Here is a 72,089-nt window from a genome sequence, read left to right as displayed (position 1 = left end):
GAAGGCTCTTTTATGAGACAAAACATAGAGGTCTTTTCAAAGTACTGGTTTATTTTTTCACATTACTCCTTTTCATTTGCAGAGTTCAGAAATTAATTTGACAATTTGATCCAACATTTTTGCTGAAGAAAGACACAACTAGTCAGCATAAAGAAGTCTATTAAAAGCTGCTAGACAGAGAAGCTCACTTAATCACTAGCAGCACTGATTAAATCCAGAGCCACAATAAAAGTGGATAGACAATATATGCCCTTACCTTAAACCATCTCAAATACCACATAAAGGAAAAAGGGCAAAGTAGCATGAAAGAGTAGTATAAGAAGAGAAAATGAAAGCCATTCACACAACATCTCAATTTTTAACAGTTGTGTAAAACACATGGAAACAGCAAATCCTGAAGAGCCCAGTAGTCCCCTAGTCTCCTGTTTCACCTAAAGAGACCATATTTGTTCTCTATGAATTACAGATCAGGAACAAAAGGAAGAATCACACATCAGATGAGGAGCATGAACAAGTGAGAGATTTGTTGGTTTCCCTACAGATCAATCAATTTTATGTGTGATGGATGAGAAATGTCCTACAAGGCTCTGGTTGCCACAGTAGTATATTGCAAATTCCTTTTTTTATATGGATAGCAACTGGGAGGGAAGCCTACACCATCAGCACCATCAGGCTTACACCAGTAAGTGGGATCTTTCAGCCATACCCGTATGGTTATTTAAATGCATAATGTCTCTTGTCAACCTTTCCTTTTCCAGTGATGATTGTATGTAACAATACATCTTCAAGAAGGGAAATTTGAGTAAGATCAACAGAAGTGCCTTTGAAGTGAGGAATATACTGAATCCTAGTCATCAAAATTTGTGAGTTTTCTTTACCTGTAGGGAAAACTGTGGTATTTGATGGACCTGAAGTGAGGCACCCTTACAAAAAATGGAGAAAACATACTGTATTAGGAAAGGAATGTAGTATTCTGTACACAGTATGAGGTAATTTTTATGAATGCTAGTGTTATTGGAGAAATTGCTTCATGGAAATATCAGAAAAGACATCCTTAGAAAGAAGGATAGGGCAAGGAGTAGGGAAGTTGAAAATGAAGCAGAAGATAAATAACTGTCAACTGGATCAGCAAATAACTGTATATGGAACTAAAAGTGAAGTCAGGTAAGGTCTGGACAGGACTACAGAGTGCAAAACTCCTGATTTTGCTCTTGATTTTTGAAGGAGAGATCATGTGTTTGAGGACAAATAAATACTTATTCCTATAATTTAGACATAAAAGATGAAATCACTTAGAAATCCCACAGACATTTTTCTAGAGAAAGAGAAGCTTAGGAATATAAGAAATATTTTAGGATCTTCCAATTAGGCTTAGGACTGTAAGGACTGAAACACAAAGACATTAGGGATGGTGATATCTTGTATGTATGGTGAATACATGTAGAACTGATAATACACAACAAAGTTCAGAATTCAGTTCTTTAAAGTGAAGAACACCAGAACCTTTAAAACCCACAAGATCTTCCTTCAATTCACTTGTGTGTGTGCCTTGGAGTATGGTGAGGGTTTACAGATCAAGATGCTAGTTTTAAGTTTGTTCCATTCTCATTGTTCTGCATGTGCCTTTTGCATAGTTCAGACACAACTCTCAATAAAGGATTGCTAAGTATCTTGCAGGTCTCTCTGTTTTACTTCTTACACTTTAGAACGCACAGATGGCATTTACGTTAAGCTCTGAAATGAGGGACTACTCTGAGGGAACTGAAGAGCACCAACTGATGAATGTACAAAAGGCCTGTCTATTTTGGGTGACTACAGCAAGGCTCCTAAAATTTGGTGCATTTTTTCTAGACTTTTTAACCTTAGCAGACATTTTACTTGTCAACATAAACTACATTTTAGACAATTTGGGGTCATGTCATATTTAACCTTGCACCATCATATCAGAATATGCCATAAAATAGCCATCCTATGTTCATTCTAATTCTTGCTACCTCCTGCTTCCACTGGCAAATAACTGATATTTGCAAGTAGATTGGTAGATTGAAATGACTGCTATTAAAAATTGGTGCCATAAGGAAACTCATTTCTCTTCCTTCTTAAAAGGCATTTACATGTATACCTAGAAGACTCAGAAGTTTTTTGCAGTGGGAGAATTCCATTTTCAACCCAGCAGCTCTTAGTAGGTGCCCAGTTCCCCCAGCATCCAACACTGCTGAATTCTGCTGATGTTAGATCAAACTCTGATCTACTCTGCCCTGGTGAGACCTCATCTGGAGTACTGCGTCCAGTTCTGGGCTCCCCAGTACAAAAAAGACAGGGATCTCTTGGAAAGAGTCCAGCGGAGGGCCACAAAGATGGTGAAGGGCCTGGAGCATCTCCCCTATGAAGAAAGGCTGAGTGAATTGGGTCTGTTCAGCCTTGAGAAAAGGAGACTGAGAGGGGACCTGATCCAGGTCTATAAATATCTAAGGTGTGGGGGGCAGAATGGCGAGGCCGGACTCTTTTCAGTGGTGAGTGGAGACAGGACAAGGGGAAACGGCTGGAAACTGCAGCATAGGAAGCTCCGCACAAACATGTGCAAGAACTTCTTTACAGTGAGGGTGACAGAGCACTGGAACAGGCTGCCCAGGGGGGTTGTGGAGTCTCCTTCTCTGGAGATGTTCAAGACCTGCCTGGATGCCTACCTGTGTGACCTGGTGTAGGGAACCTGCTTTGGCAGGGGGGTTGGATTCGATGATCTCGGGAGGTCCCTTCCAACCCCTACAATTCTGTGATTCTGTGATTCTGTGATTCTGTGAAAATACAAGCCCTCAGGCCTGAAGAAACTCATGCCAGTGCATGCCTGCAGCAGCCTCCCAACTCGGGAGAATAATGGGTGAATGAGGGCAGAGCCTCGGGGGAGGGGCAGTGAGGGGACACAGCATCGTTCGGAAGCTCCATAGCAGGAAGTCCACATATTCTGTGCTGCAGCAGAACATTGCCTCTCTCTGCCACTGAATGCTGTGCTCCCATGTTTCACAGCACAGCTTTAAGCCTAGCTTTTTTTACAACTACATGTGACCTTGTAAGTAGTAACACCCAAGAGAAAACGAAGGATTTCCCCTTCTTAAGGTGCTCACAGCACCAAAACTTCTTGCATATTCACTCCTCGGGCATCTTTGGTAGCCTGGCTGCAAAGTTAAGGCAACAGCGGAGTAGTACCGAGCTCTATATTAACTCTCATATTGTGGTGATTACTGTTGTGTCATTGTAGCAGATGTAGAATTGCTATGGCGTTCTTCTTCCATTTTGTGTTGTCACCTGCAAGCTGATGAATACGAAATACCCCTGTATTATCTACCTGAAAGACCAGTAGTGAGCTGCATAGCTTTTGAATTTGACCCAGTTCCTAGCAGTTTCTTCAAGGTTGCTTTGAGCCAATGAGGATTTGCATTGTGAGACTGTTTCCCACAACTAAAGGACATGGTCCTTGTACGTGGTCTTTGTGCTTCCTCTCTGACCCCAGTTATTTGTTGCACAGAAGACATGTTGCTGTTGCAATTCCCTGGTATCTTTAGTTACCATCTCCTCTAAGCCAGTAATTTCTAGTGCACATTTTGGGTCCAAAGCAGCCAATAGCTACTTTTCGATTGCTTCCTTTTGCAGACTATACACTAACAAAGCATGCAACATAGCACTGAAACTCTGCAGATCAACGCAGTTCCTTTAATTTTCTTAACTGAACCGGTCAGAATGTCCTTTGTTTATTCCTGTCCATTTAGAGATTTATTTTTTTTTAAACCTAACAATATTGCACAGATTCTCCATGATCAGTAACAACTGTGTTCAGTAAATACACTCTGTCCAGAAGATGTGCAGTTTTGTATCTCTTCTGTCTTTTGAAGTGGGTCAGAGCAAGAATGAGGAACCACACAGATAACTTTAAGTATTCTCAACAAATGTTTGTATGTTGCTACGTTATACTGCAGTCTTTTAACCTGACAATTTCCTGAATGTACTGAAGTATATACTTAACTTTCGACATACAACAGATGATCACGCTAATTCTGGTGTTTTTATGACATACTGTGCAGAATAACAGTGCAGAGGAGAAATTAGAGGAAATCTTTATGAGGGAGGTAGCCATGCTGGAATGATGCATTTTTCCACACAAAACGGGGAACTGATCATACTGAAGTCAAGATGAGATTTGCTCTAGCTGGGCATCTGGGTTACTGCACTATTTGACTTCTTTCGGTGTTACTGATAGAAAAAGGCTCAACGGAAGTTGAACCCTGATCCACACATTGCTTCAGAGATCTCACTCAGCATTTTGTTGCTCCTGGCAACATTTGCCATACATGCTTAAATGTTGCAAAGAACTGTGCAGGAGAATTTGGCCAATGAGTATGTCAACTTAAATGTTAAAATAGCATTTGACATTAGGATTGTCTCTAGATGAGACTCCTCCCTACACTGAACCTTTTGACATCCACCTTAAAGGGAAAAGGAGAAACTACTATAGGCACGTTCTGTGATCACCGTTCTAGTAGGCATAGATGAAATAAAAATTCATTTGCATGGATGTCCAGCAAACCAACGTCATTCTGGGTGGAAAACTGTCAGCAGGACAGTAATATATTATCAGCAGACAAGAAACATTTCAGCTTGGCTATAGCCAACAATGTGAAGGGCAGGCAGGGGCTAAGACAAAATTGAGGAACTGGAAGACGTGTGCTGCTAGTACTGGATAAATGCTACAGTGGAACATTAACTCAGGTGTCTGGAAGTACCGAGATGCTTGCCATGCTCTAAAGTTACTGAAAAGTACAGCAAAACAAAGTGCATGCTTATTAATGAAGAATATCACAATGTTCCCTGAGTGCAGTTACTGCTCAGAAACCATTAGCAGTTCTCACAGCCAACCTTTCTGTTCAGTGTATTTCTCAGGTTTAATGCATGTGTACTGAAAAAAAAAATAAATGTAGAACATGGTGATGAAGTAGAAAATAGTAGAAAACCTAGTAGGATGTAGAGAAATCAGAAAAAAAGCCGAAGAGAGTATGGTTCTTTCTGAGGATTTCAGAGCTATGATTCATCTGTTTGTTTGGTTTTTTTTTTCACACCCTACAGTCACACTTCACACTGACTGTAACAGGACTCATGAACAGGACTCCGCATTTAAGAGATTCTGACGTACAAGTAAATGTTACACATAAAATGTTATATTCTGTTTTCTACATTTCTCTCTCTCATGCACCTCTCTGGCACATTTTCCATAGGGCTTCTCACTTCAGTGGTTGAGAGGTGTTTATTGCTAGTATATTCAACTCTCATTTTTTCAAGCAGAAGAAATTGCCCGGACAGAAGGAAAAATCATGGAAGTGAAAAAGAAAAGAAAGGTTTTTCCAAAGAACTAGAAAGTCTCACTGCTTAAAAACCTTGCAAAATAGAAAGGAATTGCCTGGCAAGAAAGATTGAAGAGCAAGCTGTTATGCTATAAATTCCCAGGTTATTACTTCAGCCTTTGTATAAGTTATCCCTCTAGAGGCCAGCAAAGTATCAAAAACTACTTGCCGTGAATTAGACTGTAATACTACGGTAGAACCAACTCTTACCCAATTATTAATATTTAAAACTATTTCCAGCTGTCTAAAGGCTGCCTTTTGTATTCAGACTGAACTGCTCCACAATTACAGTAAGAACATAAGGAACATGCTATAGTGTTACATTTATTGTGATCTAAATTCTGTGTGTAGGATCATAGATGTCAGTACAGAGTTCTCACTAAAACATATACTGCCCTCATTTGTGAAGGTAATATACATCTTGCCTCACAAAAGTGGTGCAAAGATTAATTACTGTAATCAATATGCAGAACAGCCTCAATAAAAAGTGCAACGGGAATGCAAATCAGTATAAGATTTGGCAAAAGAAAAAGGAATACTGTGCCTTAATTTTAGGGAAGAACATGCATGCTGATCTAATGCTTTTGTTTGGAGCAGGTCTTACTTCAAGGAATGATCCTGCAGCCCTCACACAGCCACAGTCCCACAAAAGTTTGCTTGAGGAAGGCCTTGAGATTCAGCTTTGTGTGTTTTGTCTCAGTGCCAGGAAATATTATCCCTTTAATTAGTGGTCCATTTCTTTGATAAGTGTTCAAGTGGCTTCACTACAATTTCATCTCTTCAGTTGTCATCCAGCACCGGGGAGGTAAGGAGAAGTGAAGCAAGCAATGAATTTTTCCATGATTTCTAAAAAGTTATATTTCTAAGACACCACTTGTGTGGCTGGGCAAATGGACGGATGGATAGACAGACGGAAAAGGGAGTTTCCTTTATGGGATTCCAATAATTGGTATGTGGTTTACATTCCATTCAACTGAAGGCCTCTGATTTTAATCAAAAACAGGCTTGAGCTACTAAACTACCTCTAGTGTTCAAAACATGCCCTGTTTTCAGCCAGTGACTTTTCTCACATGCACCTTTTCTCTGACACCCACAAGCCCCAAAGAGTAATGTGGTCATTTACCACCAAGAATTGTTTCAGGTCTGATAATAGGAGCTAGTTCAGAGCATTCCTCCTGGCAGAGATTTTCTGATTGCTAGCTTCACAAGTAGGAATATTTCATAGTGCAGTATTTGAAACTGGCATTGATTTCATGAAGATGTTTTTTCTCCTTTTCTTATCCTAGGCTCATCCAACTCTGGGAAAACCTTGTCTGGACAATGTCATGGAGGTCAGCAGCACAGCTTAGTCTTATAGCCAGACACTAATGCAGACAACTATCAAGAAAAGTCCCATATTCAGCAGCTGAAACTGCTGTGCAGTAAGCACAAATGATTGAGGGGCTAACACCTTGTTCAGAACTTGTCAGACTAAATAAACAACAACACAAGATGTTTCAGCTTTAGAGTTGGTGGAAATGTGGAGAACTTCCACATCAACTGATGCTGTCTGAGGCCATGGTAAACATCCGATGCCTTTTATACCACACTGCAGTACTATACTATTCAGAACGCTATTTGTACCATTTGTGATTGGTCTGCAGTAAACCTTAAACATTTCCTTGGACCCTGCCTTACACATTCAGCTAGCTTGTTAATTTTTACAGATCTGTTTAGCCTTAAGTTTTAGATATTTTCTGAGCTCACACTGACTAGCCTGTCTAGGTCATAACTGCATAGACTTTGGAGATATCTGTACCAAGTGCTTCAAGTCTCATCTTCAGTACTCGCTGCTTGGGCAGCCAACAAACACAGTGGAAGATGTGCTGCAGTATGACAAACTGTCTAACAAAGGAAGAGGAGCTTTGCAGTTCAGGGCTCTGGCAACCCTGCCCCAGTAAACATGCTGTTTATTCACCTCATGCCTCAGTTTCCCCTTGGGGCGAAGACAACTGGAGACAGATGCAGATCAGACATCAAAGGGAAGGCTAAGCTCACCCTCTGCCTCCCACTGGGCAGTGCTGTGCTGTGGCCACAGACAAGTACTGCACAGTGTTACTTGTTCTTGCTTGCTTGTCACATCCTGTGAAGCCACAGGACATGGCTTTGGCAGTTCATCAGTTTTCAGCTTGCACTGGGAAAGTAAGAATTGTTCATATTCTGAAGGGAATGAAAACATTAAACACCTTTTCCTTCTCCCTTGTTCTTCAACAGTCTCTTGACGTTCATTTCTCTACTGTTCAGAAAATGAGACCTTTGGGACAGTCTTGTTCAATGAGTAACATACCGGATCTTTGATATAGGTTACTAGCAGTCACTAAGCAAACTCTAACAAGCCAAGACATTAGCACTGGCCGGTGAGAAGTATTCAAAGTTGCTCTTTGGATTGCACGAGTCTCAGCTAAATCCTCCACCTTCAAGTCAAGTATTTCCCCTCTCATATCACAATGCAACGAGATTTCTCTCAGGCAAAAGCTGCTAGCACTGCACTCTAATTTAAGAGGTGAGTCCTGTTCAGGTCAAGAAGATAGCAGAGAATATTAAAGAATGGCTTGATTTGGAGAAAACTTCAAAGGTTCCACCTTCCTGCTATGGTCAGGGGCATATTCCACTAGATCAGTTCACCCAAAGCCCCATCCAGTCTTCTCTTGTATCAACTGCATATACTCAGCTCCACACTTGTTACTGGATACCATGATCAAAATACATTACAATGTTTTGTTCTACACTTTTCACAGATCATAAACACGAGTTGGGTAGTGATGGTGTTAGCAGCACTGTTGATTTAGAGTAAATCTATCAAAATCAGTGATAGTCTACAGGACTGAAAACAGAATTTGCAGCTTTGAACTGGCTAAATCACTTCCAATTAGATTAATAGTAACATTTTGTGAGGCTTCCTGTTGTTGTCTGATCATTTAGGTTTCACCCACCCATAGCTGCTGATTTGGTTCATTAACATTGTAACCGCTTTTTTCTTCTTTTTTTTCTTTTTCTTTTTTTTCTTTTTCTTTTTTTTCTTTTTCTTTTTTCTTTTTTTTTTTTTTTTTCCTGCTATGAGAGAAACCATAATTTAATTTTGGATGCTGAGGTTTAGCACAGAAGTAGTCTTTGGTACAATTGCTCTTTTCTGCTGAACACCTGGTTTTCCAGGGGTAGCACCATTTACTTACTTTGAACACCAAAACAGCCTGATACAGTCTTTGGATTCGTCTTTTTAGGCATAACTGTAGTAGATTTGCCCTACATTTGATTAGGGGAAGGTGAAATCCTGAAAAAAGACATAACCAGCGCACCACAGGGGACTCTGAGCAGTACAGTCAGTTCATTTATCCATGCCCCAGTGCTCTTCCTGGGCTGATCAGACAGCATCTTTACACATCGTGAACTATAATCCAGCCTTCAATGTTAATTAAGGTGTGACCACATAAACTTCTGCATTTTTTCCCCTTCTCTTCCCTTGGTTGGCCACAACTGTTCAAGTGTTGCTGAAAGTTATTATATTTAAGTATTAAAAAATGCTTAGCTAAATAAGTTCTCTTATTTGCTTTTGCAGATAGTAGCAGTCCACCCACAGAGCCCTTTCAAATCTCTTCAGTGTTTTGGAAAGTGGATAAAGGACATATTCAATGACGTGCAAGTTATGCCTGAGCCAGGAATGAAGCGTGCATTTCATGAAATGAGAAATAACCTCAGACCACACACACAGTATAATTTCTGAACTCCAACTTGTGCTCTCTTCCCCTTGTCTCTGAAAACACATACACACTCCTGCTAAAAAGCAAGATGATGACCGACATCCCTAAATCCTTTAAGTATTCTTCTACAGCTAAAAACAGAGGGAGGTTTTCAGAGCTTAGGTGGTTCATTATTAGCAAAGAGCTGATGAAAGAATGGATTAGTACAGTATGTTCATACCATGCCAAAAAGAAATAGTGAAAAGCCTATGCCATCTAAACACAGTTTCAGGAGGAGAAATGGCTGATGCAAACATCTTAAAGCTATTTTTACTGCACAGAGAGATGACAGGAAGCCCTCCCCACAATTTTGTTGAAGAGTAGTGTTGGTTATGACATGACTTGTTTAGTTCAGCTAAAACCAGTGAGTGTTTCAAACATTACTTTCCATTATAATCTGGTGAAGTAAAACAGAGAGAAAGTTTACTGCATATAAAAACGGCTCACATCCTTTCCTCTCCCAAGCACAAGGAAGGTGCTCACATGGCTGGTGAGAACAAACTACATACAGTGTAGGCAAATGGCAAACTTCTTTTGCAGTTGCAGTTTTGCATGCCACAGCTGTTTCTCTATTGCCATAATATCATCTCCTGAGTTTAATTTTGGGTTCCGAAGTGAGTGCTCTTAACCAGGAACACAGTGGCCAAACCCATCTCAGTTCTCCTGAAATATGCTGGTCTGAAGGAAGCAGCTTCACTGTGGCCAGGTAGGGAGTTCTGGAGCTTTACAGCTGCAACATGTCTACCAAACTGCAGAGCTTAAAGAGAGTCAGGAGAAGTGCTTACAGATCAACTTCTGTCTCCCAGTATCTCCTCTGGTATCTGCTCAATTGTCATGATACCCCGCTGCCTTGTATGCTGCTTCAGTGTGCATATTATATATATATATAATATATATATAATATATATAATATAAAATGCATATAATGTATTTCTTATAAGTTATTGTTACTTCCACCAACAGTTCAATTTGCTTAACTCTTTCCATTATAGGACCCTATTTTAGTTTATAACTCTAAATGTTCAAGCTCAAATTTCTCATGGTTGGTATCTGTCTCAGGCTGATCTTTTTTTCTGGTGAGTTTCAACTAAAATAGTGCAGCTGTTCTGAATATTGGGTTAAAGTAGAGCAATCTCCTTCTTCCCCATGTGGTGTTTGTTTTGTTTTGTTTTGTTTGTTTTTAATCACAAAGCTATTGAGAAGCTATTTTCTCTACATACTTCGGGAGAAACACAGAGAGGGGGAAGAAGGGTTTCCTTACTGTAAGGGGTTGGACTGTCAGGGCCATGCCTGATATCAGCCTCTGGAAAATCTGTCAAATTTTGGCCAAGATAAAACCCGCTAAAACCTGTGCCTTGCCCATGCTCCAAATAAGCTTCCTAGAGAGTAGTACCATTATTTTTCAAATACTTTACTTAAATTTGATCTCACACACTTCCTCCATGTCTGCCACCAGACATCCCTCCCACAGATTTGGGGTGCTTTCAATTAGGGAAAGATATATAGAGAGCAGTTTGGGACGTTTTATGCAATTTGTAGTTCTGACTCCCAGGAGCTGCTGCGGCACCAGCCCTGAGCAGATAAATTCTGCCAATTGTACCATCAATACCCATTGGTAGTACCCATGCTGTGTATTTCAGAAAGCTGGTTAATTTGGAAACTGATGAGCTTGGGGTAACAAGAGAAATGGAAAAGCAAGGGAGATGCAATAGGATTGATGCAACAGAAGAGCAGAACAGTCAGGGCATGATACATTGCATTTTAAATACAGAATGCAATCTCTCCAGATTGTAGAATAGAAACAATAATTCACAAATTTCAGCACTCCTTTGTTTTCAGCTGTAATTAAGTCCTTTTTTCCCGTGAGTGGTTGGTCCATAGAAGAGACTGCAACCCATTATAGAGTTACTGCTACTAGCCATTCCATTTGGACAAATGACAGAAACTGTGATTTTAGATGTCAGTGATAATTCATGAGGGAATCACTCACATCTGATTAATCAAATTGCTTTTCTGTTTTGTTTTTTTTTTTTTCCTTAAAATTTAAAAAAAAAAAAAAAAAAGTTCCTGTTAAAAAAAATGCTTTTTCTTTCTTTCCCTTTCAGATTTGTAGCTCTTCCGTATGAACAATGCCAGAACAAAGACAAGGACAGAGAAATTCTAGCTTGCACGTCCAGATCATCTGCAGCCTCCATGGCTGTGAAGAGGCCACATCTGCAGAGTGGCTTCCATCTCAGCTCATCTAAGCCAAGCCACTAGGTGACTGTAATCTCTTCTAGTCCACAGTTCATTCCTGGTTCCCTACACAACCTACAATAAAGGTAAAACCAGACGTGCATATCACGGATTTCATGTCTGTTATTCTATAGTCTAAGGCTAAAAATATTCAAGGCTAAAAATTTTGCTGCACTGGGAGGAACAGATTTACTGCAGCTTCCCAAAAATTCTGAACACCCACTTCTTCCCTCTAAAGGGCCAATATAGCAAAACACAAATCAGTGACATGCTTAACCTATAGTAACTCAATTAAGATGATCTTATGTGTTTAAAACTGTGATTATTTAAGCTGGGACAATATTCTTAGAACATATCCTAAGAAGATAATGGTATTTCTCTCTAGGAAACTTACACAGAGCACAGTTAAACCGTTTTTAGAGTTCAGCCAGAATTTCACAGGTTTTTAGAAGGTTTGTACCAGACATGGCCCAGACAGTTTGATCCCTTAGAGTAGAGAAATCCCTCTTCCCACCCTTTGTATCTTTCCCAAAGCATATAGTCAAAATATTCCTGAATATTTCCTCCAATTACTGTTAAATCTTAAGTAGTGTATTGTAATTCAGTAATATGTATGTGCAGCTACAAAACCACGGAGGGCGGGCAGAGAGGCAAGAGGAGCCTAACCTGTTCTGTGCCAATACAATTTCTGCATGTAGAAAAGGAAGAAAAACCCAGTTTCGCATCTGAACCTACTGTGGGCATGGTAAGGCCACAGAAGCAAAAAAGAGAAGTTCTACATAAACAGTTTTCTCAGAGTACATTAATTATATTCCAAATTAGACCACAGTATGAATTTGTTTTCTTTGTCATTGAATTATAAATCAAGACAATTAGGAACTGTGTGGGAACTTCCATCAGAGCCTTAATCATAGAGGCCAGCAATGCCTACAGTTGTGAGCATTTATCTCAAACAACATAAACATACATTTGGTATTTGTTTTTAAAGTAATTGGCATAGAACGATTTTCAGAGTGATACCGAAGATCATGTTTACATGAACAGCCATTTGATGGAAACAACTTAGTATCAAATCATAGGGGAAGAAAATCCCTTTAGTATAAACAGTTCTGGTGAAGTAAAACACAGATTCATTCTGAGTTGAGCTGGCATTTAGCATCTGAACTATCCACACTACTTCACCATTGTCTTTAAGAAAAGCAGTGGTAGGGATTGCTAGTGTTAATATCAAACATATTATCACTATTTAGCCATTGGTTCATGTTACTGTGGACTGGGGCAAAATCTAATGTAATTATGCTGTGTGTGTGCATTTTCAAAAACAATGCCTTAGAGCAGCAGGCCTGCACATGTTCCAATTTGTGTAAATTATAGGGTGTGCAAATTATTGGGTGTGCAATCTTGAGTCACGCTGTGCGTAGACCCACAGACACGTGGTCAGACTGATCACTTGATTCCATCCTCTCAGCTCTTGAAAATAAAAAGAACTCTCAAGTATCATGTGTATAGGGAATGCTTACACACACTACTTCTTTCATTTTGGAGTAGGGTCTTCATTTGATCTTTGCAAAAAAGGCGAGTTAGCCTTTTGAATGCCAAGTAAACAACTCTGGAATGCCAACTGAACAACTCTGAAGCCTACCAATCATTTTGTTTATATGTGCTTTCTTCTACTGTTATAATCGACTTCTGTGAAAAATCACACATTAGATACAGATAGCATTACAGGGTCACTCCACACATGATCTATAGGAATAAGGGTGTATGTCCAGAATTATCTGAAACTCTGTCCACCTCTCTCATTTGTCCAAACTATGTAGATGTCCCATCGAGATCTCAGAAATTGAATTGCATGAATGATCTTACGTTACCTCAGTGAGTGAGTTAATCAGTTAGATAGATTCTGGTGTAAAGACTACTTGCACCATCATAACTCTTTTTTCACAGGGTACATTGAGTCAAGTTGTACTGAATCATAGAATGGCAAATACAAGAAGAACAAGTTTTCATAAGAGTTACCTAATTTGTTGCATCAGCTGGAAGGTATGCAGTGAGTAAAATAAGCACAGCACTGCTGGAGCAGAGAAAGGACTTAATAGCAAGGGTAGTAAAATGCTTCTTTGAAAGCACAGAATACTTTCCTCCTGCAGATTCTGAAGCATGTAACTTTTTTTTTCATATGTTGTAACTGTCTTCTCATCTTTGCAGTATCTAGTGATGTTTTTAAACTATGATTGTGTTGTTAACCATTTCCCTTCCCTCCTATAAATGTTGCTCTCTGCTGCTGAAGCCATGGTGTTGGCAGCGCTATTTTTCAGTGCTTGAAGTCAAGATCCAATAAAGCTGAAAAAATACATCATTTCAAATTACCTTATTGTGTTCATGAAATATCTGTATGCACACCCTGACACTCTTAAACATACTCATTATCTGAAATTACACATTCATCCTCCCAAGATCTGTATAACACATGGCTGTTCCCAAATCTAGTTACAAGCATAGCTACAATTTGCAAAACATGCTTAAGATCCCAGTGACACTTAAAATCAGATCCAAGATACATACAGTACTTTTAAGTAGGTCTAGTGACAGTTTTGTAAACAGTTTGCTGAATGAACAGCATTTGCTGCTGCAGGCAGAGCTAGATTTCTATTTCACCTGCATCATACTTATTCCCCAAAGAATTTCCACTGAAGCCAATGGGAACCATTGATATCTTCTGTGTCAGGTCTGAGACCCAAAGCTAGAACTATAGGAGACCAACCGGCTACAAGAGCAAGGAAACTGCCATAAAAACCATTAAAAAACTAGCCACCTACTTCCAACTGAAAGCAAGGATGAAAAAGAACTCTTCTTCTTGTGGCATACTTATGCAGAGATCAGGTGATCACAAAGTCATTTCCTTATGTGGGGGCTGTTAAAATTTCTCATGTCCCACTTCAGACATGTAGAAACCTATGAGTGAAAGACGTACAAACCTCACTCTATCATAATCTAAAGCTATCTTTATTGCTATTTTTTATGATAGCTTCAAATTCATTCTTTTAGAATTAATTCATCTTTTGAAAAATGTACAACTTATTCATAACAAAAATATTTTGTACACATATTCTGAGTGCACTAAATTGCAATATTTATGCATTATGTGATACTCCCTAGTAAAATAAGTTAAATTTGCACATTTGATTGAAGATGCAGAGTGACACAGATCTTACTTCACAACATCATTATGCAGCTCAGTTTAATTACAAATTTAAAAAAGAAGCATTTCCTCAAATAAACAAATAAACTAACTGCACTTGGTGTATATATGTGAATAAAACATACACTTCAATGGAAGGTTTGGCATACGCATTTCATCATCTTATAGATGAGAAACAATTTCCTCATTACTTTAAAAAAAAAAAAATTCTTATAGAAAATACAGGAATCAGTCCTATATTTCATTCTTGTATCTGCATATTTCTACTGCATGAAATGTTCTCCTAGAAGTTAAAGAAATGGAAGGGAAAAGGGGAAGAAATCTTGACTTAATCTGATATTGTCCTCTCCAGTATCTGTTGGTTTAAAAATGACTGAAAACCTAGTGGTGTTCTGGTACTCTGATATTAACCAAAATAAACAAGATTATTTAGCCTCACATGGCCCTCAGATTATTTTAGAAGATACCAGCTCTTCCCTCTATCCTGAAATAAGGCCAGTTGTATCTACGGAATTTCTAATGGATACACATCTCTCTCATATTTAGTGACCTCCCATACTGATAGTCCTCATTAAGCAACCTATTACATTTACTCTTAGAGAGCTGCCCCATTACCTAATTTATCTTCAGTGTAATCTAAGCCACTCAACTCTTGTCCTTTTATGACAGATATGAAGGAATGATGCCTCTTTGCAGCAGCCTTTCTATGTGTTTAAAGGGTATATTTTTTATCCACCTCCTCTTTAGGATAAGAAGCAGCAATTTGCCTCATTCGCATAAGAATGCTCTAAAGAAAATCAGTATTACTGCCAACAAAAAAAAAAAAAAAAAAAAAAAAAAAAAAAAAAAAAAAAAAAAAACAACCATAATTTATGCCCAATTGAGTAACTTCAAGAAGGTCCAGATATTTTCTGTCTTTTGCTGACTTTCTTCAAGTGTATATAATTCAAATGCATCAATGACTAACAGTTTTATGGTTTATTTATTTTCTTAGATGAGACTTTTTTTTGAAACAGCTGCTCCAATTGACTATCTTGAATTTCATTTTGTATCTTAAATGCCACTGAGTATAATAAAATGGTAACAACACAGATTTAAGATGGGACAAATGATTAGGGAATACATTTATCTTATTCACATTAGTTGCTTCTAAGGACCAAGCTTCTTACTACTTTACCATGTATATTAAATATTGAGTTGCTTGCTCCAGATAGCTAAATCAGATTTCCCAGTAAGTTTTTAGATGACTTCCACTTACAATAAGCATGTAACAGTTAACTCAGGCAAAAGCAAAGCCTGCAACATCTTCCCATGACCTAAAGTAAAACCTGATCCAGATGAAATTTAAGCTTATTTTCAATGGGCAGTCATCCAGACCACAAAAACTACTACCATTCACAGACTGCTGCTGTGCAGCTTGAGTGTTCAAGGTTTTAAAATTTCATAACATTTACCATTTACATAAAACAACTTACAGAGTATAGTCAATGTAGAACTCCACACTAATAAAGCATTAAATTTAAGATGTCGAAGCTTACAGGGATCAAAGATTAGGGTTAAGGTTTCCAGAGCAACATGAAGTTCTGGCCTCTTTTGGCTGTATGTTATGATAAGGTATTCCTTCATATGATACCAGAGTATCAAAAAATGTGGCAGACTATTTAGCAAATGACACACAATGTTACTTATCACCACTTCTACGATCTGTGAAAATGTTTTCATTTGGAGATTCTATTATCGACAGTCTCTTAGGAGTAAGATGACAACTTGTGGGCATGTAAAATTCTTCTTTCTCCATATATACACTTGCGTATTTTCAAAAATTGACACCATGGCCTCCTACTTTCTGAAATACGGATAGATTTCATATTGGAACAAAAAAGATCCAATGGCTTGTTTTCCTTAAATTACACCTATGGAAATATTAATAACATTTACAAAATTTACATTCTGCATATGTCATTGCATTTAAAGCCTACATAGCAGAGAAATCTGCTTACATAGCAGAAGTTGAAATCCCAGCATGGTACAAAGCACCATGGATTTTCCTCAAGTATACACAACCAAATAAGCCTCTTAAGCAGACCTCGCAGTAGAACCAACAGGCATGTTGTAAACAACGAGGTTCAGACATAAGCCACTAGGTACAGCTTATCTCATGGAAAGAGAATGCCATTCAGCATATATTTACAGCTGCCCCATTTTGCCTACTTGAAAACAGGCACAGAGGGTAACCAAGCTAAATGATGGGAAATGATCCAATTATGCACAGATTGTCTCACATTTTCAGCAGTGAAGATATTAATGGCATGCACGCATTCATTCATATAATTTATTCCCTGAATCATCTGCATAGATGAAATAATGGTCTGTCATGAGATGAAGATCTGACTTGAAAACTTCACAATCAAGCATGATGGATTTCTGGGAGCTCTCCTGGTGGCTGTTTTGGAGAGTTCTTGAAATTGCCTTAGGAAGCTCCTACTGTCCAGTTCAATCTGTGCACTTCAAATGTTTTAAGTAGCATTCTTGGAGGAGTCTCTCCAACTTCCTGCTACAGAAACAATTGTGTATCATATTGGTGTTGCACAGTGCTGTGCTCTAATTATCAGGGTGAGAGAAGAGATTCTTAGAAATATCCAGGGTAAGACTGAAACATAAGTGAGGTAAAATGTTGTCTGATCAGTTAAAGTTATACAGAAAGGAAAGGTCAGCGATTACTACGAATTAGAATCACAAAATCACAGAATACCTGGGTTGAAAAGGACCACAGTGACCATGTAATTTCAACCTCCCTTCTATGTGCAGGGTTGCCAACCACCAGACCAAGTTGCCCAGAGCCACATCCAGCCTGGCCGTGAATGCCTTCAGGGATGGGGCATCCACAACCTCCTTGAGCAACCTGTTCAGTGTGTCACCACCCTCTGTGTGATATTCCTCCTAATATCTAACCTAAACCTCTCCTGTCTTAGTTTAAAATCATTTCCCTCTGTCCCATCACTATCCACTCTCATAAACAGTTGTACCGCCTTCTGTTTACACTTGAAGTACTGGAAGGCCACAACGACATATTCTGGGAACCTTCTCCAAGCTAAACAAGCCTAGTTCTCTCAACCTTTCCTCACAGGAGAAGTGCTCCAGCCTTTTGATCATCTTAGTGGCCCTTCACTGGACCCAAGTGCTCTGTGTCTTTCTTGTTCTGAAGGCCCCAGGCCTGGACACAGTACTCTAGACGGGGCCTCACAAGAGCAGAGTAGAAAGGCACAATCACCACCTTCTCCCTCCAGGCCACTCCTCCTTTAATCAGCCCAGAACACAGTTGGCCATCTGGGCTGCAAGCGTACACTTTTAGCTCACGTTCAGCTTCTCATCCACCAGGAACCCCAAGTCCTTCTCTGCCAGGCTGCTCCCTTCCCTCAATTTGTATAAATACCTAAGATTGCACCCTGCACTTTGCCTCACTGAAACTCATTAGGTTCTCATGGGCCCACTTCTCCAGCCTGTCCAGGTCCCTCTAGATGGTTTCCCTTCCCTCCAATGTATCAATTGCACTGCTCAGCTTGGTGTCATCTGCATGCTTGACTTGATGCCATCGCCTATGTCACTGATAAACATGTTGAAGACCAGTGGTCCCAGGTCTGACCCCTCAGGGCCTCCACCCTGACTACAGAACCATTAATCACAACCCTTTGGCTGCATCCAACCAACCAATTCTTAATCGACCGAATAGTCAATCCTTCAAATCCATAGCTCTCCAATTTAGAGAAAGAGGGCAAACACAAAACATAGGAAAGGAGCAAGAATTACATAAAGCATGGATAGTCATGGGGGAATCAAATGTTGTTTCTGCATTAGAATCGGATAATATAGTCAGTTCTTTTTTGGGAGTCTTTCTACTTTACTCGGAGGGGGTCTCTGATAGTTTACATCACTTATCCTCTAGACGAACCTTCCCCAGGAACGCACACTCTGTATGTAGGTGTATATATGTGTATTTTGCCATACACACTGCAGGAATATCCTGCACGAGATCAAACCAGAGAACCAGTCATGGCCTGCCCGAGGAAGTGCTTGAAGAGACATTGGAAGGCCTGGCATCACCCCTGCCCTGCCCCTCCCCAGTGCTCTTTAACAAAGACTTTGAAGAAAGTCACCGTATCAATATGACAAGAGCACTGAGATATCTTAGAAACAACAGGATGGCTGCTGACTGACACCAGATAACACACCAATTAACAAACGTGAACTTTGACAAGATTATGAACCTGGAGTATCCAGCCAATGGGAAACAGGGGAGGGGGATGGGCAAAGGGGGAAACAAGACACAAAAAGCTGTCATTGTGTCCTTAGGGTGCTCCTGCTTGCAAGACACCCACTATTGCTTTTATCAGAGATACTGTCCTGACAAAAATTATTTGGATATTTCCAACAGTTACCACCAAGAATCCAGCAGTGTCCCACTGTGCGCCATTCTGACAGTCCAAGGCCAGTGCAGGAATAAGGGCACAGAGGGAGGCGGCAGCAGAATGGCTGGTCTTAGGCAGCAAGCAGATAAACAGTAGGCAACCAACAGTGGGTCCAGGAGAAACAGGCAGGCGGCAGGTAGCAGGCCCTGGAGAATCATGCAGCAGGCAAGTATCACACCACAAAAGATCTGATATTAGGCACGTGCCTTTTTTAATTCTCTTCCTCCACCAGCAAGGCATTCCTGGCACTTAGGTTAGAGTCACAGGGAGCACCTGTGGGCATGCAAGTCCTCTGGACAGTTATCTCTCACTAGATGTGGCCACAAAAGGCTGCTCACCTGCCATGTAGCAGCTGCCAAAGGTTGCTTTTCTCTCCAGGAATCCCTGGCCTGCAAGCGTTCAGACAGAAGATTTCTTGGACTTGTCAAGACTTGTCTGAACTTGTCCATCATGTCATCCAACAGCAAGCTTTGACTTGCTCTCTGCAAAGACGCAGAGATAGTCTCTTACACACAGCAAGAATTATAATTACATAATTGTACTACACATAACATTACTGACAGAACTTTTGACTAGTGGCAGAAGCTGAATGGAAGCTGAAGTACATTTTCAGAGTAGTATTTAGTGTCAACAGCAAAATGAGTTCAACAGATTAACTTCCTCAAAAAAGTTAATTCATTATGCTTTTAAAAGCACAAGCCTGAGTTTAAATAAAATAAAGAATCAGTCTGCGATGCAGTCTGATTTTAACTGCACGTCTGTTACCAGATATGCAATCAGATATCATATTTAAATAAATTATTTTATTTACAATTAAAATTTTTTTCAGTATGCAATGCTCACAAAAGGAAACATGATTCATTTGTGCTGAGCAAGAAATCACAGTTTTCAAGAATAACTCATATTTACTTTTTATTTTTGTCCCATCCATATATTCTCATACCGAATAGTCACATGTATAAAAAATAGAGGCAACAGTGAGCATGAACGGCACTAAGTTGTTCTTGTAACTCGCTAGAAAACACACATTTAAAAATATAAACATTTTTACTTGCACATAAAAATTATTAACACTAAAGTATGTCCAGACCACACCTTCCGGTAAAGACATAACAATAGTCTATATAAATCAATAAAAGAGAGGAAGCGTAATGACAGATGAAATTTGACATGCGCCATCATTTAATATGCTGGAGATTTCACACCAAGAGACACAGGTAACAACCAAAAATTGGTCATCCACATAAATAAGGTGAAGAACTCACTGGCATACAATACCAAAAAAAAATTGGAAGCTTCACAGCTCTATAGTCAAACTGATCAAAATCATGTTAACATAGATTCTGACAGGATGTGTAAAGGCGGAAATGTGAGTGAAGGAGGAAAACCGCTCAGTACTATTGCCAACTGAGGAATATCAGCAGGAATAATAGGATCTAGAATTATCATCATTCAATAAAGCAAGTTTACTCAAAACATTTTAAAATAATTTTATCTCAATTTAGTTTGTCATAGCTTCGTAATGATATATAGTACAGGCAATGTGAAATGTAAATTGAGGTTATTATAAATAGGAATTCATCACTTTGCTTTCAAATTTATAGAGGTATCATGTTTCACAGCATATTGCTGAAGTTGTATATATTTTCATCTTCATTTAACTAATAAAATAATTCTAGCACAACTCATGTAGAAAACTATCATTTTACTACGTTAAAAGATGTAGCAGAAGATGGTTCATCTGAATCATCTGAACTGTATTTTCTCCATAGAAAGTTTTCATTTTTTTTCCAAAGAGAATTTTCACACACTTCTCTCTTTTCTGTCACTGGTGGATGAGGTGCTCTTTCACATAGCTCCTCTATAACTGTCATATCTGTGAGCTTTCTGAGGCTCTCCTCATTCTGCTCATTCAGCATGTCCCAGAAATCTTTTGGTCTCTCCTTTGATTTTTCTATTTGCCCTGAAGGGATTCTCCGTGGTGATTCTGTAGTTTTTTCCCCACTATTTCTGAAGAGAACATTGAGAATAGAGGTATCTCCAAGTAAGTCAAGAGAAGACTTTTTGTCAGCCTTAGCTCCTCTCTCCCTGTTTTCTGACAGAGACAGGGATCTTTTTCTTGGCAGCCCTGCTACTTCTGGGTCCTGCTGTCCTTCAGAGCTTTTTACAGACAGCACCTCAATTATTTTCGATTTCCTGTTTAATGAACCAGATGCTATAAAATCCTTGAATGTCTGATTGTTACTCCTCTTAGTATGCTGAGTTGCAACAATGGGTGATTGTTTATATTTCACATCAACACACATAGTATCTTGCAAGCATGAGTCATTGCAAAGTTGCTCTACTTCACAGCTTCGCTGGTTCTGCAGTTCTGTAGTTCCACTCGGAAGAAATTCTTTAGCTGATGAAGGTCCAGACTTGCATCTTCCAGAATTAACAACACATTTTCTTTTCCTTGATTTTCTTGCAGCCGCATCTCCTTCTTCAGAGTCATGTGCAACTTCTGCTGGTACTTCCATTGGAAACAAAGACTCAACTTCTGGATGCTTTGAAATGTAAAATTCCCTCAGCAACTTCTGCCGGGATTCTGATGTAGTCTTTGCAATATGTTCTGCAAGTTCTTCCATTGATCCCATTTTAAAGTGGGATACAATTTCCTCAAATTGTCTCCTGTAAGTAATCAGAAAGGAAAATGTTTTATTCTGACATCATAAATTAGGAAAAAAGAAGCTTTTAAGCAATTCATTACACTGTTCTATTTCACATATCCCAAAAAGTAATCATTAAAAGTAACTTCCTTATTAGGAGCCATATTTGTTTTTATTAGTGAAGAAAGAATAATGACTGTAGAACAACTAATTCTGAAACCCAAAATCTCAAGTGATTTTCTGAGCTTATGTTCTGAAGACACATTAACTTTCAGTGTAGGTAAGATTACGTGCCAAAGGGCCAGAAATCAGAAGGTACTTATCTGCTGAAAGAATTTAGATAGAGAAACAGTAGAATTCTGGAGGGGAGGGGAAGACAGCAGAACAGTTGTTAAAACTCCTTAAATAAAAAACTTGCTAAATAACAGTTTGGTGAATACCAAGATGAGGCAGAAACTGTCCCTGCCATTCCTTCTAGTTAGCTGTAAGTACTTGCCTTGTGCTCAGAAGCCAGTGTCTAACTATAGATTACTCTAATCAAATTTAGCCATAGTCTGGGGTCAAGCTACTTAGCTGGAAGGCTGGAGGTGTGAGTTTATGCCTCCTTGTCAGACACAGTATATGAAACGCTACCTTTCCTGCAAGAGGGCTCCAGCAGGTTGAGGACAATAAGATGTAATCCTCCTTAATCCCAAATACTGCTTTAGTGATTGGCTCCCACTACCTTCTTTATGCACAACCTCTGTACACAGTTTCCCAATCAATCTTGCAACTACAGCAGACCAAGCTGAGCAATCCTGTCATCTTAATTCATTATACGGAGGATTTAAAAGTATTAAGAAGTCTAGCAGCAAGCTAGGTACTAACATCTGACTCACTTAACATTTAAGATAGAATGTATTAAAGCTAGACTTGACTTAGCATTTTCTAAGAAATTCCTTAGTCTTTTCACTGCCTTTGAAAATTGTATCTCAATAAGTTACTGATAACAATGATTGCAGTTTTGAATATTTTTAGCAGAAAGAGTTCTTCTCTTTCTACCTCTTACATGTTTAAAATTTTCAGTACCTAAATCAGTCTGACACTTTATCAGTAATGGTTTGGGTAACTATGATCAGTTGGCTAATAGGAAGTTGAACAATATTATCTGAATACCAACTATCATAAGGTAATTTTCTTGGCAAAAAGACAATTTAAAAATATATACATCTCAGTTCTATAGGTTAGCCTAATTAACAACAGTTTTTTCCTTTCTTTTTCTGCATATCACCTGGTTATTGTTATTGAATTTCTATGTATGTACCAATGGAAATTAAGCATTAGTATTATTAATAGCAACCGCCTGGGGAAAAAGGAAAAGTGAGGAGACAGAAAAACTCTTAATTTTCCAAGGGATATTATTAAATCTTATAAACTTATTTAAAAAGTATCAAAAACCATTAAGCTCCACGTTAAAAAAAATAATAAAATGTTTAATCTTTTTACAGTCTTTTAATGAAAGTGATGAAATCTAGACAAAACCAGTAAGCTGTCAGAGGCTGCCACTATAAAACTTTGTTGTTTCTATACTGTTTAAGCATTAGCTCGTTATATTGCATGGTGCATATCCCATGAATACTGTGGTGACAACATCTGCACAGCAATGTGTGACAGATCAAATCAACAAATTAAACTGACTTGTGGGTTAAATTCATTTTGTTAATCAATTATGTTTCTTTCTGTAAAGTTAGAGTGGAAGTTTCATATTAGTTCTGCTTTCGCCCCCCAAAAAACCAAAAACATCAGAATTCCCTGGGGAAGGTAGAAACACAGAGAACATTAATTTTTCAAGCTTAGAATTTTACTTTATCTTCATCAAAGTAGTCTCACCTGCGGATTTCTTTGGGTGTTTTTCCAACCAAGAAGGTGACTGAGCCCACTCTGTGTACTTCGGTGTTTCTTTGGATCACTGGATGCAAAATGTACAGGTTATGTCGGTTACTGTTCACCATAATTCCATGCTCTGTCTTCATAATGTTCTTCTCTGCTATCACTCCACCTGGCTTTTCTTTAGCTTTCTAGCAAAATAAGAAATGCAAATTGTCAAAACAGCTGTGTCTGAAAGGATGATTTTATGACTGCTCCTGTCTTCACATGGACTTTACAGTTTGTGCACAAAGACTGGGATTCAGAGATTCACTGAAAGCTCCCTACTATATTACATGCTTCCTTGGGACAGTGAAGGGAAGTCTTAGTTCCCTAAGAGTGAGGCGTTTTTTTTTTTTTTTCCAAATATGTTATGAAAGATCATTACGTTCTCTAAAGCATTAACTAGTGTTACAAAAATAATCTCAGAAGCTCTGAATACTATTGTAAAATAGAAAAGAAGTATGTGTCTGTAAGTTGCACTCCAAGTAGATACATTGTATCTTCCTGGATTTATTTAGCAAAGTCTAGGATTATTTAGATTCACCACTTTCTGCTTACTAATGTGTGTTTCACAATTTGTGCACAGTACATAATCATAACTAATTGTAGCAATTTAACACTCAAAGAAAAACTGTAACCACAACACTACCAAATGAATATCACTAATAATATAAGGTGTACTATTATGTGTAATCACATAAATAATCGTATCGGTATCAAAGATAAGAACATTTTTGTTAATATTGAAACCTCTAACAAAAATAGTAAGAATTGCAAAGATACCTTGGAAAGCATTACCATGCTTGCCTGAAAATGAAGAGGAAACAATTACACATGGTACTTACACTATGCTATAGATAAGATTAAAAGATACAGTAGCAGTTACAATGATTCCTAAATGGAGAAAGTCAATCCTAATCATAATGGCCATTAAGAGAATTTTCCTCCAATAATAAGTCAAGCAAAAAAAAAGAACTGCTTAGCAATATCCTCTGTCCCCCTACAGATACTGTCCAAAAGACGAAAAAACAGTGTTCACACCTTGTCACTTCCAGTTCAAAATTTGCTTTTGGATCTACGATGTTTCTTTGCAATGTGTCTCTATTTGATTCACACCCACTTCTTTTAATTCCATGGGCTGTTCAAAATGTTCTTCTGCTTTAGGGTCTCACAGCTGTTCTCAATCCATTACTTTGACAAATAACCTCAAACTAGCATAGAGAAAGACATTAAAACTAAGGGACCTACAGGCATAAATTCTCTCTGTTTAAGCTATATGAACAATTCCAAACATCACAATTTAATTGCAATATTAAATTATAGTAAACAAAACTGAAACCAAGTCTCCCATTAAGATTAAAAAAAAAAAACAACTGTTGATCTTCCAGTGATGCTCTGATAATAGCAACAAAATTAACACTGAAATAGCAGATATCATCTACAGCCTACATTCTATAGTTACCTCCTAATTCTGCACACTATATAAACTATTAACTTAAAAAAAATATTTGGATAATATAGATAACATTGAACAAAGCAATGTGAGTTTTAAAATAAATATATTTTGTTGGAATTATTTAATAAAAAGTATTTTAAGCATTCAGACTTCAGTGTAACAAGATCTAGTGTACTTGTCACTCTTTCAGGAAATCAGGATTGTATCACTTTATTGTAGAATACAACCCTAATCATGTCAATGTCTGCCTTAGAAGTATTTTAAACCCCCCAAAAAGTACATTCATCTGTCTCTTATTAAACAAGACCAAAATATATAAGAGAGCATTACTTCAGTTTATATATCTGTTCAAATGCAGATACTAAAAAGCACTTTGAGAAAAAAAAAAAAAAAAAAAAAAAAGACGTTTTGTTAACACAATATTAGTCATAAAATTAGTTATCTTCTAAAGAATCAAAAATACTATAAAAAATCTTGCTAATTACCAATCACTTCACAAATAACATATTCAATTCTGGAAGTACAAAACTTAAGTAGAGTGAACAGCATTGCTAAACCTGAGAAAACAACATCAAAATACAACTATATATACACAGTTTCCTTTCTTCTACCCAAATTAGCTGCTCACAGATTTTTCATGAAGGTAGAGAAGGCAAGTAGGAATAAATCACCTGATACAAGTGAACAAGAGGTGCAATAGCTAATGCTAGCGGCTCCTGTATTTTTACTTTACTTTTTGAAAATCTTATCACAGCTCTCTAAAACAAAAGCCAGTTACTTAAATAGTGCACAGGCTTAAATACAAATGACTCCACTGAACTTGAAAATGTTTTTGAAGATTTGCCCATTTTGAAGATACAGCCCCAACCACTGATTTTTTTTTTATTTTTAAAAGATCACTGAGATGTCTCAGTGGTATCTTAAAGGTCCAATCTGAAGTTTGTTATTCTGAATAATACACGGTTAAGGCTCTAAGTATAGTTTAGGTTTCTGTGCCTCTAGATGAAAAAAAAATGTTTCCTTCTCCTAGCACTGTTGCTAAAGAAGTGGAAACTTCCAACACAGCGCTATTTTGCTTTTGTTTGAATATGACATCATGTATCACTTGTTAACTCTGCACTGATTCTTCCCACTCAGAAGCCACTTTTTTCCTGTTTCTCTCTCAGTGCCTGCTTTCTAACTTACCAATCCTATTTTATGATGAAAACTACTTTAAAATAGCTTTTCTCTACCAACAATTCTTTCTCTACCATCAAACCATTGTGTCTTCTATTATAGCAAAGCTCTTAGACAAAATTCTATCAACATAATATTCAGATTCATAAGCCCTGGTCTTGAGCACCTGTACTGTCACATATGTCATACACCTTAAGCAATTTTGCCATGACTGAAATTAATGGAAGTGGACTCAGGTAGGAACCCCAGACAACTGTTCATACGTCACCAATGGTAATACATCTGGCAACATATTTATACTTTTGAATAAGAGGCCCTTTATTAATTGAAAAGACCAGAAGAATCAAGTGAAAGAAACAGAAATCCTTTCCAAAGGAAGCATTCTGTGCATTAGAAGTGTGCCTTACCATTACTCAACTTATAGTACTGTAAATTAATTAATTTACTACAAGTGTTATTGAACTTCTCAGAAGACCATGCTACTGATGTAAAATCAGAAGACTGTGTTTTCAGGTCATTACTGGAAACCATGAAGACAATGATAATGGTCCATAAGCATATATCAGAAATGGAAATTAAATAGTTATTTAACAGAAAGTGTACAATTGGTAAGAACTTCTTTTCCCCCCTCTAAATCAATACAAGTAACTACAGAAAATGTAAACCATTGTAACACAAAGAAAGGAAGAACAACCAAAAAACTCAGACTGTAGAAATAGCAAGAGAAATTTTTGCTCCTGTAACAAAGGTTCCACTAGTACCCAAATGAATGATAATACATATTTCTCTCACTTCAAAATGTAAGTATGTTTAAAAATTTGGAATACACAACTATGGACAGCTGCTCCAAATGACAACTAAAACCACAGTATAGAAGTCCAACATAATTCTTGCCAAACTTCATGTCAAACACAAACATACTGTATACTAAAAATGTGCTGTTTGCATATTGCATTGCATATGTTCTGATTAGCCCTCTGTAATATATGCGATATAAACCTAAAGGAATTAAAATATCATACAATATGTGTTAAAGGTATTTAAAAAAAGGGATTGATAGCAGTAATGTAAGCAGTTTATCCTTACTGAATACTGAACAAAGACTATGTATTTGCAGTGCACACTCTGAAATTTCCACTGCTCCACGTGGATGTTTTCCTTAAACCTGAACACATACTTTATCCAAAATCCAATAATTATGTGCACATACATATATAGAAATACCTGCATCTTTTATATATTACTGCATTGTTCACATTTTCACATTTCACATTGTTCCACATTTATTGGAAGGGAAAACAAATTCCATATAAAAAGACAGGATCTACCAATGAATTATATTGTATCACTAACTGTGATAATTTTACTGCTTTCTAGAAAACTTAGCAATTCCTCTTCCTCAAGAACATCTCCACGTGAAGTCCAGGAGAAATAGACAATTTATTTATGTACATTATTTACAAATATAAGACATACAAACGGCCAGAGATGCAAGTTATTTTGCAGAAGTAATGGTTACTGGATTAAAAAAATTACATGAAAAAAAAATGTTATACTGAAGTAAATATCCCACTAAATATAAATAAATATAAATTAAAATAACAGTTAAAAAAAGTACAGTAAAATGAAATTACAGAACACTATTGTAAACTAGGGAAATTAATGTCAAAAAGCACAGACATGTCTTTCCATCTTACACTTTTCTCTTATCATTTATTGCACTAGCTCTAAAGATGCTTCCACATAAGGCAACAGGACAGAAAACTGATCATTATGTCAATGCACAGAAAATACATAGTTATAAAAGTACTCAGAAAACCTCTGGACTTCCACCCCTCATGAAAGAACCTGCCAGAGAAAGCTTTCATTTCTACTTTCCAGGTTCCACGTAACTACTGAGTTTTCAATTTTAATCACAATATATCTATCTTTTCTTACAAAAGGTATTCTTCATTCCTTCTTCATTTGTCAGGTATGTCTCTTGTTCCTTATACAATAACGTTTTGGTTGTCAATAAAGAGTTCCCATTTCTTTAAGTTACATACAAGCTGTAATCAAGAGACCAGCATATATGGAAGCCTCTACATCTTAAGTATTCTATACCAGTACACATTAAGATTCATTCTTCTCTAGTAGAATGGAGGCATGCAGTTGAAAATCAACCAGAAATTTAAGCAGTTACTTCTACTCCATCTTGAATCTGCAACAGCTCTTGAACCTGTTTGTTCTGTGTAGCTCCTGCTGCAGTTAAGAGTTTTTAGAGTAACATACATATATCCAAACTGATTCTTCTCTATCTTTGTTGGAACAATACCGCTTCATATGTTATTCATACTTAAGACATAAAAAGGCATCTTTACATTCTATGGCAATGAACAGAAATGTAGGAGCATTCACACATGACTGGTCATGTTAAGTCTGTGACTTTCCTCTTCCTTTCTGCAGTCCCTTCAAGTAAAGCAACAGAGAAGAACGATCGCCTTTATAAGTTCAATAAGACAAAAATGTGCGACAGAGCAGAAGAGCAGAGTCCAAGAATGAGATGAGTAGAGAAAAAGAGGTATAAACGTTCAGAGATTATACTTTTTTTCTTATGCCTGTAGCAATTCCTCAAGTCATCAGGCTTTGAAGACAATTAAGTTCCTTCAGAAATCTGAAAACGTTTGTGTAACTACTCCTCAACAGCAGTTGTATGGCTTCAGTAAGGCTTTGGGCACAGTCCTCCATAACAACCTTCTCTCCAAATTGGGAAGATAAGGATTTGACGGATGAACTGTTTGATGGATGAAGAGTTGTCTCTGAGATCACACCCAAGGAGTGGTGGCCAATGGCTCAATGTCTGCATGGAGATCAGTGATGAGTGGTGTCCAACAGGGGTCGGTGCTGGTATCAATACTCTTTAATACCTTCATCAGTGACATTGACTCGGGGGGGGGGGAGGGGGGTCAAGCGCATCCTCAGCAGGTTTGCTGATGACAACAAGCTGTGAGATGTGGTCAACACACCAGAAGGATGGGATGCAATCCAGACAGACTAGATAGGCTTGAGTAATGGCCCCAGGCAAACCTCATGAGGTTCAATAAATCAAAATTTATTTCCAACTACTTCTCCAAAATACTCTGCCAACACACAAAGCAGGGAATACTCTTTTATATTTACCAGTGTACACAGAGATGAGTGTTAAGCTATGTCTGCTGACGAATTTACTGGAGTAATATGTAGTAAGTTTCCCTTGCTTGTCATGGTCAGCTTTTTTACTCATGTAAATGTAGAGTAAGGACTCAATGAATTCTATATTTTGCTTACTAGTGGAAAACAGACTACTACATCGGTTGAGGATGGATTGTTTTCTCTTTGTTTCGCTTTAACTTCTGAGTTACACTGTTTCTTCTCCAATCATTTAACTGTAAAATTTCTCACTGGAGCAATTCCATTTAACTTACTGACTTGTGAACTGAATAAAAATATATAAATCTTATCACCTTATTTTGCACCAAGCACCTTACCATAAATAAAAGTACTTGTTACTGTTGAGATGAAAAGAGATAGTGAGCCTGCATCAGAATTCAAAGCTAAGGCAACCATTTATTCCAGCAGAAGTCTGGATTTCCTTTGTACTCCCACTCCTTTAAACAGCACCAAATCAAGAAGTCAGGCAAACACACCACAAAGATAATGCAACAACATTCTTCACGGAATCACACAGAATCACAGAATCACAGAATCACCCGGGTTGGAAGGGACCATCCTATTTAAAAGTACCTACTAAAAACTATACTGACATAGTTAATTCCATTGAACTGAAACAGTAATTTCAGTAAAGCAGCATTATAGCTCAGACATTTGGGAACAATTATTTTAAAGCTGAATAGACTTCCCTATCCAGAAGAGGCAGGATAAGGGAATGTTATCTCCTAAAAGCCTACTTACTTTAAACTATTATCTAAACATGTTGAATCTGAAAACTGTACAAACTGCAATCAGAGTAACTATAACTGATACAGAGACTTCATTTAAATAATCTACAAAATGTCAGTATAATACAGGTATGATAAATATATAACACAACTTAATAACACAACTTTTGTATTAACAGCATTCTCAACAGCACTTAAACCTGCGTTGCAAATACAAAGAGCATGTTTTTTCTTAGTCTGACAGCATGCTTAGTTCTCTCATTTACACCACATTGCAATAACATATAGAAGGGTTTACCATTAATCCAGGTTTTACTACAAAGCATCTCTGTCAAACACTGGTAAGACTGCCAAACGTCTGTCATCTAACTCAGAGGATTAAGTCTTTTTTTATAGTGAGATTCTTGTACCAATTTACAAAAATACAGATATAGTTTCTTAGAGCTAGTCACAGTCTATATTTTGGCCTGAATTCATGCCACAGAGGTTGAATATGACAGCTGGCAGGAAGCAGAGGGGAGAATACATCCTCCCCCTTTCCAGTCACCACATTTCTGTTGCCATAGTGATTAATCCTCCATTGAATGGCTGTCTTTGTACATTTCTTTTCAGTAAAAACTGAGTAAACTTAAATTGAAAATATGCATTTGACTAAAATAAAAGACTCCACATATTCAACAGGTACAGTAAAAGTTCTATGTGACTAATAGTTTTTCACACATTAGGAAGTGCAAGTTAGCAGGATATAATCAATTTTTTCAAACTATTCAGTATGCCCAGTTTGTATTTTTGACTTTTTAATACAATGACCAAGCCTTCTGTAAAATCTTCCCCATACTCCAGTGCCCTCCATGTCTGCCAGATTCCTACTGAAGAAATAATTCATAATTTCAGTTTTACAGGAAGTAAAGGAAGTCTACTTCAGACTTCTGCACCTCTGTAATATATTTCACACAGGTTGTTTTTGTCAATTAACACAAAAAATTTATAGGAAATTAAGGAATGCAGTCATTTAATTCTGCATAGACGAGAAACATTATAAGAATATATTTAATCTTGGTCCTCAGAAGCTTCTACTTCTTAACGCATGCAAGAAAAAGCTTTTCAGAAAACAGTGTAAGTTACCTAAAAAACAAGGTAACAAGCTAAAAACTAGGTAACTGCTGCATGCAGTTTTATAGCCTGGAACACACTTGGAAAAAAATACTCTTGAAATACCTAATAGATTATTAAGAACTTTTAGAAGATGATAAAACTTTCATTTTCAACCACAATATTAATAATGTCAGAAGAATTATTGAGAAAGTATCACAAGAATGACTTTTCAGGCCTTTTTGTTGTTATCGTTTTTTTTTTGAAGATCAAAGTAACTTTACATCTACTCTAAAAATTGTATTGTGGCTTTAAAAGAACGTGAAGTCTGATCAACAGATTCACATTTTTTATTTTACAAGTTTTTGTTTCCAATATCTTTCTTCAGTACCTTGTAGTTATACAAGATAGCTGAACACCAAGCATTTTCTTAATAGATGAAGTGACAGAGAAACTCTCCCACTCATTTGATGAGAGTTTCTGACCAAGTCTATTTGCAGAGACTTATAAACAGATTTGAACTGAAACTTAAATGCAGAACAAAATGACTGAATGTCATTCAAACAGCCTAAAAGCTACACAGAAAATGCGAGAAAACCAGGTTACTTACTCCAGTATATATAATTGTCATCCTTACACTTCTACAGAAGATCACTTATTAGAAATAATTGTCTGTGAAACAGCAGATTAACTGTCTTCTGTGTCTTCATGTCAAATGAATAAGGAAGGAACAAAGACTACCTTTCAGTAATATCCACTGTTTGTCACATTAAACTACAGGCATTTTCTACTTTCAGGTGCTTTCAGAACACTGAAAGCTGATGTGATACACTGTGCCAGATGGTACCAGACAGCTTTCATTTCTGTCTTCAGTTTAGGACTACAAACTGCAACCTAAGAGATACATCTGACTGCTCAAAGACACTTAGGTTCTGAAATGTCCAATGTATTTTGAGAACTACAGAGGATAGATGTAGTGGAAATTACTTTAAATCCACTGTTATACTCTAATAAGGGATAATGTGTTCCTCCAAAATTTTTTCAGCTATCAGCCATATGTCTTCACAGAACAAAAATCTCTGGTTTTGTTTTGACTACTGAGGCTCTTTAACACCTCTGTCTAACAGGTGTCTGTTCAGTGATGCTCCAGCACCTTCCACATGAACAACACTATCAGAAACACCAGCTGTTTAGGGGAAATTATCATACAACAGCAAGTTCCACTCTTTTGTCTCTTCTTCCCAAAATCTACATTGATTGGACAGGGCCAGTTGTGGTTGACAGAATTTGGACAATTTTCAGACATGAGATAGTAGGTACGATTCATGGTAACAATATTTTAATGAAGAACTCATAATTCTAATTATTCCTTAAAGACAGAAAACTAACTATGGTAATATCATGTTTATCTAAAAAAATATAACTGTTAGTCTTTTAAGTACCTATCAAATTATTCTTGAAAAGTAAGGCTTGTATCCACTGCTACTGTACAACAAGACAACAGTCCCTCTTTTCTTTGAAAACGCCGCTAGATTTCACCTTCAGCTACAGAAACCTATTCCATTCCTATGAATTCCCACAGAATTTGGTGGAAAAGGGAAGATATTTCCAAAAATACAACCGTTTATTCAAGAGCACGTGATTAAAAAGCACTGCCACATTTGCTGGCTGCCACAATCATCAGATACAATCTTCAAATAGTTATTCTTCCTGAATTCCGAACATGGACAGCATTGCCTTTGATAAGTCATCCAATATATGGATATTTCTTGTGTCTAATTCATGCACACTCTATATTATTACATTTACTACTTTCACACTTTTTCTTACCTTTCACAGCTGACCTTAAGAGCTCTCATCATGTTTTACTTCCAATGGCAAACTTTATATCTGATTGCTGTTACCTAACTGAATTTTCAGTGGTCATAACTGAGGATGCCATATTATAAAAGTGAACATTCTAAGCTAATCAGTTTACACAATTCACTTGAAAACAAGCAGAAATTGAGAATATGTCTGCACTAATAACTCCGCAGAAAGAAGAGTGCCAAGTTTTACAACAGACTGTCCTGGTTTCAGATTGAACAGGGCTGATTTTCTTCATCTGATTTGATGCTATGTCAACAGTTTATGGGCTGGTCCGGCTCAGTTCCATGACCAGCAGGGCAGAGGGATCTGCAGATCCACGCCTCTGGGAAAGGGGAAGCAGGGGACCCCAAAATACTTGAAAACAACAGCAATAATCTAAGGTGGAACAAATGATTTTACTAAATATAGTATTAGTAAAATACAATGAGAGAGAGAGAGTCTGAATTGTATAGACCTCACCACAATGCTGGGGTGAGAAGTGCAGTCCAATTGAGTGACTGAACAGACGGCAAAGCGCAGGCAGCGAAGCGCAGATAGCAAAGCGCAGATAGCAAAGCGCAGATAGCAAAGCGCAGACAGCGAAGAAGAGGAATCAGGTGACCTTGCAAGGAGTTATATCCCCTTGCTAACTGCAAAGCCTTTTGGGGAAATGTAGTTCTTCTCCGTCGGATGAACATTCGGCAGATATCAAACCCCACCCCCAGTGCATTACATGATGTTATGGTGTGGAATACTGATGACCAAAAATCATAAAACCATGACATGCTATGTTTTGGCTTCAGGAGAAAAACAATGCTGACTACCAGGAACTGGGCAGGGACAGAACCAGAACAGCTGCCCTAAGCTGGTCGAAAGGATATTCTAAACCATATGACATCATGACTAGAAAACTGCAGTAAGTAGAGAAGTGGTGCTGATTCTCACGGTCCGGCTTAGGCATTAGTTAGTGGCTGGTGAGTACTTCTGTTGTACATCACATAATTATCATTACTATTATTTTTCATCATTTTCTGTCTTAGTAATTTACCGCAATTTGTAGGTGACTTAACTTACTACATTAGTTTTCATGCTTCAGCAATAACAAATTAATGAATCTATGAAGGAATAATGGAGGAAGGGTCACGTCACTCCCATTAATAAGAAAGGGAGCAAGGAGGATCACGGGAACTATAGGCCGGTAAGTCTCACCTTTGTGCCTGGGAAGATCATGGAACAGATCATCCTGGATGACATGCCTGATCACATGAGGAATGAGTGTGTGATCCGAGACAGCCAGCACGGCTTCACCAGGGGAAGGTCATGCTTGACCAATCTGGTGGCCTTCTACAATGTAGTGATGGCATTGGAGGACAAGGGGAAGTCGACCCATGTCACTTTCCTGGACTTGAGCAAGGCCTTTGACATGGACCCCAACCCCTTCCTTATCTCCAAACTGGAGAGATGTGCATTTGATGGGTGGGTCACTTGATGGATAAGAAATTGGTTGAAAGGCTGCAGACAGAGGGTGGTCATCAATGGCTCAACGCCCAGGTGGAGGACACCCTCAGCAAGTTTGCTGACGACATCAAGCTGAGTGGTGCGGTTGACACGGTAGAAGGAAGGGATGCCATTCAGAGGGATCTCGACAGGCTGGAAAGGTGGGCCCAGGTAAACCTGATAAGGTTCAACATGGCAAAGTACAAAGCTTTGCACTTGGGCTGGAGGAATCCCAGGCATCTGCACAGACTGGAAGGAGCGGTCCTTGAGAGCAGCCCTGCAGAGAAGAACCTGCGGGTCTTGACAGACGAAAAACTGAACATGAGCCAGCAGTGTGCTCTAGCAGCTCAAAAAGCAAATGGTATCCTGGGCTCCATCAGAAGAGGGGTGACCAGAAGGGACAAGGAGGTGATTGCCCCCCGCTACTCTGCTCTTGTGAGGCCTCATCTGGAGTACTGCGTCCAGGTCTGGAGCTCCCAGTACAAGAAAGACAGGGAGCTGTTGGAGAGGGTCCAGATGAGGGCCACAAAGATGATCAGGGTGCGGGAGCATCTCCCCTACGAAGACAGGCTGAGGGAGCTGGGCTTGTTCAGCCTGGAGAAAGGAAGGCAGCCTTTCAATACCTGAAGGGCACATACAAACAGGACAGGCATCAACTCTTTGAAAGGGTTCATAACTTCAGGACAAGGGGAACCTGTTTTAAGTTGAGGGAGGGGAGATTTACGTTGGATGTCAAGAGGAAATTCTTTACAGAGAGAGTGGTGAGGTGCTGGAACAGGTTGCTCAGAGATGCTGTGGAAGTCCCGTCCCTGGAGAAGTTCAAGGCCAGATTGGATAGGGCCTTAGGCAGTCTGGTCTACTATCGAATGTGGAGGTCAGTGGCCTTGGATCTGGCAGGGAGGTTGGAGATTCATGATCCTTGAGGTCCCTTCCAGCCCTGGCCATTCTGTGATTCTGTGAATCTACTTTATCTATTGCAGGTAGAAAACAAGATCGCTTTTTTTTAAATTTTGCTTTCCAGCCTCTTAATTTTTCTGTTCTTATTCACCTTATTTCCACAATTTTGTTTGAGTTCTTTAGTTTCAATGGTTAAAGCGTAAAATGTCATAGGAATTTAGTGAAGCCAAAATGTAACTGCTCATTCAACACCAAGAATTTAACAAAATGTCAGTATTCTCAAATAAGGTTGTCTTAGTTGTTTATCACTCTTTTTTCTTATTACTTGTTATTATGTCACTTATTACTTCTGTCACTCCAGATTCATATGTAAGCAGAAACAAATGTTCCACCCAATTTTCAAGATTTGCAGGAAAGACAGTATTTCCAAACATAAAACACATCCACATCACTAGAATACTTCATTGATTTTTAGCGTTGTTGCATCTCTTTCCCAGATATTATTACATGAAAAAAACGTATTTAAAGGCAACACATCTCATTACAAACAGACTGTAATAAAAAGCAGGAAGACAAAGTTGGGATAAACGACCTGCGCAGCACAAACGATACTGTTGTCCAAAAGAGGCCTATCTATGAAATGAAAATATACTTTTGTGACCACTCCTACTTACAAATCAGACAATTTGACTATATATATGCTTAAAATCAAATAAATATTATTAAAGCATCACTCATATGCTATCAAATACAATTTTGATACGCTAAGAAAATTATTTAAGAATGTGGTAATTCAAAGTGAACAATAATGGCTACACAACCATTTTAGACATATTGTTAGAATAACGACACTAGAAAGCAAAATCAGTAAGAAATTTCAGCTGACAAAATTTTTTTTAAGAACTATCAGGTAACAGTTAACATTGCAGGGTTCAATAATATAATTTTTATTTTATTATATAATAATACAATAATTAATAATATAGTATTTCTCTAAGATAGTGATGTAATATTAAAGTGTAATTGTTTTAATTTCCATGTAATAACATTTTAATCTTTAATTAAAAAAAAAATCTATTTGAAATCAGTACTCTTTAAAGGACAAAACTATTAGCTGCTCAGATATGTTCTGCCTTAAACTGACGAGAAACAAGTGAAAAATTATGATGGCTGAAACAAAAAGATTGATGTTTCTCCCAGAGTAATGTTTTTCAGAGAACATCTTCTGAAATTAACATAATGAAGAAAGAAAAATATTAGCAGCCGCTTTCTAGGTAGATAGTTTTTCAAAGATTTCTATGAGTCTGTAATGGCTATTTCTCAAAGCAGAGAACAACGAATTCCAAGATTCACATTTAAGAAAAGGCAGTGATTTAGGAATATTTCTAGAATAATGCCTCTATGTCAAAGTAAGAAAAGCAAATGAAATCAAGAGGTAGACTTTTCCATAATTACTTATGTTTTTTTCTTGCCTAATTTGGTCTCCAAGAGAATTGCTGTTATTGTTGCTTCCAAAATGCCTTATACTGATCGACAAGTTAATCAAAATAAATTAATTTACAATACTTGTAAGTCATACAAACTTTAGGTGACAGAACGTAAGTTACACAAAAAACACAACTGAACTTGCACAAAATAGTTTTGGAGATAAATGGGTCAACAGACACTTGCAAAAAGCAGTGCCTTAAAAGTATTAGTTTATTTATATTGATTTTTATTTATGTTGACAGCCACTGTCATTAAGTAAGCATCTTTCCAGAGTATTCCTGAGTATTTTTGATCTGCTTTTCTGTTATTCTAATGCAAATGTGCTAGAACTGAAGAGGCTTCTCTTTCATTGGCCAGTCTGTCTGATCTTCCCAGTATAAAAATCCCTGCTAATGGCTCAACTAACTACAGTGCATCAGCAACACTGGAAGAAACTCTTCTAGCCACTGCAGATGTTCAACACTCCAAATGACAAAGTCTGTCATTTCTATAGTGATTGTCAGAATGTTTGTGAAGACTGAACTGCGTATCCATCAATTACTCATTCTATGTCGGTGGTTTAACTTGTGAATCATCCCAGAACACAGAAATATTTATCATAAGGCAAACAACAGCGAAGTGTCCAAATAATTAGAGTAGATTAAAAACATAATAAGAACAAAACCATACAAACTATACCTGAATATATTCCAGACTTTATGTATTCCACATGTAATTAAACAAAATGCGTGACCAATGAAAACCACAAAATATGTATTTTGCTGCAAGAGAGTACTCCCACTGAACTCCAGTTTTATGTTTCAGACATTAAGGACAGACTATAATGACCACTAACTTAACACATTATAGCAACTATGTTTCCATCCTAAAAAAAGAAAAAGCTTACATCTGACTTATGTTTGATTTTCTATGCCACTGAGATTCCCAGATGTGGCGTGGAAAGTGAAATTTTTGTTTACTAGGTCCAGTTAAAACTAAAGATTTCACATCACATCAAGATGGTACAGAATCTGATTACAAATACTCAGTCTTTACTCGTACCATTACTCTCACAAAAATCACACAGAGGATGTTATGCTGCACAATTCCCTGCTCTTTCAGAGCTGACTAATGTGAAAAACAAAACAAAACAAAACAAAACCACAAAGGTAATTGATTGGACCATTATTTGAGCCGCCTCCTCCTTCTCCAAGCCCAGTGACATTGAGCATTCATGGTGGTCATTAACAGACAAACAAGTTTGTTAGACTTTTTATGATGAAAAATGAGGATACAAATAGAATAAAAACATTTCCCAAACATTTATCTTTACCTTGGCACTACAGACTGCTACGTTAGCAGGGAGCTGGGAAAACTGCTTCAACTCAAATACGTCTCGCATTGCCCACCGGCTCAAGTGATTTTCAGCCTTGCTTGATCCAACCACATTCTGATTTGAGTGCATATATGCTACTTCTTGAATCCCATCTAATACATCAGAAGAAAAAGATCATCAAAGATTTTGGTTATTCCAAAACTCTCAAGATACACAGTTACACTCAAGAAAGATACTGCAATTAATTAATTATTAAGTTTTATTTGAAACTTGTAACTTCTGTTACAATTTCATTCAACACTAGGTTTCTCAGCTCTCTTAATAACAATCATCAGCTTTATCCAGATAGTTTAATGCTGCTGCTATTTCATTACGGGGCTTCTCTAGATAAAGAACAAATTTCAAAGCATCTATTGTTCAAATAGTTTTTGTTTACTTGTGTTTAAAGATAAGTCACTAATCAAATGAAATCTTGCACGTGGTACTTCAAACTCTCAAGTCACATATAATTAAAAACTTAGGAAAACAAAAAATCCAAACCATCCCAGTCCAGACTTTTACAGTTTAAGTATTTAAATTTGTGAATTCTTAATTAAACATCCATCTTAGCATCTTTCAACAGATAAGTAAACATTCAATAAAATATTACAGAGAAGCCTATTTCTTTGGAAAATAGAATAGTTAAGCTAACAGGTAAAAAGAGCAAGAGACATTACTAAGTAAGTTAGCAGTGCATTTATTAGTGTATTTTAACAAAATCATATATAGAAGGAAGAACTTAATCTGCACCAGAGACACTACTATTTAAGATTAAAAAAAACACAAGAAGTTAAATGACTATTTACCTAAATATCTGTCCATTGATTCCACATTTTGATTCTGATGGTCAAACTGAGCTCTATGCGTAGAACTTCTATGCACATCATAATTGCTAGATGTCATCTGTGCAATAGAGCGCATTCCATACTGAACAGGATGGAGCATTTTAGATCTGACCTGAACTCTACATCTCTGGCTTTTACACTTACAGCTCTTTTCTTGGGTATGAATCTTTTCAACCTGTAAGTTATCTTCAGAGGATGAAAATTCATCTACATTCTGAGAATCACTTCCTCTTTCTTTGCTCCAAGGCTTCTTTTTCTGAGGCAGAGATTTTGAGAATCTGCCTAGTGCACTGCTTTGTGTATGCCTTTGTTTCCCTTTCATGAAGCTGAATGTTCTTAACTTTCCTGACTCGGAGTGACAGGGAATTTCAATGTCATCAGACTCATCACTTATGTCACTTGCACCTTTCAAACCTCTTGCGCTGTTTTTCATGTTTTTAAAAGACATGATTTTGCTGAAATTTGATTTGGTACTATGGAATCCAAATTGCCTACGTTCTTCCTTAAGTACAAACTCATTTTTTTCTTCTAGTGACTCTTCACAATTTTCAGATTCCGTCATCTGTATTTCAATTTTTTTAGTATGCATTGCTTGGGGGCTTGCTGGAAATTGGGTAGGAAAGATGACATCACAATTTTCTTCAGAACTGCTTTCAGTTTCCATTACTACATCACTTTGCCTTGAAATGCATAAATCCTCATTTTCTCTGTCCACCTCTTCTTCAGAGTCTGACAAAACAAGACAATCTGCTCTATACATGTCTTGTTTATCAGTTACATTTGGTAACTGAGTAGTTTTCCTGTGCTCCAAAATATGCATATAGCTTTCACGTTTCTGAACATCATCACACTTGCTGTTGACACATGTTCTTACAGCCTGACCATCAGAACTTGAATGGTAAGAGTCATTACTACCACTTCTTTTGGTAGCTTCAGTTTCTCTCTGCAACAAGTTAGAGAATCCACACTGCACTAAGGAAAGCTGTCTCTTTGCTATCATTAAATTATTTGCGCTGCAAGGCTTCTTTCTGTTATTTTTTTTCATGGAAATTTCCAGAATATCATCATCACTAAAATAATCATGAAAATTAGTTTCTTCTCTCTCTAACTGCGCCTTAGTGCTTGAAGGACCTCTAGCTCCTCCATAATCTGGTTGTTCACACTGAAAAAAAAAGAAAAAGAAAACTACTTACACCAGGTAGATAGCGGAAAGTTTGGAAGATCTAAGTCTTAAGCAGAATAATAATGAAGATAACAATAAAAAAATATGTTTTCCAACAAAGTTTGCTCCTGACTGCTAAAACAACTTTTGTTTTTCCAATCCACACCAGTATTTTTTTTTTCAAAGCTTGTTGCATCTTTTCATCTTTTAAAAGTTTGAAAAGTGACCTCATGATGCACACATTAATACTATGCAAAGATAAACAATGGGCAAGCAGACAATAAAACATGGCAACTGCAGCCTCAGACAAAAGCATTACCAGCTTAACAATATATTACTGCTACTGTTAGACTACACAGATTTTCATGCTCTGCTTTGTATCCCACAAAGTATCTCACATTTTCTGAACTGCCATGAGGAGGTTCTTCTTTTAACCAAGTAGTCACTGTCATGACTCCAGCTTCTACTTGTCCTTCCCTCTAAAAGAATAAAAAAAATACGTATATAATTAAAACAGTACCTGTTCAAATTAATGAAGAAAGCCTACCAAAAAAAAAAAAAAAAGTAATTTTTACTACAGAGGTATAAGTATTAAAAGCACAATCACTAAACCTCAGAAAAGGTTTTGCATTTTGACAATTAATTTTCTGCTGCTTTAACCCAACCCATAAATTGCAGGACAACTTACATACTGCATAAATTGCATCTTATGCATACGCTGTTTTTACACTTTTTTTCCACAGCAGAACAGCTGTTACAGCTGAATTCAGTTTTGCTCCATATGCATTTCCATGTCAGACATCATCATTTTGTCAGACTTCCCCTTTGCTGCAATCTGCCATGTGGCAAAAAAATGTAACAGACTATCAGTGGGAAGGTTCAACTTCTACTGTCACAACACCAACATCCATCTCTAATATCATGAGCCAACAAAGTAACATAGGAGGCATTACTTTCAGAGCAACCTCATAGTATAGGAACTGAACACTACGAGCGGATGGATAGAAAAAAGGCTAGAATAAAATTCCAAGAAGAAACTTTGTTGCAACAAAGATGCAGAATAGAAAGAAGTATATATAACACACACACTTAAATTGAATTTGCACTAGAACTGGGCCAATAGTCTTTAAAAAATAGAGTCTCAGTTGTACATCTCCTTCCTGTACTTTTTTTCTGACAATAAAGCCTTATAAAATATATTTTATTAAGCAGTTTTTGCTTAAATATAACAATATTTTGCAATGGGAATTGTTGCTTAAAAGGTCAGTTTAAGCTACTGATAAATAAAACTTATCCATGCATGAAGTTTTTATTGTTGTTTCATGCAGAGAAGTTTTTCTGGTGTAAATCAGAGAGAAATTAGGAGGTCTATCTGTGTAAGGCACTACACAGACAATTACTGTTTAAGTTTCACCATTCTGTTTTATAAAGTGCTTCCATTTGAAATTATGACAAAATACTTCAAATGGAAAGAAATAACATAAAAGAAATACTGAAAAGCAAAAGTGAAAGATTTCACACCTCCAGGATGTCTTTAGTAAGACAAGACCCATGAGCCCTAAGTTTGAAAAGGTTGTGGATGCCGAAAAGTTCTCCTTGATGTTCCTTTGATCCTTGCACTGCCTCGAAATATCGCTTAGCATTTTCACTTCCAACCACTGCACAGTGAAGTTGCTAAAACAGAGCAAAACAAGAGATTTCAGAAGTGTTTATTCCAATAATACATTAGAATTTCCTGGCATCCATGCCATATATGCATCCTCAGTTGAAGAAGGCAGAAATTCCTAAGAAATGATATTTTGCTTTCATTTCTCTGGCAGGTATTGATACAATAGATGGTGGTCAAGTATGAACATGCTTGGTTTTATAGTGTAAGAATAGTAAAGATACCTTTACAGTCTTCTACCTCACTGTTATATCAGAAATCTACTACAGAATCTACTAACAACTCTCTGTATCTTAACTACTTATCTTTCCTCAATACTAAATACTGATTTGAATAGTTTCTGAACTTTACCTGCTTGTAAACTTGCCGTAGGTACATTATCTCCTCCACAGTTCCCAAGGATATCAGTCTAAATACTTTAACATCTTTGCATTGGCCAATCCTGTAAGCTCTGCAGAAAAAGTGAATTATAAAAAAAAAAAAGGATTATTAAAAATGGATTATCAAAAAGAAGTGGATTATTAAAAAACTATTAAAAATATATATTTTTTAATCAGTAAAGAACAAAAGAGAGCTAATGTAGTAAAATAAGAATCACCATTACAAGAAAACAGGAACACTCTAAATCATTTACGATTTAAAAAAAAAAAGAAGATGCCTTTTTCCTTTTCCTCCACATTTTCCCAGTATTTTATTCTCTTTTCATTCTTCTGTAGTTTTGTTTTTCTTCTCAGGTCTATCTAGTTGCAAAGGGTTTCATGTCTTGTATCACAATGCCACAATACTTGTCTATTGAGAAAACCTCTAGTATTTCTTCAGAGTCTTTTTTTTTTTTTCCTTCATCTGCACCTGGTCTTACACCAGTTATTACTGCGTTTGCATTACATATACAAGTTATACCATGGATTACTTGCAGCAGTCTGTTCTTTCTTCAAAAACTTTGCAAGTTGCAACATCATAAAAACAACCAACAAACATGCAGCAGAGTATCTAAATAACGAATTCTGAGACTTCTAATAGATTACATTCAAAACCCCATTTTTAAAAATTCATGAGAGGATAAACCATTTTATGGCTGTGTGATTTTACTCTTCAAAGACAGTCTCTTTTAATAGCAATTATTTCTGATATGTGAGTGCACATAAATGTCTCTTGAAGATCAGAAAAACTTGAAAGTAGAATTAGATAATTGGATGGGACAATATAAACAAGTTCATTTCCGCTCATGAAAAAAACATAGATCTACTGAATTTTGAAGGCTGTCAATATTCTTTTATTTCAGCAATTCAAATGTTTGTCCCAAACTCCTAGAGAATATCTTGTAGTCAGAGCCTGAAAAGAAACATGCAGATTCCTAGAAATGTTCCAGAATGGCATAATTTCAGAGTGCTGGTAAAAGACTCATCTCCATAGGATTGAGGTAAAAAAATAAACAAATGTTTTTCTTAACGGAATCTGAAATTTGTAACATCACTCAAACTAGGCTCAACTACAATGCACTTGCCCTGAAAAACATAGGAAGAAAATCTTAGTTGGACAACCAGGTTACATAAACAAAACAGAAGAAATGAACACAGACCAAGCTATGCATTTTGAGAACATACCTGTCAATAGCTTGAAGATCATTTGCTGGGTTCCACGTTGGATCAAAGAGTATAACAACATTGGCACCAACAAAATTAAGACCCAATCCACCAGCCCTAGTAACATAAAAATGATACAAAAATAAAGAAAAAAACAGTGTTTTTTTAGTGTATTACATACATACAAGCATACTCTTCTCTGACATAATAGAACAGCACAAAAATAGTGGGGTACAGCTTTGTGTTAATGGAGAGATGATAACAAACAAGCACTATTGTGAAATGCCAACTTCTCACCCAAGTAGCAAGATGACTGTGAACTACATGACTTACCAAGTCACAACCAACTGCCACTACCACCACTACAGTTGAGAATACTGAAATTCATAACCATTTTAATGCCAGTTAACATTATAGATGTATGACATAGAAGTATAGTTTAAATTAAGAGGGACTTAAGAGTCTGAATAACATTTTATTTCCTTTAATCCCAGCACACAGTTTTGAAAATAGCACCATATATCTTTCTCTACATTATGACCATTTTAATGAGTTGCATGTAGAAAAATAGACTTGTGACAATTTATTTGTACAGTATTAACTGTTGAAAACACAGTTGTTCCCACAGTTATATAAGCAGTTCTTGTACAAGTAATCAATTTAAGAAAATTTACTACTGTGAGGTGAGAGTTGCAAACGTACTAGTTACATCATACTTAAATATTCAACCCCTGCAGCATACTTATAGGTAAAGCCAGCAAGACAGCAAAGAATTCGAGCATATGCTTAAACTGAGGTAAGCACTTAATGCTCTTCATGAATCTAACAAAACTTCTCAATTACTTGATTTGTATGCACATAGCTGTACCATTTGATAGAAACCACAGTGAAGAAAATCCCACTTTCCAGTTGCAAAACAAGCAAATACTGTCAATTCTTTTATAATGGCTCAACTGGTATTAAAAAAAAATCCACATTCCTACAAAAAGACAAAAGCTCTTCTACAACTACACCCTAAATAATAGTATTTAACTTCTACACCAACTCCTTACACTGTCATAAGTGGCACTGATTTCCTAAGTGCTATTTTCTCCGTTACATATGGCAAAACTGAGAAAGCCAATTAATTTAGCAAGCAACTGTTTTTAATAGACTACTTTATATTCTGCTTATTTAAAGCAGTGGGAGAGGTAAAGTTTACAAGGAAGTGAATGAACAGAGACAGAATCCAAGACAGAATAGAGTCCCACCATTTCCTGGCTTTCATGGAATATATTTTTTTAATGCAAATACAGTTGTGGCTTATCCCTTCCACATGCGCTTTAGTGTAGTGTTAACAAAATCTGAAAGGAGGATATAGAAACCTGACAATATTAATGAAGGTTTCTGGAAAACTAGTATTCTTGGTTTTAAACACTGAATAAAAATTTTTGTGTTTTTTCCAAATAACTTACTGTGTTTCGGAATTTTGGTGTATTTCTTTTTTAGTGCAGAATTTAGACTCCCACCTACCAACCCAACTCTGCAGCCAGACTGAAGAATAAGTCAACATATTTTTCTGAACACTTTCACACACACACACACACACACACAAAACAACAAAAAAACCCACAGTATTTGGAGCTAGAATTCTAATTAAATTTCAGTGAAAAGCCCTAGTGCAAGTAGAACAGACTCACTACAAAAATAACTAAATAGGATATTTAGTTTTATACAGACTTTATCTTTCAACACTTCCATGTATGCCACATAAATTCAATGCTTTGGAGCAATCTAGTGAGTCTTCTAATGCACAGATGCAGTAATTCCTCACTATCTTCAGGGACAAAGTGGAATTTACCAAGGTCTTAGGTAAGCTGATGGCCATAATCTGCAGCTGAGTGAGGTTATAAACAAAGTTGCATGACCAGCACCACAAATCACCTCAGAACGCTACCTACATGCTTCAGAGGGTATCCAAAGACAGTTCCAACATGTCCTTACACCGTTTTTTAGGACCATGTCTGACTTCTATTTGTATGGGGTTAATGTGGACCTTTCTACGTAACTCCCAACACACACGCTTTCATCAAATGACAGAAATAGCAGTACAGATAAACACATGACTGCATGTTTCAGGGAGCTCCACTCACATTCTCCCTGGGCAGGAAGATACAAGTTTATCTTGGTTCTTTATACCTTTGCCTGGTACTTGACTTCATATAAGATGAAATATGGAGGTAACAATAACAAATCAATAAACAATAAAATCAAATACCTGTGATCACGGTTCCATTAATTTCAGTAGAACATACTGCTCTGTGTCAAAGAGGAATTCTTATCTATCATAATTTTACAAGTAAATTCGATGGGTAAAAACATTTCTATCAAAAAATCTGTTGTGTGAAGTATTTTTGACAGACATATATTGATGAGCTTGATTAATAACTTTCAGCAACACCATGACTCAATTTGAATGAATTTTTAAATTCAATATAGTATTTTATACAGTTTTTGGTCTATGTTGTGGTTTTGAAGAGTTAATCTTTTGATAACTCCCTCCTCCTGGGAGAAGAGGGGAATGAAAAATAAAAAAATCTGTCTGAGATAGGAGAAACCAATTTATTAAAATGAGATAATATAGAACAATTAAGAATAATAAATCAAGCAAACCAAAAATAAATGGGAAGGGAGAGAGAGATAGTCAGTCCAATCTTTATCAGCAGGCCCTCATGGCTGGCCTCCCAGAAAAGAAGAGAGAGCTCCTCCCCATCACCTGGAACTGGAAATCATCTGGTACATCTCTGCTTCACACTTCTACTCAGAACAATAATGACACTGCATCAATGTTTTAGTTGTTGCTGGGTAGCGCTGGCACTGCCTCAAGATAATGTCAGCAACCCTCCCACCCCACAAAAGCCAGAAGGCTGGGGATGAGCAAAAGGGGAAAAGAAAGCATTGCCAAGACAGCTGATCTAAACTCACCGAAGGGAGATACCCTTGCTAATGACATGCTTAGCATGACACAAAAAGAGGGAAAGGGGAAAGAGAAAAGGGCGAGTTCTTGTTATGAAAGCATCTTCCCTCCTGAGCAACTGCTACGGGATTCACAATCTAATTCCCAAGATGCAACCATGCAACACTTGCTGATAGAAAGTAGAGAATAATTGTTTTCTCCATTTGCTTCCACAAAGCATTTGCTTTTTTTTTCTTCTCCTCCCTTCTTCTTCTTTAATTAAACTATCCTCACCTCAAACAGTTGCTTGGTTTCTTTTTGTTGGCTTTTTTTTTTTCATGTAATTAAACTACCTTTATCTCAACTTGTGATTTTTTTTTTTTTTCCCTGTGTTATCTTCTCCCTATTCTTGTGAAGGGGGAGGAGGGAGAATGTGCCGTAGTGGAGTTTAGCTAGCTTCCAGTTTGAAGTCACCACACATTTATACTCGCTCATTCTACAAGTACGGTACAATAAAGTGAGACTCTCTACAGTAAAGTAAGTCTTTGGTGGAACATGATTTGAGTGTTTTCTAACTCCCTCAGCAATGGAAATGGACAATATGCTTGTTTCAGATCTTAACCAGCAGAGGAGACAGGAAGGGTAGAAGTCTCTAGAAATTTGAAATGCCTCAGTTCACAGTAGTGGGTTCATGTTTGCCTGCAGATAAGAAAACAATTCACCCTCTCAAAAAAGTAATCCCCCACAGGATCATGAAGTAAAATGAAGAGCATCCAAACTTGTACGTAACAAAAAGGCAGAGGGAAATACAAAGAATCCATGTTAAGTTTTCTTACATTGTAGATACAAGACATATGTTAATTTCTTGAACTCTGTTGAATTCTCTTACAATTCTGATCCTATCTTCTGATTTTGTATTTCCATCAAGTCTTCGGAAATCTAGCCCAGACGCCATACAGTATTTCTCTAGCACATCCAGCAACTGGGTGGAGAAAAAGAAATCAAGTACTTATTGGTTTCTTTTCAATTAAATGTAATAATTTGAGGCATGTTTCTTAAATGTATTTTCTAATAAATAAAGAACTACAAGTAAGAGCAAATCTGCTCCATCTCAGAATCAACATCCTTGACTCTCTACTGTTGTGATTTTATAGCACTCTAAGGTGATTAACACGGGTCTGCCACGGTCTCATTCTCTAGCCCTGACTGCTCACCCTACCTCTAAGTGATGCTGAATCAGTTAACCTAAATAAGTTGGTAGCAACTTAGAACGGTTTCCTACCATATTAACAAGTTAAACTGACTTAAGTATAGTAAACAAGCAGCAGAGCCAACACACAGAAACCGACTGGTATGCAAAGCAAGAGCTCATAAGGATGGAGTAAAAGAAACAAGTAACCAGCAGTCAGACCAGTCTTGAACACTGAACTACAGTTTAAATCATCTAAATACTGCAATCTTCCTTCAAGCCACAAAATGATTCAGAATTATCATTCACAGTATTCTAATAATTTTTTAAACAATACTATCATTTAGCTAAAGAAATCTATGTTATAGGTTGTTTCACTTCAGGAAACACACTATTCCAGAAAAAGAAAATCTCAGAGCGTCTTAGTCCAGCTCCTATTAAACAGCATTAAAGCTTGAACAAACTGATATAGCAGTTTAGTCTCAAGGCTGAGATTTAAGGAAATGTTATGCTTTGCAGTGCTAATGTAACAGTTGTATACTTCTGTCTTAATCTGCAGCGACACTGCTCTAAATGAAAATGCATCAAGTGAATTTGGTATGAGCCATATATATCTAAGTACTAAAACAACTATAAAAAGCTCTACAGAGGGAAGCAGAGCATTACATCTGTTCTACTACTACTATTTTCATCATGAGATAACATAATGTTTCAGCATGCTTCTGGAGTAAAGCACACTTTTCCTCCCACCATCATTTCCCATACCACAGAAGGGAAACATGACTGACAGCTGTTTATGTCCTTAGTGCTTTACACTTCAGAACTTACTGCTGCGGTCAACTGAGAAAAGCCATAAGGAGCCCACCTTCGTGGAAAAGGAGAAGAGAAGAACTTTATCTTTTTTCTTCCAGAAGTGATTTAGAAGTTGCTGAAGGACCTGTAAATGAACCACACAACGCAAATGAAGACATTTCATCTACAGGTCATTTCATGCACAGTCACTCATTTCTACAACATTTAAACAAGACACATTAGCTAACTATTTGCAAAGCCAAACAGAGGTATAACATAATGATTCTTTTAAATTAACAAATATTTAAGGTAACAGAGTTGATCCATGTATTCATTTTTCAGTAGTCCCCACTGAAATCCCACTGCAACGAAGTAGTCCCTAACAAATAAACTCACAAACTGTTTCTATCAGTGGACAGACTGCAACAAAATGCTGTTTATGTCAAGGTACACCAGAATTAGAGAACCACAGAATAGTAGAGGCTGGAAGGAACACTTACCAGGCTGCCTGAACCCACATCCAGCCTGGCCGTGAATGCCTCCAGGTATGGGGCAACCACAACATCTACACTGTTCCAGTACGACACCACCCCTCTGTGTGAAAAACTTCCTCCTAATATCTAAACCTCCTAAACCTCCCCTGTCATAGTTTAAAACCATTTCCCCTTGTCCTATCACTATCCACCCTCATAAACAGTTGTACTCCCTCCTGTTTATGTGTTCCCTTCAAGTATCAGAAGCCACAGTGAGGTCTCCCTGGAACCTTCTCTTCTCCAAGCTAAACAAGGCCAGTTCCTTCAACCTTTCTTCACAGGAGAGGTGCTCCAACTCTCTGATCATCTCAGTGGCCTTCCTCTGGACCCATTCCAAGAGCTCTGTCTTTCTTGTGCTGGGGACCCCGGGCCTGGACACAGTACTCCAGATGAGGCCTCACAAGAGCTGAGTAAACTGCTCCATTGTCAAAGAATCCAAAATTTCTGTGGTGGCACCAGCCTTTCAGCCACTTAATCAAGCCTGTGTTTTCCCAGCCCACTCTGTATCCCTCACCACTCCCAAACGGGAGATATAACAATACCACTCGCACTCCCACTCCTCCTCAACCAACCATCCTAAACCCCTGAAACCACTTGATAGCTCACAGGCTTCCCTGAGTGATTTCATCAGTGCCTGCCTGAAGTTATCAGACCCAGGTGTTTTTTGGTGATATTGCTGACCCAGGCTCCAGGGAGGCAGCACACCTTCCTACAGGTTGGGTCAGGTCTGCAAATGTAGCCCTCTGCTCCCTTGAGAAGGCAATCATCTACCACAGTTACCCTCCTGTCTTTCCTGGCAGAAGCAGTCTCAAGGTATGGGGATGATCACCTTGCCCTAGGTCCCCTCTTAGACTCTCCTTCACCTCCTCATTCACCTCCCCTTCAATTTCCAGCTCCCCAAACTTATTGCTTAGGGGAACTTGAGGAAGCCGGGAAGGCAGGCTGGGGGTGCATCCATGGCGCTCAGAAGGGACTTCTCTTCCAATCCTCATAATCTGTCAGGTCAACCTAACTGTAACTAGGCAGGGGGTCCATCACTTTCAGGGAGTACCTCCCTTGCATCCTTCGCTTCAGCACACCAGTGAGTCACTTTACCAGTCGGTCTCCTGCTCACACTCCCAGATGGTTAGCCTCTCTCCACCTCCTCCCTGATGTTCACCACCAGGCTAAGCAGCTCTTTCACCTGCTCGCAGCTCATACAGGTGGAATTCCTGCCACCCTCCCCTGGCAGCAGCAGGTTCAGACACTCCCTGCAGCCAGAGGCCTGAACAGCCATATTTCTGGGCAGGCTCTCTGTCTGGGTCACCACTGCTTTCTCGGGGCAAGCCCGCTGTCAAGTGGAGACCATGTTTGTACCTATGGTCTCAGAGACTGCTAACAGGAGAACTGGTCTCCTGAGCAAAGAGGGACAGCACTTCAGGTGCAGTTCAGGTTATGAGCATTTGCATTTTACAAATGAACCATCCTGTTTTCAGGGGAGCTGTGCTCAAGTTTTCTGTACTACATCTGAGGTCAGAACTTCATGGAACTTGTCTTAAAATAATTGGTGAGACATACACCCCTCCCCTCTTCCATTCTCATTCTACGCCTGTGGAAACACTATACATGCTGTTTATTTTATAAAGAACTATTTCAAGTGTTTTGTCATTTAGAAACCCTTTGCACTTAGAAAAAATACAGAGCCACTCCTACCCACAATTTCAGCAAAACTACAGAAATAATCAGATACAATAGTCATGAGAATTACTGCAGGCTTTAAAAATGGCTGTAAAAGGCTGTATCAAGAGGGTGGCCAGCAGGGCAAGAAAGGTGATCATTCACCTCTGCTCTGCTCTTGTGAGGCTCCATCTGGTGTACTGTGTTCAGGTTTGGAGCTACCAGAAAAAGAAAAACGTGGAACTTTTGGAGTGGGTCCAGGGGAGGACCAGAAAGATGATCAAAGGACTGGAGCACTGTTCTTATGAAGAAAAGCTGAGATTACTGTCATGCCAGGAAATGGTGGGGAGAAACCTCTGAACTGTCCTGTAGTAATCTTTTGGGAACTGCTCAGATGAGGTGAGGTTACCAACGCCCCATCTGAAACCTTCTCATGACCCCCTGGGAACTAGTAGGGGAAAACTTCAGATTTCTTCTGGAGATTTGAGGGAGGGCCCCTCTAGAAAAGTGGTGTGTCAAAAAGCCTAGCTGAATTGCCTTTACACAAATGCATGCATCATGTGAAACAGGAGCTGGAATGAGTGATGTACTTGGAAAATTATGATCTAGTTGCTAACACAAATGTGGCAGGACTACTCCCATAACTGGTATACCACTGCAGAGGGGTATCGCATTTTCAGGCTAGGCAGGAAGGGGGACAGAGTTGCCCTCAACATTACATTAAAGACTGGATGGACTGTGAGGAGCTCCTTCTGAGAAATGGTGAGAAGCAGGTTGAGAGCCTGTGGCTTAGAATTAGGGATAGGACTAATAAAGCACATCTGTTGGTAGAGGTCTACCACAGGCGACCAAATCAAGAGGAGCCTACTGACAGCACCTTCTTCGTTCAGTTGCAGGAGGCATCATGTTTACAGACACCTGTCTTGATTTAAATCACTCAGTTATCTGCTGGGAAAACCAAACAGCAAGCTGCAAGAGATTTAGGGATTTCCTGGGGTCTATGGACAATAACTTTCTGGTTTGAGTACCAGACAGAAGAGGTGAAGTGCTGCTGAACCTAGTGCTCATCAATGCAGAAAAGAACATTAATGGCATTAACATTTGAGACAGCCTAGGCTGCAACAACCATGCCCTGGTTGAGTTTGTGATCTCGAGGAATGTGGGACTGGCAAAGAGTGGGATCAGGATTCTGAACTTTGGGAGAGCGTGGAAGAAAGCTGGCTACTCCCCATCCATGAGAATAAGAAAGTGGGCAGGGGAGGCAGGAAACTGGCATAGCTTGGCAATGACTTGCTGGTCAAACTGAGGGAAAAGTACAGATTGTACCAGCTGTGAAAACAAGAGCATGTCACCTGGGGACAATACAGGGCCATTGTCTGGACTTGCAAAGAGGGAATTAGGAAAGCCAAGGCACAGATGGAACCAAACTTGGTGAGGAATGTTAAAAACAAGAAGGGATTGTATAGGTACATTGGCCAGAAAAGGCAGGCCAAAAAGAGCATACCTCCTTTGGTAACTGAAAAAGGAGAACCGGCTACAACAGATATGGAGAAGGCTGAGGTACTAAATGATTTTTTTTCGCCTTGCTCTTCGCTGGTAGCCAGGATTCTTGTATTTCTCATATCCCTGACATTTGCATCCCTTAGTTTCTAGGTGGGAACTGGGGGAGCAAATCCTACCCTCGCTGCAAGGGGGCAGAGCAATTCTAAGACTGCCTCATGTGACCAAATATATACAAGTCTATGGGGCTAGATGACATGTATTCCAGGGCTGTAAAGGAGTTGGCTGATATGGCTGCTGAGCTGCTCTCCATCATATTTGAAAAGTCATGGCTGTTGGGTGAAGTCCCTGGGGAACAGAAAAAATGAAACATCACTCTCGTGTACAAGAAAGGGAGGACAGAGGACCTGCGGAACTACAGGCCAGTGAGCCTCACCTCTGTGTCTGGGAAGTCATGGAACAGATCATCCTAGAAGATACATTAAGACATCCAAGGGATGAGCAGCAGATCTGAGGAAGCCAGGATGGCTTTAGCAAGGGAACCTCATGCTTGACCAGTCTTGTGGCCTATGATGGAGCGACGACACTGGTAGACAGAGGGAAGGTGACCAATGTCATCTATGTCATCAGTGCAAGGCCTTTGACATGGTCCTCCACCACATCCTTACCTCTAAATTGGAGAGATATAGACTTGAGGGGTAGACTATTTGGTGAATAAGGAATTGGTTGGAAGGCCACAGACAGAGGGTTGTGGTGAATGGCACCATGTCTAGGTGAGGGCTGGTGACAAGCAGTTTCCCCCCAGGGATCTGTCTTGGGACTGGTGTTCTTCAACATCTTTATCAGTGACATTGATGATGGGCTTGAGTGCACCCTCAGCAAGTCTGCTAATGACACTAAGCCGAGTGGTGCAGCTGACATGTTAGAAGAGAGCCACGCAGAGGGACCTGGGTCAAAAAAGTGGGCCTGCATCAACCTAATGACATTCAACATAGTAAAGTGTGTGATTTTGCACTTGGGTTGGAGTAATCCCAGATAAGTGTACAGACTGGGAGAACTCCTTGAGAGGAGCCCTGTGGAAGAAGGATGCCCCAGTGAATGAAAAGGTGGATATGAGCCGGCAGCATGCATTTGCAGTCAACAGTATCCTGAGTTGCATCAGAAGAGGGGTGACCAGTAGTGACAGGGAGGTGGTTGCCCCCCCTCTATTCTGTCTCTGAAAGGCCACATCTGGAGAATGGTATCCAGGCCTGGGGCTCCCAGGACACGAAGTCAGTGGAGTTGTTGGAGTGGGTCCAGAGTAGGACCACAAAGATGATCAAAGGACTGGAGCACCTTTCTATAACAGCAGGCTGTGGGAACAGAGTTTGTTCAATCTGGAGAAGGCTCAGGGTTGACCTCCTTGCAGTCTTCCATCATTGAAAAGGAGATTATAAAAAGGAAGGGAATCAACTTTTTACTTGGGTAGATAGTGATAGGACAAAAGGGAATTTCTCTTTTCTAGTCTTTGCAAGATGGCATTCTGATTAAGAACAGCTTATCTCTGAAGTGCTACTTACCACTGTAAACAGAATTATTAAAACAAAACACCTAGTAGGCATGCATTTTCTTACATCCATATAATACAGCACATTTTACTATTAGTAATATTTATTTCTGTCTCTGAAGAATATATTTACCTTCATTTTTCCACTGTACTTTGGATCTGAAATTATTTCAAAGGCTGCGTCTTTGCTTAACTTCATAAAATCTGGAAAACTGGAAAACACCTCATTGCAAACTCGTTTGATATGTGTTTCCTGAAAGAAAGTTTTCAAAAGGCATTAAAAAAAAATCAGAATTACACTGGGTAATAGTAAAACTGAAACTGAAAGTTAGCAACTGAAATAGTAAAACATAAAACTGAAACAAGTAATCTACTGGAATAATTCAAATTTCATACATTTCATAGCCCAGCAGTTGTGTATCAGCATTTCTCTTGACCCCGTAGCATAACTGCATTTCTGGGAATCTTTTTTCTACAGTTCAATTGATATGACAAAAAACAATACGAGAAATGGATTTAAACTACTCAAAAGTCAAATAAAACTTTACTGCTAGAACTGCTAGAACTAGGATGCAACCACACACTTTAAGTCTCCTTTTCCGGAAGAGCAGAAAATACCTCATCTGTTACCCAGGAATCACTCTGAAATATTTTTTTACAGTAAAAACTACACATACAATACAGGAAAAAAAAAAACAAAAAAAAAAACACAGTGAAAACACTTGGGTATTTACAGTTTATGACCCTGGAGTCCTAGCAGTAAAGCTTCGTAAAAAGCAAAGTTCTTGTAATGGTTATTTGCCAGGAAAACAAGATAAATCAATACCGTTCTCCCTGTTCTACCAAAACATTTCTCATATTATTTCGAGAAACTCTGCTTTGAATATAGAATTCCGGAGGAAAAAAAAACAAACAAAACATGTTCTCATTGTTTATTATTTATTTGCACAAAAACTTACCTCTCACTTCTCAGAAATGCACTAAAAATGCATTAATCTAAACTAAAAATGCTTTAATCTAATTTTCCAAAGGTTCACTTTTTAAGTACTTCCAAAACTAACCTGCTGCTTGCTAGTGTTGTCTGTCTGCAGCAACGCAACATGATTTGCAACTTTCTGTAGGATTGTCAAGTAACTGAACTGCAATGACTTAATTGTTTCACCGTGGGAATTCATCTATAAAACAAAACAAAAAACAAGCAAAACCAACAAGTATTGCTAATACTTTCAAAAACAAACTGTCCTAAAAATAAGAAGTACACTAAAATACTATTTCAAGAAGATTTAATGCATTAGGAATTCAAATAGTACAAAAATTGATTCCAAATGATTTATTTCTAGCAAAACTGAGGCACGTTCTTCTTCTCAACATTATGATTCCATTAATAGGAAGCGAAGCAGCTTTTTAAACAATAAAAACAAAACAAAAAAAAAACAAATCACATGCTTGATAAACATTTTAGACAGTATGACGTATACAGAAATTGTTACGATAATCAAGAGAATTCCTTGGTAAGAAAAGCAACTTTACAATTTAAATAAATGGAAAGTGAACTAGTGCTACAAACTAAACTAGTTTGAATGATTTCTTAACCTACAACTGCTTATTTACTTCAAAAATTTGTGGAGTCTCATAAACATCTCATTTAACATAAAGAACTTAAACACTGAATAGTTGAATAGCAGCAACAGCTATTTTTCTGGTTATAGTTGATTGATTTATCAATACTGGTTTCCTTTCCCTTCTCAAGTTAAATTTCATGTTTAACTTTGGAGTAAGACAGTCCATAAGAGCAACATAGGTATCCACTAGTCTGCATAGAGTGAACAAAACTCAACAGCACCTTCTTTCTACAAAACAATGATAACTAAAGCTTGCAAAGAGCTAATGCTAGTTTTCATAGCATATTTCAACAGGACGATAGATTGTTTTCAAATAAAGATGCATAAGACTAAATACACTACATTACTTCAGAAACAAGAAAGAAAAAAAACAGTATGCAACAACCTAAACAGTTTAGAAGTAAAAGAAAGAAAATATTTAAAAGGCATTCTGAGTCTACTAAGAGATATGGAGAAACAAAAACAAAGCTAGATCTATTAGCATTAAAGGAGACCAAAGAAGGAAGAAATCTGCAGAGCTGTTCCTAATGAATAACGTTCTACTTGCATTAAAAAATAGTTGCTTCTACAGCTCTCCTTTCAGTAAAGTAAATCAAAGCATGTTTTTAGGAGTGAAGACACAATCCAACTGTAATTACAAAACAACTATATCTCAGACAATCTGCTGGGTACAGGAGGTCTCTTATTTGCAGCTACTGTACTGACCATCTATGGTGCACAGTAACCGCATACCTGACAAGTATAAAATGTCCCAATGTAATACCCTTTCCAACATCAGGTGTATTTAACACAACACATTCCAAATATACTGTATTAATAATGACCTTTTGTTTAGGGCATGCCAAGCAGTTATGCTGTAGTCCTGAAGTGCCTGACTTCAGCATGACACAATGTTTTTAGTCAAGATTTCACGAACAGATGACTTAAGACCAGGCAGTCACTTCAAGCAGCTCCTCATGGGCAAGAGCATATTGAGAAATACCTACCCTCTGCTCAAACCAGAAAGTCTACATTATAAACTTCAGACAATTAAGTTCTTACTTTGTAACAACAATTCTTCCTTATACGGCCGCTATTGCAGCTGCAGGGCTCTCCTGCTCTTAATACTAGGTTTACATCCTCTGTCTTCAGCACAGCCTGGTATACTGCTTTCTGGAATTCTGTCAGGGAACAGTACACCATCTGTAAAAATAAAAGTCCAAAAAAATGCAGTTACGTGCAGCATAAAATTAGAAACACAGAGCACTGCACCAAAACAAAACAAAATCAACAAAGCATGGAGCACTGCACATAAGGTAGAAAATAATAATATATTTGCACAAACGTTGATAGAAAGTTATACTACTCATATTAAAAACAAAAACAAAACCACCTGTATGCTGACAAAAGTATTTGGAAATTATATACAAAATGAATGTAAACTTATTTTACCCCTTCCCAAAATTTTAGAAAGAGAATCAATATCAAGTTATAATAACCTGCTTTTAGGTTTCTACAAACCTCTCAGTTGGGTTTTTGTGGAAGACTAAGAGAACGAAGCAAGAGTGACAGACATAAATGCATAATTATAACACAGGATTCCCTCATTTTGCCAGTTGCTTAATTTGCCCTTTTTCTCTTCTTAGGCTCCAGCTATTTGCAGGGCAGTACCACAGGCAGGACAAACAGAAGAAGCACTGAGAATGCAGTGCTCTATACACAGCTATGGCTAAAACACTTATCCCTCCTCTAAGAGACCATGGGTGGCATCTCCATGACATCTTTAGTCTTAACCAGCAGGAGACAGATATCTGAATATCGTTCACTGACACAGGCCACCCACATTGCTACAGCACCATGCTGAGCTATAATAATATAGCAGTAACTTGAACATAGACTAACAAGAGAATGGAAATAAAACCTGCTAGATTTACAAAGACAACTGACTAATGTTTGTGTTAATCTTCCCTTTACAAGACATCTTAGATGACATTATTATAATCTTAGGATGAAGAACACAGAATTTTGAATACAAACATCTGAAAATTAATGTGTTCATCTACTTAGAAGGAAACATGTCTAATAAGAGAAATCAATATTAGCCATAAAGAATTATTGATTTATGTGATGTTTACAATAGCACCAGATGAAAAAGATTACAGACTAAGATAATTATCTTTAATCTGGCGAGTTTCCCTCTACTTACTGATTGAAAATGAGAGTTAAAAAAAAAGATTAAAAGCAAACTGTTCTACGTACAAAGTATCAAGCTGCAAATTCAAAAATCCTACATCAAATTTCAAGAGATTTACATACACTGAGTTTGCAAAGATACATGTGGCAAAGGGCACATAAAATGTGTAAATCACTAGCCAAAAGTTTAGCTGAGCATTTTCATGCTTAGATAACTATTTCAGTAAGCAATCATAGTAACTAAACCAACAGAGCACACAATCTTACATGCATTCTTTTTAAGGCTCTAGTTTCTTCTTAATTTTTTAAGTCCAAGAGAAAAGCATAAACTAGCAGAGGTATGATGAAAGAGAAAAAACAACAAAATCAACAAAAAAGATATAATATATTCAAAATACAAACGCGCTCTTACTCTGTCTTCTTTTTTTGGCAACTGATCACTGATAAGCACTTTTGTACGTCTCAGAAACCAGCTAGACATTTTTCTTGCCAGCTTCACCATCGCCTTACGACCTGTTGCTAGCTCTCTTTTAGTTGCAGTGTGCCTCTGGCCACGCTCCACTGGATCAGAAAATTTCCTCTTGAAATGCATTCTACTACCCAAAAGTCCTGGTAGGGCCCTATAAAAAGGAAACAAAATCAGCAAACAAACAAAAAAAACACCAAAAAACCACAATTAAAAAAAAAAAAAAAAAAAAAAAAAAAAAACATTGGGTAGGGGTTGGTTATGAGGGAATTGCAACATCTTCAAGGCTACCTATGCTTTTCCAATGATTAAAAGCATACTATGAATTGTTTTGGCTTACAATCAATGTTTCTGGACTAGCAAGAAATTTTTACTTCCAAGTAAGTCAGAATGACCTGCACATACTGGAGGAAACAAAGGCACAATGTTGTCCAAAGTTACGCAACAGACCCTTTCTTTTGTGTGTATGGGAGGCGCAGAGGGGGTGGGGGGGGAAGGAGAAAGGGAGGGGAAGAAGGCATGCTTAGTAAACAAAGATAAACAAAAGGAAAAAAAAAAGTATTTTATTTACCAGTCCATGACACACCAAAGTTCTTTCATATTGTTTTGAAGAATGGTTCCGGTAAGGCCTATGCGAACACTGCATTTTAAGGACTTCATAGTTTGAGTTATTTGAGACTTTGGATTCTTGATTCTGTGTACTTCATCCACTATGACAGCAGACCACTCTATACTTCATAGCAAGAAAAAATATTCTCCCTTAATTGGAATTACTTATCACTTCACATACACAAAAACTGACATCAGTTACATGTACAGTCTTGATTATTACAACAAAAAAAGTACTTATTTTTACTTTCTTATTTCATATATATTGCATTTTGTCTGCTTAGTAAATTTAATTATAATGGCTAAGCTACACAATAAAATAGATGAACTATTGTCAACTGCATCAAATATTTTCTGTGAAGAAAGCAGCTTTTCATTTCTGGACACACATCTTACCAGCACTAATCCCACTCATAAGTAAGATTTGGAATAACAGTACAAATCTCTTAATGTGAGCTTCTGAACCGTGATTAGCACAGCTGTGTTTTGCATTTCCTAACAATATCCATCCAGATAAAAATATGCTGAAAGCATTTCTAATGGTAGTTTACTATCTGAAAGCATTACTCAATTACTTCAAGACCTGTATGATTCCAATATTGTGCAATATTGTGAAGGTATTCTAATATTTTGCAATTTTGAAACCAAGAGGATCATAGTTAGAAGTAGAGATTGAAAGGTACTTTGCAAGCAGATCAAGTACAAATTTCGTGAAAAAATGAACTGTATTCTGTGAATTTTAAATAACTAAGTCCCTAGGAAGAAACAAATTTATGAGACAGCTTTATATTTATTTTTATTTATTTATATTTTATACTTATATTTTATTTATATTTATTTATATTTTAGACATAAGGAAGAACTTCTCTCAGAGAGTGGTCAGGCACTGGAATGGCTGCCCAGAGAGGTGGTGGAGTTGCCGTCCCTGGCAGCGTTCAAGAGGCATCTGGATGACGTGCTGCGTGACATGGTTTAGTGCTAGTGGTGGCAATGGTGATGAGGAGACGGTTGGACTGGATTGTCTTGTAGGTCATTTCCAACCTTGTGATTCTATGACATGCACGAATATTTCAGAACAAGTTCATTTTCTATGCTAACGTTACTTGCAGCAGCCATGTTTAGAAAAAAAATCTCTACCCTGAATGGGTTTCATGAATTTTAGATGACTATTTTGAAAACTGATCTGGTAATCACGTATGATGCCTGTTAATTACTTTCAATCAAATCTGAGTTTATGATCTTGTTAAAATCTGCTAATTATTAATTACAATTAAAGACCAGTTTGAGTCCTACTCATCACTCTAAGCAAAATGCACAGCCTTCAATGAACACTGTATGCCTATATGGATAAATGCTTCGCATATTGAGTTTGTTAAATCCTTACAGTGAAGCAGTGCATTCATTCACACGTAAGTCCTGCTCCACTGACACAGGCTGTGCACATGCACTTCTTTTCCAGCCACCAGCTGTTTAATGTCTCCTATCTGCACTTCTTTTTCAGATGAGCACAAAGAGAGCTGGAGATCAGACTTTTACTGGTGATGACTATTCAAAACAGTAAGACACTCTTTTGAGGTTCATGACCCTTTTCAATCACCTACCACTGGAATACTGCAAGATCAAGGGCAACACTAGCTATTGCATTCTGCCTCTACCAGCTAACAGAAATGTTCATGCAGCTTTTATCTATTTCCAAGATGTAACAGTCCCAGTGATTCTCTTTTGCTAAGTGAAGGGTTAAGTATTCTTAAGCTTAACAAAAGGAAGGGCTCCTCTGTTTTAAAATACTGGCAGCTATAGGACAAACAAAGGAGGACTTATTTTTAGGACTTAGGAATTTAATAAATTAATAAATTAACAAACATAGTTCTCTTCTGCAATGCAATGAGTAATACTTACTTGTTAAGTTCATCTAAATACAGGCGAAGAGTCTCATATGTTGTAAGGGCAACTTCACATTTCCCTTGCTTGATACGATTCAAGTCATCTTCCTTTTTACTGCCATGTAAGACAGAGACCTTAAAGTACCCCCATGTGTCCAACTCATCCTTCCAGTTATACAGCACTGAAAGAGGGGCAACTATGAGGAAAGTCTGAAATATATGAAATAGCTGTTACAGTCTTACTGGAAGATCTACAGCTCAGCACTTTATCAATGTGGAAATTCTCAATGTGAAAAGTCATAACCTTGAGATTTATCTTATTACTCCATAGTCTGAATTATTAAATTGTGTTGCTTCAAAGCACAGCATAGAAAATACCTGAATATTTATATAAATTTAGAAGTAATGAGTTTACAGAGTGTGTAAATACTACAGAAAGAAATACACTAATGCTATACAAAGTATCCAAAGTTACACTGCTATTTTAGTGAACTGCAGTAAGACATCATATACTACCATACTGCTTTATTATAACATCTATTACACCATTCAATGTTTTAGAGATGGAAAAAATAATGGTAAGGAAGTTCCTCTGAGCCATAAATCTAGTCAATGCATGAGAAAAGATATCAAAAAAGGTTTAAAAATTTAAGACAACCTGTACAATATTATCACAGAATAATAAAATCAGTTTCTAGTCCAGCTTTCCAATCAAAGAAGGAGCAGCACTGAATTTAAGCAGTTAGAACTTCTCTCACTCAAGTCTATAGTATTCTTCAAGGATGGAAAATCCACAACTTCTCTTTGCTACCTGCTCCAATACATAATTGTCCTTGAAGTAAACTACTTCTTCTGTTAGAGCCAGTCAGAAGCACTCATGTTTTTTCACATTAAGTGATATCCTTTCATCTCCTCCTTCCTCTTTGCCTGAATTTACAAAGGAACAATTTTTTTCAGTCATACAATCATTCTGCCACTCAAATTTCCAATAACATAAAATACCAATGGTAACCAGGAGTTGCATTTGTCTTCTCATGTTAAATTAACCAAACATTGAAAATCATTATATATTAACTTGATGTTTTATTAGTAAAAAGCTGTACCTTGTTAGGGTTACATTTTGATTCTTTTTTCACTGTCCTCTGTAAAAATTTTGGCATGTTGTTTTCAATATCTTCACGTGTTCCTTTTTTGCGTAACACTGCAGCCAAAAATGAAATGACCTTCAGAAAGAAAGCAACTCTCAGTAATTATGTACAAAAATACCGACAGAAAATTAGTAAGTCCCTCTGAAATATTTCAGACAAAATCCTGAATAGGACTTCATTTGTTAATACACATATTTTTCAGTTTTTTTTTTAAAATTGATCTCATTTTTAACTGAGAAACCTGTGTTCACAATAAGAACATTTCATTGCTCCATACTGCACTTTCATTTTCTAAGTGGAAAACCCTCAAAAATACAATATAGAAGATAAAGTAGAAAGGAAGAGATAAGGCATGTACTGCAGTTTTCCTGGAAATGACAAATGACAAACACATGAATCTTACATGACGAAGCAGTAGAATAAGTTAATGCGGTTTTCTGTATGTTCTATCCCTCAAATTCTCATATCATTTCATATAAGCTAAGACACTAGGAAGCTGCTGCAAGTTTTGTACATGTTGCTTCTACAGCATTGTTTAGCTGAATTTTATTCTTACTCTCAATAGGACAAAAAATAAAATCTACATGTTTTTTCAGATCTTCCATTTTTGGAAGAATTTGCATCACAAATTTGTAAAAACAACAAAGGCTGTAAAGGAGCAATTCTGATGAGAAACTTTTGGCTCTTTCAAATAAAAGTAGGAGGCAATCTAAAGTCATTGACAAGAAGCCTTAAATTACTGCAATCCTATTACAACATAACATTATTCTACTTACCTTCACTACAACTCAAAATGAAACAGCCGCACACTAAAGCAAATTCAAACAAACAAAAATTTCAAGAGTAGAAAGTACATTACGATACGATCTTGAAGAAAAGCCTTTTTCTCAGATACCTTGTAATTTAGAAATGATTCTTATTCTCATCACTCTGTAGTTTAGAAATCATAATATTCAGCCAAGTGATAAGCAAAAGCAAAATTTTCTAAAAGACTGTAAATTAATTAGCTGGTTCTCCGTGAAGTTTAATTAATATTTATTCCTTCACACAAGGGAAACTCTGAAACAAGTAAACTCACCTATTGATGTCTTCTCAGCTCTTACCCATACTACACTTGAGAAAAGCAAATACTCTTTCAGAAAGGAATACTTAAGACAGTATTCAAAAACTGTATTTTTCTTCTACAAACTTGACATTATGATGAAAATGCAAATTCTACAAAGGAACACACTGCCACTGTGTGACAAACATGACCTGTTCAACACAGAATCAGCCATGAGATTCAAGAAAAGAGGTGGAAGCAGGACAGCTTGTTTTTCTCCTGATTTTTTTTACCTTATACAAAGGTTTCTTTCAATACTAAGTTGGATATTTGCAGTTCTTGAGTAATTACTGATTTACTCAGCTGCAGTGAACAAGGAATGCATCTGAGATAAGGTGAAACACAAGGTAAATGGAACTAGTTTAGTTATAACTAATATGTTAACAGATCAGCAGCAGCTCTCTACACACACACAATATGCCTCTAAATGCTCTATTCAGGCAAGTTCTGCCAATTTAGTTCACTCACTTCTCTTGTAAAGTTTGCTAAAGAACAAGCATTTGTGCACAGAAGAAGTCTTATCAGCTGACATTCTCCTAAAAGGATGCACAAGACATGCTACAGCCAGTATTTACCAGCAAAGAAATGAGCTTGCATTTCACAAAAAGGAAGAGCAACAAGAGTTGGACAAGGACTACTTGTTATAGGACTCAAGGTGCTAACTCAAGCCAAACAGATTAAAGAAAATTATTTCAAATGTAAAAACAGCCTTACTTCAGAAAAATAAGTGAATCAATTGGGCTGCAGTTATTCAAAGCATAATGAAAAAAGTTCAGCCATTCTTTGTTTCTTCATCAGCAGAGTTTGCATTTTCAATAATGATAAAAATATTATGTAACATCTCAGTACTTTTTCCAGATGGGGTAGTACACGCTTCTTCTTTTTGTTCCTAGTAAGTACAGTCAAACTACTCATTTTCAAGAAAAAAGAGTAAAAAGACATTTTAAGACCTGTTAAGTGGTGTATGTACTAGTAGCATTCTCCAGTGCAACAAATTACTTTCATCATGTGTGGGTATCAATACATAAAATATATTCAACATAACACAAACACTAATTAAAATCTTAACTGCCACAACTACTAAGCTTTACAGTACAAACAATCACATCCCAGTTTTGTGGAGTGTCAGAAGCTTATCTTAAATCAGCAATGACTCCATCCTCTCAAGTATTGTTACAAACAGCCACATCCTGCCTCCTCCAACTTCATGCTAGAAAAGGGAGAGAAATCTTCTACAATATGGCTTTTATTTAGTAAGTCAACTTACAAAATAAATACTCTTCACAGAAAACATGCTGCCAAAAAGCAAATAAATGAATCTATTGTCTCAATGTTGTTATAATAAAATAAATACCTGTACTGTCTTTCCAAGGCCCATATCATCTCCAAGAATGCATCCCCTTTTATTAGCATAGTGCCAGTAGAGAAACTGGGCTCCTTCCCTTTGATAACCACGCAGGTATCTATTAATTGTATATGGGATAAAATCACCGTCATCAGATAACTTAAAAGCAACTGTTGAAGATGGAACATTTTGGCTAGGAAAATAAGGCTTTTCCAGGTCACTGTCATCAAATATCACACTCTTCCAGGAACATCTACCAGATTCAACTTTACAGAGCTCAGATATTAGTATTTTCTTATCTTCAGATCCCAAGAATGATACAACAGCAAATGATTTTCCATTCTTGTCCTTTTCAATTGATGATATTATTCCTTCAGAAAGCTTTCCATTTGCAGGACAAGGTGCAAGGCATCTCTCCCCAGCATGCCATCTATCTATGGAAACAAACAAAACAAAACAACAACAAAAATAACACAATGAAAAACTGGCCAAATGCACGAAGTATTACATTTGGAAACACTGACCTAAATATTAGATACTAACTCATTTCATGAAAGGCATATAACTCAAGATTATATGCATTTCAAGGCTCTATTGAAGGCAGCACTAGAATTACAATACCGATTACTGATTAGAACCAAATTCCAAGATAGGCACTTGCAATGCAATAAGCAATACAGTGTTTGTATTGCTGTTTTTAAAATACCTGAAAGCCTGCCAGGAAAAAAACCTCATGCAAACACTGATTGATAAGTTTCACTTGACAAGCCCACACTGACAGGGTTAGCATCCAATTAATAAACCATGTCACCTGTTTCAAAATACCCTCTACAACAGATAGCACTTGTCATCTACTTGAATGCAGTACTTCAGTTTCATTAAGTTGTTTCACAAATACAACCATGTATGAAGCATATTTCTCCTCATAATGTCTAGCATTAGGAAGAAAAAACCTTATTTTAGAAGTAACAGAAGCGTACTCTAAGAACATATATGAGGATAGCATATATGAGGATAGCATTTGCCTATGTCCTTCTCCAAAGTGGGTAACTGACTGAATTCCTTACGCAGCTGTAAAGTCTTCAACTATTAAAATCTCTTTCTCTGTAAGGTCTTACCCCATTAATACTGCATATCAAACACTAACAGAGAAAACTGAGCTGCTTCTTTTATTTATTTTTTTTTACATTTCTGATACAATCTTTAATGATGCATGTGTTGCTAACAAAGAAAGAAAAATATCAGACCAGCACTGTATAAGAGTTAAAAGAATTCATACTGTACTGACAAGGAAGTACCTAACAAAATATTAGAAAAAGCAAGGCCTTCACCGTAGGGGGAAAACAACAACAGAAAAAGCAGGCCCAACAAATATCAACCACATGTGAAGTTCTTAAAATCTGAATTGAGGTGTGTGTCTTTGAATGACTTGAAGTATGAGTAAGGAGATTTCCTGGGCCAGGTATGGTTACCGTATTTACCAACAATGAACCTTTCTTCCTAGTAGCTTTGTTCTTCCTTCAACACACACAGTTTTCCTGCACTTGGTGTCCCCCAACTATATATGAGTCTCACAGGTCTGCTCTCTAATGTGCGACAAGATTTTGTCTGCTATACACTTGCACCCTAAACCAATGGCCCACTAGTTCTTGCACTAACTAGCTCACAAACTAGAGTCACTCCATTAGAATAACATCTCCATAGAACACTCATTCCATCCCTGCATCATCCTTGCTCAGACTAAGTTTCATCCCACACCCTATGCCCTGCATGTAAGACACTACATACCTCCTCCAAAGTATCTGAAGCTGAAAATAACACTTTGAGGCAAACAGTTAATTATAGACAGTATATTCAGTAAAATACAGTCAATTATTCTCCTCTTGAAGTATTTGTATATGTACTGCCTCAAAAACATGACCAAATTCATGCACAAAAAACGTATGATCTTCTTCCAGTACCATCTAAACCTTTGGGCAATTTCTCAAAATTAAGAAGGAATATTGAAAAACAAAACTAGCAACATACAGATCTCTGTGAAATATTCAAAACAAAATTTAGAATAGAGAGCATTTTCATTGTTACTCTCTTTCATAATAATATCTGAAGTGACACACAGCATTTAAACATTCAGGTTAATACTATGATTTAATATGACAAAGCCTTTGTTTCTGAACATTTATTTTTATAAGCTGCATAAGACTTGTGCAGAGTAGAATAAAGAGTACTGGAGAGTAAACTCTGTAATAACAAATTTCAAACTAACAAAGAAGGAACAAAGTGAGGAATAAAAAGAAAAGTGGCAAAACAGCAGTATTAAGGATGACAGTACTACAAGATTCTGGAAAATAACGCTGTGCAAACCAAAGTAAAAACTGCTACACTATCTTCTTTCGAACAATCATTTATGTAGGATAAAACCTCTGCAAATCAGGACATCTATCTATTGCAGCTTCCCAGCATAGCCATCAATGAAAACAGATGGCATTCAAGATGACTGCTTATATCTAGTCTGTTGCCATGTATGACAAAGTGCACCATGACACATATTGACCATTTCAGACCGTGATGATAATGGCCTGCAGTCACAGATGAGCTTATTTCATTACTCCTATACAGAATAAGCACATTACCACAAATGCTTTTTAACTATTGAGGTTTGACAACTTAATAAAGAATATAAGGTTTTTTACACTCTAATAAGTTGCTGTAAAAGGAAACTTATGATACCATAATGGAAAAGCATTATCTTTTCTGAATTTGAAGCCTAGCAGCAAAATTACTAAACATGAGACTAATTGACACATCTTCTAAAAGATGCTTCAGCATCTACACTTTATGTCCACTTCAAACACACACTTCCAATCTTCCCAAGGAAGAAATGCAAAACAGGATATTTGTTGTAAGGGAACGTCACTAAGCCGTGCACCACGGCACTCCTCACAGCGTCGCTCTGCTGCTGGGTGAGGCGAGGGGCTATCAGCACACCCGTGGGACAGCTGCCCCACGCAAGACGCCTCTGCCCCGCAGCCCACACTCTGTGAATGAAGGGCAAGGGGCCCGGTGACACCCAGACCCGCTCTTTCGCAATCCGGGAGCCCACGTCAACCCGCTTACCTGGCCACGCATCACCCATCTTAACTGACGTGAGTGCAGGTCTGGCGAGGATCACCCCAGCAGCGTGGCCAGGACTCGCGGGACGCTCACGCTCCCCAAGGGCAGCCGAGAGACGGGCACCGCTCACCGACCCCGCGGCGAGGCACGGCCGGGATAGGGCGCGGGAAGCCGCTAGAACGCTGAGCAGCCACCGCACACGCCGCACCTGCTGAGGACATGTTACAGCGCTCTGCCTTCACTCAGCCTCCGATAACGACCGAACAGATTCACCCCCACCGTCTAACACAGCCCTGCACGACGCTGCCACCCACGCAGCGGGGCGGGAGCAATCCCGCGAGAAGAGCAGCAGGGGCAGGCGCGGCTCTTCATATCGCGAGGCTTGCGCTACTTCTCGCGAGAGCGGTAGGAAACGCCGGCCGCGGGTTGCTAGCCTTGGGCCTTAAGTGAGAAGTTTGCGACGTAACGACGAGAGCGCGGTTCGGGGTCTTCGGATTGGCCTTCTCCGCCATTGCGGTTTGTCACTGACTTGTAGTGCAGCAGTCTGTGGCCCTTTTGGGCACTAGCCTTAGGACTGTCATGGAGCTGTGGGCCATGGGGCTGTTGTAGTGAGGCCAGTGTTTGGGAAAGGACTGCTTAGGAGCAACTCCTATCTGCAGAGAGTGCAGCAGCATGGTGGTACCCACACTGACTTGAAAGTGCTTTTGTAGGATGTGTGGAGGTTTGGATTGTGGTACTTGTAGTGCTACTGCTGTGCAGATTTATGACAGATGAACGGTGTGACTTTGCACCTGAAGAGCCCCTGAAAGGAGTGTTGCCAGCTTGAATAATTAGACACCTTGATACATATTAAATTTTTAGCTGAATTTTCTTTTAATGCTGCTGTTGTTTGTAGCAATATTCATACAGGAAGAAAAAAGGGAAGAGATTGTGCCAGCAAGCCAGTAGGGAATCTAGTGGGTGTCATGGCATTTGCTGCTCTGAATAAAACACTGCTAGGAGCAAAGCACAGCAATGGATTCTACCAAACGTGAGTCTGTGTGCTTTTCTGCAGGTAGCAGCCACTTGCCTACTCTGAGACGAATGAGGACTCAACAGAACTCAAAGCAAGATGAAGTTCCTTCTGTACATTGTCTTTGCTGTTAGATGGAATTTTCTTGTAACAATTTAATTAAATACGTGTGGTGGTTTATGAGCCAGTGGTATTTGACTAACAGAAGAATAGCAGGCGTGGAAGCACTGATAGAGTTGCTGCAGCAATAAACTACATAAATATTGGATACCATATACGTTGGGGTAGGTTGTTCAAAAATATAATACCAATAAAATTTGGTTGTTTTTAAAATACGGATGTAGTCATGTTTAGCTACATTGATTCTAAAGGAATGTGACAATAGCCAGACCATCATAAAAACAAAGCTGAAAACAGCATGATGTTTTGAAAATTTGGCAAAATAATGAGAATGTAACCCTCAGAAACTTAATGAATTTCAGCCCTCAAAGCATGTTAGAAAATTCTGCAGGAACATGTAAGTTGTCATTCTAAGGCAAACTTTTAGACTAGGTCATGTTTGAAGATAAATGTTTGTTCACACCATAGCGTGTTTATTTAATGAATATTATGTTACATTTGACTAGTACAGAGATAGTTCTGCTTAACAAGGATTCTTTCCTGTGGAGTGCAGCTGTTGTTTTACTGTCGCTAACATAATATTACAACGTCACAATAGAAGGAAATGAACACATTAGTCTCTTGCTTAAATTTTTCTAATCTTAAGGGCTAATATTCTGCCTGTGCTCCATTATACATTTAAATCTGTGGTAAGATGTCAGTGGCTTAGCTGGAGAAAGAAACTGAAAATCCGATGGATGGTAGTAGTATGTGTCTCCTTTTCTGTCAGGTATACTCTTGTAAGGCTTTCTCTCAAGCAGGGGCAACAGAGGGAGGAATGCATACTTAACAGGAACACTTGGTTACCTCTTATGCCAGTAGATAAAATTCTTCTCATGAATTACAAGCAGATTCTGTATCTTTACACACCTTTGAAGGAAAAAAAAAAAAAAGGCTAGAAAATGGAAGTTGGCCCAGTGAGATCAAAACTCCTTTCATAAAGACATTCTTAAAAGACCAGGCTCATAATGAAACTGTTTTCAGAAGTTAGTGAATTACTTACTTCTGCAATTTATCTTTCAAAGTTTTTAGAATACAGAAGTTCTTTCTAGCTCAAGTTATTTTAATAGGAGCTATTTGCTAAGGCATAAAAAACACCTCACACTGTGTGTTTCTGCAGGAAAAGATTTGTGAAAAGGCTATTTTGAAAAACTATTGCTGTTGCTGAAATGTTTGAAATATCTAAACTGCATGTGAAAATTTGAACTTTGCTCGTATTGACCTTAGATTTAGATTTCATAAGAGAAGTGTTAGGTAAGAGCCAAAATGAATGGGAGAATGGGGATAAACATTAAAAGATGTGCTATATCTCTGAAATGTTCACGTGTAACATTGTGAAAGAGTTTGTTCATTTTAGTGACAAAAATTAAGCGTAGCAGCATTAGAAGTGCTACTAAGAGGAATGTGGCAATGTGACATGCACTGAACAAACACTTTGGAAGGCCTTTTTTTTTCTGTTCCAGATGTTTGCCACACTGTTTAAAACATTTTCCATAAGTAGTATTCAAGAAGCTTTCACAATTCTTAGTGGAAATCAGCCTAGCAAAGTACTCAGAAGTGTCTGGAAACTAACACGCACTATAAGGTATCAAGAAGACGAATTAGAGTCCTTGTGTATAGCTGTATGGCTCACAGTCTGTTTGGGATCATAGAAATGTAGCAGTATGGCTCATGGCTGAACTGCAGGTGATGACAGATCTGGGCAATTTACGACATACTAGCCAGGACAATGAGGAGTGGGACTGGCAGATAATACTTCAGAGAGCTCTGCCTGAGGACAGATCTCAGAGTAACTGAGACAAGCGAACTGAAGAGGACAATGTTGCAATGGATGTCTGCTACAGTCCTCCAGGTCGGGAAGGTGAGGCCCTTTTTGAATACCTTGAGAAAGTCTTCTGCTAGCGGGCAGTTGACCCTTTGGGGTCTTCATCCTCCGCAGAAATATTTAAAACAGCTATACAGTTGAGTGAAAGCAATAGGACATGCTGATAACTTCTTGGCACAGGTGATCAAAGAAGCAACAGATGGAGAATGCCCTGTTGAGTCTGATAGTTGCAAAGATCTGGTCAGAAATGTGAAACTTTCAGGTAGGATTACCTGTAGTAATCATGAGATGGTGGAGTCTGGGATCACAGAGGAAAGGAAAAAGTCAAATAGTAGGATTGTAACCCTGTACTTCAGGAAATCGGGCAATATTCGGACAGTTTGACCAACCTGTTAGCCTTCTGAAACAATTGGCTTGGTGGACTAGGGAAGGGCAGCACCACATATTGTTTATTTTGATGTCAACAAGGCTTTCAGCACATTCTCCTATAATATCCTTTATAGGAAAACTGATAAAGTATGGACTAGATAAATGAACAGTGAGATGGACTGAAAAATGGCTGAACTTCATGGTTCGAGGGGTTATCAGCAGCGCAACTCAGCTTCAGTCCCATTACTGGTAGCAAATGTTGGGTTCAATTCTGGCATCAGTGCTGAACAAAATGTTTTCATTTATGATTCAGATGGTGGGACAAGGTGCATAGATGATAAACAATTGAGAGGAGTGGTTGACGAACTGGACTATTCCACTTGACAGAGAAAAATGTCCTTTGCTTCACAATCACACCTTATTCATGAGATTGCTTTTTGGCAGTACATGCATTTGTGAACAGCTGTTGTCAAGGATGAAATACAGAAATAGTAAAAATTCACGAAAAATCTCTGATCAAAACCTTACAACCACTTCCCTTAAACCAAACTGATGCATTAGCTTCACAAAAACAAGGCCAAGTATCCTACTAGAACATCAGGAGCAGATGCTGATGGGATGGCAGTGGGGGTTGAACCTTCCCACCAATATTCTCTTGCATTTTGTTGTCATGGGACAAATGCAGAGGGGCAGTCTGACATAATGGCAGCTGACATGGAAGTGCAAATAATGCAAAGGTGTATCACTGAATTCTTCCATGCAGAAAAAAATGGCACCCAGTGACATTCTTTGATGCTTGCTGAATGTTTATCGAGTCCCTAACAATGGATGTCAGCACAATGAGGCTGTGGGTGGTGCATTTCAGCACTGAAAACAGTGGGTCACTTCCACTAGTGCATCTTGTGTCGTTTCATGGAAATGAACAGGAGATGTTACTTTCAGAGCAGCTTATGTGTATGTGGCTCAAAACAATTCCTGTTTACTCAGTGCAAACCTGGGAAGCCAAAAGTTTGGACACCCATGGCCTAAACTGCTTCTTCTGTCCATTGCTTAAAAATGAAGAGCTTTAGATACTGGGCAGATTGCTTAGCCCGAGTCCAGTTTGTCCACTGATAAAAAGACATGGTATTACTACTTACATAAATGTGTGCATATTTTAGTCTTATCTTCCTGTTAATAACTCACAAGACCTTTACATCATTCTTTGCTTTCTTACCTTCTGTCATAACAGCCTGAAAATGCTAACGAAGCAGGACTGAAAATGCTGCATAACACTTGTATGTGTACATAAAAATAGATAACATCTTGAGAGTTTAACCCAGTAAATCAGATATACCTTGTATTACTAACTTCTGCTCTTCTCAAAAATAGGACAGTTCTAAATCTTCCTTGATCTTAAAAGCTAGAGCCGTACAATTCTAATAACACGCTGCAGAATTGCCCGTTGAAATTTGTCTGCCAAGTGATGCGGTATTCAGCTTGAATAAACCTGAGACTGATTCCACA

The 72,089-nt window shown here is 37.9% G+C and overlaps 1 protein-coding gene and 1 long non-coding RNA gene across 5 annotated transcripts; one reads left to right on the top strand and one right to left on the bottom strand.

Annotated features, from left to right (window-relative positions):
* Positions 1 to 20,228: 20,228 nt before the first annotated feature.
* ERCC6L2 (ERCC excision repair 6 like 2) lies at positions 20,229 to 67,340 on the bottom strand. 4 transcript variants are annotated; one of them, XM_042877439.1, is made up of 14 exons: positions 67,222 to 67,340; positions 64,114 to 64,538; positions 61,613 to 61,732; positions 60,526 to 60,719; positions 58,589 to 58,750; positions 57,964 to 58,171; positions 56,421 to 56,561; positions 54,819 to 54,932; positions 53,891 to 54,010; positions 48,596 to 48,667; positions 47,378 to 47,523; positions 43,628 to 43,723; positions 42,375 to 42,474; positions 41,873 to 42,031 (listed from the first exon to the last, which is right to left on the bottom strand). In XM_042877439.1, the coding sequence occupies exons 1-14, from the start codon at positions 67,238 to 67,240 to the stop codon at positions 41,873 to 41,875; spliced, it is 2,076 nt and encodes a 691-aa protein (XP_042733373.1). In that variant the 5' UTR covers positions 67,241 to 67,340. The 4 variants fall into 4 exon arrangements, with proteins under 4 accessions (XP_042733371.1, XP_042733370.1, XP_042733372.1 ...); XM_042877437.1 differs by lacking the exons at positions 53,891 to 54,010; positions 54,819 to 54,932; positions 56,421 to 56,561; ... (4 more) ...; positions 64,114 to 64,538; positions 67,222 to 67,340 and adding exons at positions 20,229 to 21,739; positions 23,587 to 23,774; positions 38,309 to 38,463; positions 39,157 to 40,357; positions 40,756 to 40,836 and having other exon boundaries at positions 41,879 to 42,031; positions 47,431 to 47,523; XM_042877436.1 differs by lacking the exons at positions 48,596 to 48,667; positions 53,891 to 54,010; positions 54,819 to 54,932; ... (5 more) ...; positions 64,114 to 64,538; positions 67,222 to 67,340 and adding exons at positions 20,229 to 21,739; positions 23,587 to 23,774; positions 38,309 to 38,463; positions 39,157 to 40,357; positions 40,756 to 40,836 and having other exon boundaries at positions 41,879 to 42,031; positions 47,378 to 47,578.
* A 275-nt stretch (positions 67,341 to 67,615) lies between these two features.
* Positions 67,616 to 68,413, top strand: LOC122183471. The gene is made up of 2 exons (XR_006180270.1): positions 67,616 to 67,734; positions 68,273 to 68,413. It is a non-coding gene; the product is annotated as an uncharacterized LOC122183471 (long non-coding RNA).
* Positions 68,414 to 72,089: the final 3,676 nt, after the last annotated feature.

The sequence above is a fragment of the Lagopus leucura genome, unplaced genomic scaffold (assembly GCF_019238085.1).
Source record: "Lagopus leucura isolate 7727_CA_CO unplaced genomic scaffold, USGS_WTPT01 Super-Scaffold_100018, whole genome shotgun sequence".
Classification (NCBI taxonomy): Eukaryota; Metazoa; Chordata; class Aves; order Galliformes; family Phasianidae; genus Lagopus; species Lagopus leucura.
Note: the sequence above shows the minus strand (reverse complement) of the source record. Positions and strands in the feature narration are given on the sequence as shown.

Bases quoted from the DNA above. Each gene is read 5' to 3' on its own strand.
- ERCC6L2 (XM_042877436.1), bottom strand. From the start codon at position 47,496: ATGGCGTCTGGGCTAGATTTCCGAAGACTTGATGGAAATACAAAATCA. The intron at 42,475-43,627 runs GTATGTTCTCAA...CTTTTTCTGCAG, and splicing joins GATCTTCAAGCTATTGACAG to AGCTTACAGGATTGGCCAAT. The intron at 23,775-38,308 runs GTAAAGATAAAT...TTATTTTGCTAG, and splicing joins TAGCAGTCTGTAGTGCCAAG to AAAGCTAAAGAAAAGCCAGG.